Genomic DNA, 65,162 nt, shown 5'->3' with positions numbered 1-65,162 from the left:
AATTTCTATATTGGAGTACACAGCTAGAAAAAAAAAAAGGATAACATTGGATATGATGTTTTAGCAAGTAAATAAATGGAATAAATGCTAATTTAACTCAAAATATGTGATTTATTCTAAGAAAATTAATAAAACACGAATAGGAATAAAAGACACTATAGGGAAAGAATGAAAGACAAATGTGCTTTTCTGGGTTCGGAAGATGAATCGACATTGTCAAGTCTGTCTGTTAATCTAGGGAGATTTTAATCTTTATTAGATTTTAAGGCTGGGCACGGTGACTCACGCCTGTAATCCCAGAACTTTGGGAGGCCAAGGTGGGTGGATCACCTGAGGTCAGGAGTTAGAGACCAGCCTGGCCAACATGGTGAAACCCTGTCTCTACTAAACATACAAAAAATTAGCTGGGCATGGTGGCAGACACCTGTAATCCCAGCTACTTGGGAGGCTAAGGCAGGAGAATTGCTTGAACCTGAGAGGCGGAGATTGTAGTGAGCCAAGATTACACCACTGCACTCTAGCCTGGGCACCGAGTGAAACTCCATCTCAAAAAAAAGGAAAAAAGAAAAAAAATATTTTAAGACCACAGGAGATACCCATAGACTTTGACAGTGAAATTGTATTAGTCAAGACTCTTTCAGTGGCAAATGAGAGACATGTTATTCAAATTGATTTTTTTAATAAAAGGAATTTTATAGATATAAAATTAAGCCTCAGGTGTGGCCGGATCCAGGGTCTCATGTCTGATTCTCTCTCTCTCTTTCTCTCTCTCTCTCTCTCTCTCTCTCTCTCTCTCGCAGTGTTCTTATATACAGAGTGAGATGACTCCTGGTAGCCCCTAACCCATCCTCCAACTGAGCAAGCACAACAGAAAGAGTCTGTCTCAACTAGGAGCAATATGGGGGTGGGTGGTCAGAGAGGAAGGTCTGTGATTGGCCCAGTTTGGATCACTGAAAACCAAAAAAAAAAAAAAATCCAACACAAATGTCATCGACACTATCCCAAAACTCAAATCGGAGGCTAAGACAATCCCTGGTGCCACAGAAAAGTGAAAAACTCTGAGGAGAGAGTAAAAGAAACAAAATTCTTTATCCATGACATTTTCTCCCTGACTCACAGTTTCTACACTGGAAAAAGTAAGATTGAGGCAGCCAGCCAGCTTCCCCACCACCTTGGGTTCCCTTGGAGAAAAACCATTCCTGCTCAACCAGCATCCCAAGTGCCTATAAGAAGAAAAACTCCTAAGGGAAGCTAGTAACCAAAAGGGGAGGTGGGACTAAAAACTCCAGTCCATGAAACTGCTCTTTATCTCAGCCAAAGGAGACAGCGAATCAGAGTGGCTGTTCAGCAGCACCAGGCTGTAGGAGGTACACACCATGGGTCTTCTGGGCATGAACTCCAAGCCAGCCTTCCCCCACAGCTGAGGTATTGCTTTTGAGAACCGCCCCCCATTTAGGATGGGTAGTGTTCTGAACATTTGTAATAGTCAAGACAAACCTTAGCTTAAGGCACCATCTACTGGAAAAAAAAAAAAAAGGCAGTAATCTAGGATTATGGAGACTCACGGTAACTGCAAAGAACGTTTAAACAAACAAACCCTAGAAAGGCCAAAATAAGCCAGACAGAGAAGACTAGAATAAATGAGAAGAAAGGAATAAATGACTACTCCTTCAATGTGAAGCCATAGATATATATCTACAAGAAACAATAGGAAAAAAGGAAACACAACCTTCCCAAATGGACAAAGCAAGAAGCCAATGACTGACCCTAACAAGACAACAGTGTGTGCATTCTTAGATCAAAAATTCAAAATAACGATTCTAAGGAGACTGAACAGACTCCGAGATCACACAGAAGAGCAATTAAGAAATTTGTCAGAGAAATTTAACAAAGGGACTTATTTATTTATTTATTTAAGAGTTAGAGTTTGTTTTATTCAGAGTCTTACTGAGGATTACAACCTGGGAGAGTCTTTCTGAGAGTTTCAGCCAAAAATTTTGTCTTCTGCTAAACTGAGCTTTTTAAATGAAGGAAAAATAAAATATTTTCCAGACAAGCAAACCCTAAGGAAATTCACCACCACTTGACCAGCCCTACAAGAAATGCTCAAAGGAGTTCTCAACTTGGAAATGAAAAGGCAATACTCTCCATCATAAAAGCACACAAAAGTATAAAACTCACTGATCCTATAAAACAATTACATAATTGAGAATAGAAAGCAACTAGATAACAGTTAACATTATCACAGAAACAAATCCTCACATATCAATATTAGCCTTGCACATAATGATCTAAATACTCCACTTAAAAAATATAGACTGGCAGAATGTATTTAAAAAAAAAAAAAACACAAGATCTAACCATATGCTGCTTAAAAGAAGCCCACTTAACAAGTAACGACATTCACAGACTCAAAATAAAGGGGTGGAAAGAGATACTCCACACAAATAGAAGCCAAAGGCAAGCAATGTGGCTATACTTATATCAAGTAAAACAGACTTTAGATCACCAAAAGTAAAAAAAGGTAAAGAAAGTTATTATATAATAATAAAGAAATCTATTCAACAAGAAGATGTAACAATCCTAAATATATATGCACCCAACACTGGAGTACCCAGATTCATAAAACAAATACTATGACCTAGAAAATAAGATAGGCAGCAACACAATAATAGCAGGGGACTTCAACACCCCATTGACAGCACATAGACAGATCACTGAGGCAGAAAACCAATAAAGAAACTCTGCATTTAAACTAGCCTCTAGACCAAATGGACCTAATAGACATTTATAGAACAGTTTACCCCAAAATTGCAGAATATACATTTTTCTCATTGGCACATGGAAGATTCTCCAAAAGAGATCATAAGCTTGGCCATAAAGCAAGTCTCAAATACAAAAAATAAAAATAAAAATCATATCAAGTATATTCTTGGACCACAATGGAATAAAACTAGAAATCAATACCAAGGAACTCTCAAAACTATACAAATACATAGAAATCAAAAAGTCCACTCCTGAATGATTTGGGGATAAATAATGAAATTAAGACAGTAATTTAAATTTTTGTTTGTTTGTTTGTTTGAGATGGATTTTTGCTCTTGTTGCCCAGGCTAGAGTGCAATGGCGCAATCTTGGCTCACTGCAACCTCCGCCTCACGGGTTCAAGCGAGTCTCATGCCTCAGTCTCCCTAGTAGCTGGGATTACAGGTGCCTGCCACCACGCCCAGCTAATTCTTTATGTTTAGGAGAGACAGGATTTCACCATATTGGCCAAGCTGGTTTCCAACTCCTGACCTCAGGTGATCCACCCACCTTGGCCTCCCAAAGTTCTGGGATTACAGGCATGAGCCAATGCGCCCAGCCTAAAAATATTTTAATGAATGAAAATAGAGGCCACGTGCAGTGACTCACACCTGTAATACCAGCATTCTGGGAGACTGACATGGGCAGATTGCTTGAGCCCAGGAGTGAGACCAGCCTGGGCAACATAGCAAAACTCCATCTCTATTAAAAATACAAAAAATTAGCCGGGCATGGTGGCACATGCTTGTAGTCTTGGCTATTCAGGAGGCTGAGGGGGAGAATTACCTGAGCCCAGGAGGTTGAGGCTGCAGTGAGCCAAGATCGCACAACTAGCACTCCAGCCTAGGAAGCCAGAGTGACACCCTGCTGAGAGGGAAAGAGAGAGACAGAGACAGAGACAGAGACAGAGAGACAGAGATAAAATAGAGATACAGCATACCAAAGCCTCTGAGATACAACAAAAGCAGTACTAAGAGGAAAATATAAAGCATTAAATACCTGCCTCGAAAAGATAGATCTCAAGTTAACAACCTAACATCTCACCTCTAACAACTAGAAAAGCAAGAACAAACCAAACCCAAAAGTAGCAGAAGAAAATAAATAAAGATTAGAGCAGTACTAAGTAATATTGAGACTAAAAAACATACAAAGGATCAATGAAACAAAAAATTGGTTTTTTGAAAAGATAAACAAAATTGATAGATCACTAGCTAGATTAACCAAGGGAAAAAAAAGAATATTCAAATAGACAATCTGAAATGACAAAGGTGGTGTCACAACTGATATCACAGGAATACAAAAGTTCATCAGAGACTACTATGAGCATCTCTACGTGCACAAACCAGAAAACCTAGAAGAAGTGGGTAAATTTCTGGAAACATGCAACTTCCTAAGACTGAACCAGGAAGAATTAGAAATCTTGAACTGACCAATAATGAGTAGTGAAGTTAAGTCAATAATTTTTAAAATCTCCAAACAAAAACAAAAACCCAGGACTAGATGGCTTCACAGCCAAATTCTACCAATGTACAAAGAACTGCTACCAATCCTACTGAAACTATTCTAAAAAATCAAGGAGGAGGGAATCCTTCCTAACTCATTATATGATGCCAATATTACCCTGATACCAAAGCCAGGTAAGGACACAACATAAAAAGAAAACTACAGGCCAATATCCCTGATTAACACAGATGCAGAAATCCTTGCCAAAATACTAGCAAACTGAATCCAAGAGCACATCAAAAAGATAATACACCAAAATCAAGTGAGTTTTATTCTAAGGATGCGAAGATGGTTCAACATACACAAATACATAAATGTTATTCACCACATAAAGAGAATTTAAAACTGTGTGATCATCCCAGTAGATGCAGAAAAAGCATTCCATAAAAACCAGCATCTCTTTAAGATAGGGGGAAAAAAACCTCAACAAACTAGGCATCAAAAGAACATACTTCAAAATAATAAAAGCCATATACAACAAATCCATAACCAACCTCATACTGAATGGGAAAAAGTTGAAATCATTCCCGCTAAGAACTGGAACAAGGCAAAGATGCCTACTTGCACCACTCCTATCCAGCATAGTACTGGAAGTCCTAGCCAGAGCAATCAGGCAAGAGAAAGAAATAAGAGGCATCCAAACTTGGAAATAGGAAGTCAGATTATCTCTGTTCACTGACATGATGTTATCCCTAGAAAACCCTAAAGACTCCTCCAAAAGACTCCTAGATGTCATAAAGTTTCAGGATACAAAACAATGTACAAAAATCACTAGCATTTCTATATACATCAATAACAATCAAGCTGAGAACCAAATTAAGAATTCAATCCCATTTACAATAGCAACAAAAAAATATATCAGCAGGGCACGGTGGCTCACGCCTGTAATCCCAGCACTTTGGGAGGCCGAGGTGGGTGGATCATGAGGTCAGGAGATCGAGACCATCCTGGCTAACACGGTGAAACCCCGTCTCTACTAAAAATACAAAAAAATTAGCCAGATATGGTGGCGGACAACTGTAGTCCCAGCTACTTGGGAGGCTGAGGCAGGAGAATGGCATGAACCTGGGAGGCGGAGCTTGCAGTGAGCCAAGATGGCGCCACTGCACTTCAGCCGGGGTGACAGAGTGAGACTCCATCTCAAAAATATATATATATACACACACACACACACACACATATATATATACGGCAAGGAAATAAAATCAACCAAGGAAATAAAAGATCTCTACAAAGAGAACTACAAAATATTGATAAAAGGAATTGTAGATGACACAAATGAAAAAACAGCCCATACTCATGGAATGGAAGAATCAATATCATTAAAATGACCACACTGCACAAAGCAATCTACAGATTCATACTATTCCTATCAAATTATCAATGTCATTTTTCATAGAATTTTTTAAAGTCTTAAAATTTATATGGAACCAGAAAAAGAGCCTGAAAGCTAAGGCAATCCTAAACAAACAGACAGAGCTGGAGGCATCACATTACCTGACTTCAAATTATACTGCAAGGCTACAGTAATCAAAACAGCATGGTATTGGTATAAAAACAGACACATGGGTCAATAAAATATACAAGACACCCCAGAAATAAGACCACATACCTACAAACAACTGATCTTCAGCAAAGTCAACAAAAATATACAGTAGAGAAAGAACACCCTAGTCAATAAATGGTGCTGGGAAAATTGGATAGCCATATGCAGAAGAATGAAACTCGGCCCATATCTCTTACAATATACAAAAATTAACTTAAGATACATTAAAGATTTAAATGTAAGACCTGAAACTATAAAAATCCTGGAAGAAAATTTGAGAAAAACTCTTCTGGACATAGTCCTAGGCAAAGAATTTATGACTAAGTCCTCAAAAACAAACTCAACAAAAACAAAAATAGACAAATGGGACTTAATTAAACAAAAAGCTCCACACAACAAAAGAAATAACAACAGACTAAACAGACAACCTTCAAAATGGGAAAAAATATTTGTAAGTGATGCATCCAACAAAGGGAAAATAGCCAGAATCTACAAGGAACTCAAGCAACTCAACAAGAAAAAAACAAATAACCCCATTAAAAAGTGGGCAAAGGACATGAACAGACATTTTTCAAAAGAAGACATGTAAGTGGCCAAGAAACATGAAAAAAATGCTCAACATCACTAATCATCAGAGTAAGACAAATTAAAGCCACAACGAGACACCATCTTACACCAGTCAGAATGGCTATTATTTAAAAGTCAAAAATCAACAGATGTTGGCAAGGATGCAGAGAAAAGGGAACACTTGGACACTATTAGTCAGACTGTAAATTAGTACAAGCTCTACAGAAAACAGTATGGAGATTTCTCAAGGAACTAAAAATAAAACTACCATTCAATCCAGCAATCCCACTACTAGGTATCTAACCAAAGGAAAATAAGTCATTACACCAAAAACATACCTGCACTTTTATGTTTATTGCAGCATTATTCTCAATAGCTAAGTTATAGAATCAAACTAAGCATCCATTTATAGATTATGAAATAAAGAAAATATGATACATTTGTATATTTGTCACAAAAATATATATTGTTTAGTTATCACAAAAACATATATATTTAAACACACATATGTTTTGTTGAGTTTGTTTTTGAGGACTTAATCATAAATTCTTTGCATGTATATTTACTATATGTATATATAAAAAACAGAACACTACTTATCCATAAAAAAGAATGAAATATTGCTGGCACAGTGGCTCACACCTGTAATCTCAGCACTTTGGGAGGCCAAGGCAGGTGGATCATCTGAGGTCAGGAGTTTGAGACTAATCTGGCCAACATGGTGAAACTCTGTCTCTACTAACAATACAAAAATTAGCCTGGCATGGTGGCAGGCGCCTGTAACCCCAGCTACTTGGGAGGCTGAGGCAGGAGAATCGCTTGAACCTGGGAGGCGGAGGTTTCAGTGAGCCGAGATTCTGCCACTGCAATCCAGCCTGGGCAACAAGAATAAAACTCCGTCTCAAATAAATAAATAATGAATATAAAAAGACATAGAGTGGCTAAATGGATTAAGAAAACAAGACCCAACTACTATATACTGCCTACAAGAAACTCACTTCACCATTAAAGACACATGTCTTTGAGCAAAACTCAATATGCAGACTGAAAGTGAAGGAATGGAAAAAGATATGTCACACAAAGGGAAAACAAAAAAAGAGCAGGAGTCGCTATACTTATAGCAGATAAAATGGATTTCAAATCAAAGAATGTAAAAAGAGACAAAGAAGGTCACTAGAGGGCCAGGTGTAGTGGCTCACACTCACTTTGGGAGTCTGAGGTGGGCAAATCACTTGAGGCCAGGAGTTTGAGACCAGCCTGGCCAACATAGCAAAACCCCATCTTTACTAAAAACACAAAAATTAGCTGGGCACGGTGGCAGGTGCCTGTAATCCCAGCTACTCAGGAGGCTGAGGCAGGAGAATCACTTGAGCCTGGGAGGTGGAGGTTTCAGCAAGCGGAGATTGCACCACTGCACTCCAACCTAGGCAGCAGAGTGAGACCCTCTGCCACACACACATGCACACAAAGATACACGCAGACTGAGAGTAAAGGGGTGGAAAAAGACATTCCTTGTTAATGGCAATCAAAAGAGTGCAGGAAAAGTCATACTTGTATCTGGTAAAATAGACTTTAAGTCAAAAACTGTAAAAAGAGACAAAGAAGGTCATTATAAAATGATGGAGAAGTCAATTCATCAAGAAGATATAACGATCATATACGCACCCAACATCAGAATACACACACACACACACACACACACACACACACACACACACAGGCTTAGGAGTCCAGCTGCATGACTCCTAAACCATAATTTCTAATCTTGTAGCTAATTTGTTAGTCCTGGAAAGGCAGTCTAGTCCTCATGCAAGAATGGGGTTTATTTTGGGAAAGGGCTGTTACCGTCTTTGTTCAAAGTTAAACTCTAAATTCAGTTCCTCCCAAAGTCAGTTTGACCTGTGCCCGGGAATGAACAAGAACAGTTTGGAGGTTAGAAGCAAGATCGAGTCAGTTAGGTCAGATTTATTTCATCACCATAATTTTTCTCAGTTATAATTTTTGCAAAGGTGGTTTCAATAACATAATATGATATGTACAACATGGTGACTGTGATAAACAGCAATGTGTTATACACTTGAAAATTGCTGAGAGAGTAGATTTTAAGTGTTCTTACCACAAAAAATAAGTATGTGAGGTAATGAATATGTTAATTAGCTTGATTTAGCCATTCCACAGTGCATATACATATTTCTAAACACCTGGTTGTCCATGATAAATATATACTATCTTAATTTTTCAATTATAAATAAATAAGTTAAATATTTTTAAAGTATAAAAATAAGAATACAAAATAGCTATTAATACCACCTATGAGGAATCCAATTTCTGACTATCAGTGAAACAGAATATCATGTGGCAAGTGGATGCATCTTAAGAGACAAAAAAAAAACCTTGTGTGCATGGGGTGTGGTAAACCAAATATTTAAAAAAAACACCAAGAACTTAATTTCAATCCAGTCACAAGAAAACAGCAGACAAATTCAAATGGAAAGACATTTACAAGACACCTGACCAGTACTCTTCAAAGTATCGTGGTCAGAAAAGACAAAGACTGAGGAACTATACTATTTCATGTAGACAGGACAACTAAATGCAACGTGAGATCCTGAATTCGATCCTAAACCAGAAAAAGAACATTAGTGGGAAAACTAGCAAAACTCAATATGCAGAAAAATGGTAACTCAGCAATATTTCAAACCCTGCATAGTTCAAAGAAAGGACTGGCACTTGACAGCTCCTGGGAGTTAACCTCTATGCCCTTGAAATATCCTGCCTGAAAACAGTATCTTTGTATACTTGGGGCCTTGGGCCATGCCAGGCAGTTTATACTAATAATGTGATTCCGAGTGGGTCCTTGGGCCACACTCTATCAGTTTCACATCTGGAGTCAATGGAGACGGAGTAGCTAAGGTCAGCCACACCAGCATCCCATGACTCTGTGATGACTGCAATAACTCTGGACACCAAGATGTTGTCAGATGGTGCCATGCAGTTCCAGTCTCTTGGTGTCCCAAACAAAAAGCTGGATTGGGCCAGGTGCCATGGCTCACTATCGGGAGAACCCACTCCTGATGGTTTTGTGAGTTCTTGTCTATTTCCTAAGTGTCTCGTCTGGGTTGAGAAATAAAGGGAAAGAGCACAAGAGAGAGAAATTTAAAGCTGGGTGTCCAGAGGAGACATCACATGTCGGCAGGATCCGTGATGTTCCCCGAGCTGAAAAACCAGCAAGTTTCTGTTAGCAATTTTCAAAAGGGGAGGGAGTGCACGAATAGGGTGTGGGTCACAGAGATCACATACTTCACAAGGTAATAAAATATCACAAAGCAAATGGAGGCAGGGCGAGATCACAGGACCACCGGATGGGGCGAAATTAAAATTGCTAATGAAGTTTCGGCACGCATTGTCATTGATAACATCTTATCAGGAAACAGGGTTTAACAGCAGACAACCTGTCTGACCAAAATTTATTAGGCAGGAATTTTCCTCGTCCTAATAAGCCTGGGAGCACTACAGGAGACTGGGTTTATTTCATCCCTTCGGCTTTGACTATAAAAGAAGGCACGCCTTGAGGGGCCGTTCATAGGCCTACCCTCAGGATGCATTCTCTTTCTCAGGGATGTTCCTTGCTGAGAAAAAGAACTCAGCAATATTTCTCCTATTTGCTTTTGAAAGAGGAGAAATATAGCTCTGTTCCAGCTGGCTCACCGGTGGCCAGCTCAAAGTTACCTCCCTTGTTCCCTGAACATTGCTGTTATCTTTTTTTAAGATGCCCAGATTTCATATTGTTCAAACATACATGCTCTACAAACAATTGGTGCAGTTGACACAATCATCACAGGGTGCTGAGGCAACATTCATCCTCCTTAGCTTACAAAGAAGATGACGGGATTAAGAGATTAAAGTAAAGACAGGCATAGGAAATCACAAGGGTATTGATTGGGGAAGTGATAAGTGTCCATGAAATCTTCACAATTTATGTTCAGAGATTGCAGTAAATACAGGCATAAGAAATTATAAAAGTATTAATTTGGGGAACTAATAAATGTCCATGAAATCTTCACAATTTATGTTCTTCTGCCACGGCTTCAGCCGGTCCCTCTGTTCGAGGTCCCTGACTTCCCCCAACAGCTCATGCCTATAGTCCCAGCACTTCGGGAGCCCAAGGCAGGCAGCTCATTTGAAGTCAGGAGTTTGAGACCAGCCTGACCAACATGGTGAAACCCCGTCTCTACTAAAAATACAAAAATTAGCCGGGCATGGTGGCACATGCCTGTAATCCTAGCTACTCAGGAGGCTGAGGCAGGAGAATCGCTTGAACCCGGGAGGCAGAGGTTGCAGTGAGCCAGGATTGCACCCCTGCACTCCAGCCTGGGCAACAGAACAAGGCTCTGTCTCAAAAACAAACAAACAAACCAAAAAATTGGACGTGACACACACAAGTAGCAAAGCCAGCAGCAACAGTTTATTAAGCACAGCATTATACTCTCCAGGAAGGCAGAGTGGGCTGACCTCTGTGAGATGAGATCAGCTCAGTTTGCTGTGCTTGTGGTCTTCTTATTGTTTGGACGAACGGAGGCAAGATGGTGCACTTCCGGGTTCTTCTTCATCAACTTTTCCCGCGCGCGTGAAAATGCAGCCGGCAACCCGGGAAGGTGCAGACCAACCGGGCATGTGCCAGGTGACGTCAATCCGAAGAGACCAAGATTTACCTGGTCGCACCTGCGGAACGCCCCCCAACACGCCCGTGCCCCGCCTATTGCCCTCCCACCGCCTATTGCCCTCCCACTCCTAGAAAAGCTGCTCCGGACGGACGCCATGCAAGGACTTCCCAGCCCCACTCCTGTCGGGATGTCGGGACTGTATCAGGAACCCCGCCCGAGAGCCCCACCGGGGGACTCTGTCAGCCTCCGGACCTCTCCCCCACACCTTAGGTGACCAAAATAAATTTGCAGTTTTGCTCCCTACCCTTGCCTACTCGCTGGTTCTTTTGTGCCCGCTCTGATGGTCTTTAGAAAAAAACAAATCAGTTGGTGCCGAAGACCCAGGAGGAGACCCCTCCTCAGGCCTCTAAGGGTTGAGGAACCTCCTCCTGCTCCCACGCCGCAGACGGACCAGGACCTGAGACCCGCTTCCCTCACTCTCACGGCCTCTCTGGGGTAAGTGCCCTTGTCTCCTCTTTACCTCCCTCGGCCAAAAATCCTGCACAGGTCCGAGGCCCACTTTTGAGCCACCAAGTGGCTCGGGAGACCTGTTCAGGACGGAGACGTCTGCCTGAAGGTAATCTCCACTTTGGCTCCATGAGCCTCCAGTCTGTCTCTGCTGGTTCCAAAGGACGCTTTGAAGCCAGGCAGAGATCCACTTCCATTTCCATTGTGTCCATTGTGTAAGTAAAGAGGAAACAAATGGGAAACCCCCAGTCCAAATTTCCAAAGAGCACCCCCTTAGGGTGCCTCCTAGCCAATTTAAAAACCTTACAGCTTGAACAAGACCTTAGGAGGAAGCGGTTAATTTTCCTTTCCACTGTGGCATGATCGACCTCAGCAATTTCTGCCAGCGGCTAGGCAAGTGGTCCGAAATTAATTACATACAAGGCTTTTGGGCCTTACGCTCTTGTCCCGATCTGCTCTATACTCCTCCTTCTCTCCCCGCTCTCTCCACCCCCTCCCTTCCTGCCCAGATTCCTCCTCCTCCCCCCATCCAGACTCCTCCTTCCTCCTCCTTATCTACTAGTAATCCACTCGGTCCCGTGCCTCCTTCGGGGCCCCCAACTGGCTGTCTTGAGTCTCCTGTCTCTGCCCACACCCACTCTAAGTGCCCTGCTGATGCCTCCACTCCTGCCCCACACCCTCCTACAGTGTTAGCACCTTTGCGAGAGGTAGCTGGGGCAGAGGGGGTAGTCAGAGTACATGTCCCTTTTTCACTGGCCGATCTTTCCAAAATTGAGAAGCGTTTAGGTGATTTCTCAGCTAATCCTACCATATACATAAAGGCATTTAGTTCAAAATCCAGAAGAAAATCCAGCCGCATTCTTGAAGCACAGAGGCAAGCTCGCCTTAAACAGAAAGCCCAGCTCCTAGCAGCGGCTTTACAGCCCAGTCGTAACCCCAGGCCAGAGAGCACACACCCACAGACTCCAAGGCTACAAAAGGAGCCTGCTATAAGTGCGGCAAGGCAGGACACTATGCCAACAGGTGTCCGCAAGGTCCCCGAGCCCCAGCGCAGCCTTGCTATAAGTGCAAGGCATCAGGACATTGGGCCAGTGAATGTCCTAACCCTTGTCCACCAGCAACCCCCTGCCCTGCTTGCCAGCAGGGAGGACACTGGAAGTCTGATTGCCCCACCCTGAGAACAGGTGCCACGTCTCCACGTGACCCCCTTTCCCAGGATCCTGGGAGCTCTTTCCAGCTCCTACATCTGGACGACGACAACTGAAGGTGCCGAGACTCGGGGACCTCCATCACGCTCGCCGAGCCGCGGGTAACTCTCCTGGTAGCGGGTAAGACAATTAATTTTTTAATCAACAGCGAAGCTACCTATTCTGTTTTGCCATCCTTCTCTGGACCTAGCCTTCCATCCAATATCTCTGTAGTAGGAGTAAGCAGAAAGCCATCCACTCCACAAAAAACTCCACTCCTTAATTGCTGCCTGGCCAACAACTACTTTGTGCACTCGTTCCTCATTCCCAACTAAAAAGGGCCCCTACCGAAAGCAATCAGTGGAAATCAGTTCAACTTTCCCCCCACTCGCCTCAAACTTACTAAATTTTCTTAACTATCTCATACTCCCCAGCCTTGCCAGGACTATCCTTCTGGGTTTTGCCCATATTCCAACAGATGCTTCCATTCCTCATTCCTATACTAATACTGTGCCTTATTTTATTCTTCATCCGTACATCCAAATACCAACCATAGGCCCCGACCTTAATGATGCCCCTTAACAGCAGGAAGTAGCCAGACAGACCACGGTGCCCCTTATCACTATTATCAATAAAAGGTTGGACTGTTTGGACGAACGGAGGCAAGATGGTGCACTTCCGGGTTCTTCATCACCAACTTTTCCCACGCGCGCGAAAATGCAGCCGGCGCCCGGGAAGGTGCAGACCAACCAGGCATGCGCCAGGTGACGTCAATCTGAAGAGACCAAGATTTACCTGGTCACACCTGCGGAACGCCCCCCGACACGCCCGTGCCCCGCCTATTGCCCTCCCACTCCTAGAAAAGCCGCTCCGGATGGACCCCACGCGCGACTTCCCAGCCCCACTCCTGTCGGGATGTCGGGACTGTATCAGGAACCCCGCCTGAGAGCCCCACCGGGGGACTCTGTCAGCCTCCTTTGCCGGAGGTCGACAGACCTCTCCCTACCCACCTCCTTCTCCTGAAGCTAGGTGACCAAAAATAAATTTGCAGTTTTGCTCCTACCCTTGCCTGCTTGCTGGTTCTTTTGTGCCTGCTCTGTTGGTCTTTAGAAAAAACAAATCACATGCATGATATGCAGTCCATATGCATGAGCTTTAATGAGCTGATTATCATACGGGGTCACATTAAAGATACTTTTTCTCTCTAATGCTCATGCCCATCTCTGAGGAGCTGCCCCTTACTGGCTTGGTCAGGATCTTGCCAGCCATGGGGTCTCTTTACTCAGTTTTTTATCTTACTTTTGTTTTGGCTGCTTAACTTCTGCTTCTTTTTTTTTTTTTTTTTTTTTTTTTGAGACAGAGTCTCACTCTGTCGCCCAGGCTGGAGTGCAGTGGCCAGATCTCAGCTCACTGCAAGCTCCGCCTCCCGGGTTTATGCCATTCTCCTGCCTCAGCCTCCCGAGTAGCTGGGACTACAGGCACCCGCCACCTCGCCCGGCTAGTTTTTTGTATTTTTTTTTTTTTTAGTAGAGAGGGGGTTTCACCGGGTTAGCCAGGATGGTCTGGATCTCCTGACCTCGTGATCCTCCCGTCTCAGCCTCCCAAAGTGCTGGGATTACAGGCTTGAGCCACCGTGCCTGGCCAACTTCTGCTTCTTATCTTGCTTCTTGCTCACTCACCCCTTCACCTTGCTTCTGCTTCAATCATTCCGCCCTTTGTCCAACCTCCAATTCCTTCTGCTGTTCTCCTGCCTCAAAAGTGTGCTTCCCTGGTTGTCAATACTTCGTGCATATTGTAAACATTGCTGTTGGGAGAATTAAATGCTGTCCCTACAACACCACTGGGAGAGGACACCTAGAAGCTCAGTCCATTCTCTCCTAGACTTCCCACTATGTACCTTTTTCTTCTACCGATGTTAATCTGTAACCTTTTGCTACAGTAAACTGTAACCACGAGTATTACAGTTTCTTCCTGTTTGTTCTAGAGGCAAAGTCTCACTGTCACCCAGGCTAGAGTATAGTGGTTCTATCATAGCTCACTGCAGCCTCAAACTCCTGGGCCCAAACAATCCTTCCACTGCATCCTCCCAAGGAGCTAGCACTACAGGCACACACCACCACACTGGGCTAATTTTTACATCTTTTTTGGTAGAGGCAGGGTCTTGCTATGTTGTCTAGGCTGGTCTCAAACTCCTGGCCTCAAGTGATCCTCCCACCTCAGCCTCCCAAAGCATTGGAATTATAGGCATGAGCCACAGCACCTGGCTCAGTATAACAGTTTCTAAGTTCTGTGAGTCTTCCTAGCAAATCACCGGACCTGAGGTTGATCCTAGAGAACCTCTGACACACTCAAATAAGTTCTGAAGATTAGCTAACAATATTGCAGCAGTGTTAATGTCTTGGTTTCATAATTGTACCTTAGAAGAAGCTGAGTGAAAGATACACAAGAACTTTTTGCAGCTTTCTGAAAGTCTAAAGTTTCAAAATAAAAAGTTAAAAACAAAGATCAAGGAAACAAGTGTGATCATTTTTAGTGCTGGATGTTAGGTATGTGTGGGTTCATTATATTTTTCTCTTCACTTTTGTACAAGTTTGAAATATTTTGTAATTTAAAAAGCCTTTTTAAGCTACAGAATTCAAGAGTTCAGTGCAACAAATCAAAATGATCACATCCAAAACATACAGAACAGGGTCAGCTTCAAAGTGGATGAGAAAACAATTTAAACATGGAGAGTTTATTAAAAAGCCTTGCTCCAAGAGCCCCTGAGCAAGGCTTTCTTCACTGGGCACTTCCTGCAATCCAGGCCTTTCTCTATGGCAGAGAGAAACCAAGTCATTCCCATGGTCAGTGATAGCATAAATCCTTGACAGAGATGAGTCCAGTTGGAAGTGCGAACTTTCACCTCCAAACAGTGGGGCCAAGACCACCTTCCCTGAAACCACTGCCCACCAATGAGGACTGCCAGGATTCTGAGCCCCACAGCTCCAGAAGGACCTGCTAAGTAATAAGTCGCAAAGCTTGGGCCACAGGTCCTGCCTCTTCCTGCAGACACAAGCTAGACGCTACCTTGGCGATATGATGGGGTGCTGTGAGGCTCCTTACTGAGCAAATACCTTGCATTACAGGGGGGCCAAGGCCCAGAAAGGGAGTACACCTGCTCAGGGTCAAAATAGCTCAGAAGTCCTGCCTGAACAGGAGCCTTGATCTCCTACTGGTTCCCTGATTTCTTTCCCTATCTTACACAAATGTGTTACGTAATCTACTTATTGTGCAAACCTAAACAAAGTGACATCCCCTCCCTGCGCTTGTTTCCTTACCTGCAAAATGGGGAGCCGCATCTGACTTTCCAGGGTGGTTATGCAGGGAGGGAACCTCTAAGCCTCTCATTCCTCTCACTAAGACCCGGCTCCCATCTGGATCCCACACACTACAGATGGATGCGCCACAAATATTTTTCCAGGGAATGTCAGGGGATGCTAAGCATAAGACAAGCCATATTTTAGAGCAGAAACACGGGGAGAGAGGAAAAACATATACCTTACAGAGCAATCCTTTCATATGAGGACCATCTGAGGGGAGCCTATTAAGCTCGTGTGATATTAACAGCTTGAGTCCCTGAAGGGCACACAGTGAAAGATCAGGGAAGACCAGGATATCACTTTGGAAACACTGGTGGGGTACACAGCTTTTTGGTACAAGTAGTGTCAAAGGAATCCCTGGCTTTGAGAAGGAAGGGTTCCAACCTCCCAGTAGTCCTCCCAGAGCAGCCCCAGGAAGGAAGAGAGAGAGGAGGGAGGGGAGCTCCGCAAACCCGGACAGGCGGAGCGCTGGCCAAGCAGGGCTCTCAGCTTCTGTGTTCCAGCCCCTCTGTGGGAGGAGAGAAGGGCAGGACCACAAGCCTGCCAGAGGCTGTGGCCTACAGCCTGGGAGAGGCCAGCCCGGCCTACAGTGCAGACACAGGACAGAGGGGAGCCAGGTGAGCCAGGCTTTTGGGTGGGGAGGGACTGGGAGACCCCAGAGGACAGAGTTGCCTCCGTGATGACCCTGTCCGCAGCTCTGAGAGACCCTGAGCAAGGCTTTCTTCACTGGGCACCTCCTGCAAACCAGGCCCTGTACTAAGTGTTAGGGTCACAGCGTGACAGTGACAAAGATCCCGGCCCTCTTGCAGTTTCTGTGTTACTAGCAGGGAGATGGAAGTAAACAGAAACATGTGAAATTAGTAAATGATCTCAAATGTCAGAAGACGGTAAGTGAAAAGAGACAAAGGAGAGCAGAGTGAGGAGGACAGGGAATGCTGGGGGAGGGGGCTTGATTTTAAAGAGGGTGGCCTCTTCAAGGTTAAACGAGGTTCAATGCAAACAGCCCTGGTGACGTTTGAAGAAAGGGTGTTCTGGGCAGAGGGAGCTACCCCAGCAAAAGCTGGCAGTGGCAGGGAGTCCTGGAGCATTCAGAACAGCAAGGAGGTAGTGGCAACAGAGCAAGGAAAAGGGGTGAGGCAGGAAGAGAGGAGCTGCACTAGGTGCGCTTGCAGGACTCCAGGGGGCAGAGGATGGGGCCCTTGCCAGCACCCCCACAGCCTTGCTAGGGGTATTGGTTTGAAAGCCTGCGTATGAATTTCACTTGCTACTTGTGGCTGCATGATCTTATAAAGTCTCCTCCCTTTCCAAGGCCCACATCCTCCCCATAAAATGGTAATAACAACAGTGCCTCTGTCAGGTTGAGGTCAGGAAGGAAGGGGGATCAAAAGCATGGCAGCCTGCAAGAAAGATTTACAGCATGCCTGCTGCAAGCTAGGAAATGCAGAGCTGGCCTCCCAGCCTTGTGGGAGGAACATGTTAGCAAATAAGAACTTGTCCCTAACCCTAGAGCACCCCGGGGACCAGGGAGCTGAACTTTGTTCAGAGAGAACAGCAGGGGCAAAGGGCAGGAAGAGAGGGAGTGGAGGCCAGGGATGACATGGCAGTTAGTTGACGCAGGAGAGAGGCGGGTGGAGTGGGAGGTGGGTAGACACAGCAAGGACTCCATTCCACTAACAGTGGGCCCCAAGGAGCAGATTCCAAGCAGGAGAGGAAAACAATGTGATTTGTAGTACAAGAGTTCACCTGGCAGCTGGGAGAACAGATAAAAGGGACACTGAGGCCAAGTAAGAGATGACAGTGGCCTGGATGCTAGCCAAAGAGATAGCAAGGAGCAGATGGACTCAAGAGACTTGTGAAATAGGATGAACTGCACCTTATGGTTGCCTCACTGTGAAGGAATAGGGGCTTCTCAGAGGCCAAGCATTTGCTGTGGAGGAGACAGGGCCCAGCCTGGGTGTGAAAGACACTCAGGGGTTCCAGGGGAACACTTCACAGTCAGGGAGCAGGTTTCCTCCTTTCAGTTCCACAGTACACCTGCCGGGCTCATAGAAATGGGGCTGAATGATCCTAGAACTTATGAGCAGCTGAATGAGACCAAGGTGCCCTCAGTAATCCTCCACAGTGGAGCTCAAGTATGGACAAGGCATGTGCTTTGTGGTCAGACCCCATCCAACTCCTGGCCATCTCCAGCTGTGTGGCTAGGGGCCACTCAGCCTCTCCAGGATTATTTTCTTCAGGTGTAACCTTCACTGACTTTTTTGTGAAGATTTCCCTAGGCAACTCACGTAACATGAACTGCAGTGGATAGAGCCCAATCTTTGGGGTCAGGCCCTGTTCAATCTTATTTAACAAGTATTGAACAGACATGTACCAAGCAATGACTGCATACCATGCCTACCATGCACACACGGCCTGCCACAGCCAGCGTCCACAGGGAGAGTGTGGAGGTGGAGTGGGATGCAGGTACTTAGGGATGTCTTTCTTCTACCAACCAGCCCTGACTGACACCCAGCCCTAGGCAGTTCCTCTTGCACACAGGTTCTTTGCACTGACCAACACTGAGAGCAGACCCTCGGAGCAGCCGGGTCGGAAGTGTCTCACCTCAGTCACCAGACAGATCCAGGATAGGATGGGCAGCCCAGTGCACCGAGTGTCATTGGGGGATACCTGGAGCAGGCAAATGCACCCCGATATGGAGAGCGAGAGGTATATGCAGTCCTTTGATGTGGAACGGCTCACCAACATCCTTGATGGAGGTGCCCAGAACACTGCTCTCCGGAGGAAAGTTGGTAAGGGGAAGCTGGGGAATAGGACATCTGCTTTATGCCCCATGCTTCGCTTGTAAGAAGAGTCCTTCATTAGCAGTCCTGCTTTCAAATAACAAACTTTGCCTTGAAATTCCACTGTTAGAGATTCATTCTTTTGAACTGTAAAGACAATCTTCACATGCCAATATTGCCTGAGCCCACCTGGGGGATAGAAGAGTCCTAGGCAGCAGAAGACCTGGATTCTGGTCCTAAAATTCTGCTGTTGTATAGCTTTGTAACCTTGGGCAATTCACTTTCCCACCTTGGTCCTCGGTTTTGTCATCTGTAAAATAACAATAATGTCTGACTTCCTTTCCAGATCCATGAAGCAAGTGGGTAAGAAGATTTGAAGGTGCCAGAAACCTCACCCAGGTCCCTAAGCCCTCTATTCTCTGTCTCTGCAGAGAGCATCATCCACAGTTACCCAGAGTTTAGCCGTAAGGACAATTATTTCATGACCCAGAATGAGCGTTATAAGGCTGCCATGCGGAGGGCATTCCACATCCGGTTGATAGCACGGCGCCTGGGTTGGTTGGAAGATGGTCGTGAATTAGGCTACGCTTACAGGTGCTCACTCCTGGGTCAGCCCCACTAGAGAAGGATCCACCTGGGATCACCTGGAAACCCCCCAGCCCCATGAGCCATTTCCCCCAACAAAGGGAAGACTTGTTGGGAAACCAGGATGCCAGGTGCCCTTTATCTCCTGTACTCTGCTCAGGCAGGGGGTACCTGGGTCCCCGTCTCCAACAGGCTACTCAACTACAGCATCTCTCCCCCAACAGAGCCCTTTCTGGAGATGTGGCCTTAAATATACACAGAGTCTTCCTGAAAGCCCTCAGGAGCCTGGGCTCAGAGGAACAGATTGCCAAATGGGACCCACTCTGCAAAAACATCCAGATCATCGCAACGTATGCACAGACAGAGTTGGGACATGGTGAGCCAGGACTGCTGCATGTGGTGTTTAGGTTGTGCACTGCAAAACTCCAGAGGGCCCATTTACATCTCAGTAGTCATAGGTTCATATGCTTTGAGGGACATATGTTTAATATGAAAACATTCCAGCAGATGGCAGTCAAGGGTCTTGAGGAAGGGATGCCGCCTTCTAATTTGCACATATTGTGTGAGCTCCCAGTGGGGCAAGTCATTCCTTCTGGAAACATCAGCAGCCATCCCTTGTCACAGACTGGCTATAGGGAACTGTGTGTCCCCTACACGGCCCACAGATGAAAGGGGAGAACTGCCTGCAAGTACAGCCGGGAGCTGAGCCCCACTCTGTACCGCGCTGATGCCTGAGAGTTCAGGCCCACCTAGAAGCAGCTTCCCAGGTAAGAACCCCACCTCGGGCCAATGTCTAACATCCCTCCTTGATCCTAAGGGACATATCTTCAGGGCCTGGAGACTGAAGCCACCTATGACGCAGCCACCCAGGAGTTTGTGATACACAGCCCCACGCTGACTGCCACCAAATGGTGGCCTGGAGACCGTGAGTATCCATCCAACCCCCTTCCTTATCTCTCCCCAAATAGAAATATTGGAGGGCAGAGTAGCACTGGCTTTGAGGTCCAACAGACCTCAGATTGATTTTCTGTTCTAGGCTGGCGACCTTGGGCAAGTCAGTTCACCTCCCTGAGCCTCAGGTTCTCACTCTGTAAAATAGGTGGGATGTTAAACATTTCATTAGTGAGTGGTTGGAAAGTCCCCAAAGGAACTTTGAAATAGAGGAGACGGGCCGGGCGCGGTGGCTCAAGCCGGTAATCCCAGCACTTTGGGAGGCCGAGACGGGTGGATCATGAGGTCAGGAGATCGAGACCATCCTGGCTAACACAGTGAAACCCCGTCTCTACTAAAAATACAAAAAAACTAGCCGGGCGAGGTGGCGGGCGCCTGTAGTCCCAGCTACTCGGGAGGCTGAGGCAGGAGAATGGCGTGAACCCGGGAGGCGGAGCTTGCAGTGAGCTGAGATCCGGCCACTGCACTCCAGCCTGGGCGACAGAGCGAGACTCCGTCTCAAAAAAAAAAAAAAAAAAAAAAAAAATGAAATAGAGGAGACAATCAATCCATGAGACACAAGGCCTCACACTCACACACACACAAACACACACACACTTGGTCTAGTCCCAAGCACTCCTCACAAGCCCAGTTCCTCTCATCTCCTGAGTTAGAAGTAGAGCTTGCCACCAGCCAGAGCACAGGCCCTGTGATGAGACAGTGGAAAGAACACACCTGTCTGCCCCTGCTGCAGACACCCAGAAAGGCTCACGCCCACCACCAGCCCCCATCAAGCCACCAACGCCGAACCTCCCGCTGTGGCCACCAGGTGGCGGCCACATCAAGTGTCCCTGAGGCTCGTTGATTTACCAAGCCCCAAGGAGGGATTTCCCCTTCCTCAAACTTGAGCATTTCACCTCCCAGGACACATCTGTGGCACTTGGGGACCCACACCTTGTGTGGAAAAAATTAAAACAAATATGCTGAGTCCAACTAAAGCAGGAGAGTGACAGAGATGAGAGACACACAGAGAGAGGAAGACAGAGGCAGAGACCAGAGACATAATAGAGAAACATGAGCCAGGTGCAGTGGCCCATGCCTGTAATCCCAGCACTTTAGGAGGCCGAGGTGAATGGATCACCTGAGGTCAGGAGTTTGAGACCAGCCTGACCAATATGGTGGAACCTCATCTGTACTAAAAATACAAAAATTAGCCGTGTGTGGTGGCGGGTGTCTGTAGTCCCACCTACTCGGGGGGGGGGGGGGGCTGAAACAGGAGAATTGCTTGAACCTGGGAGCAGAGGTTGCAGTGAGCTGAGCTCATACCATTGAACTCCAGCCTGGCGAAAGAGCGAGACTCTGTCTCAAAAGAGAGAGAGAGAGAGAGAGAGAGAGAGAGAGAGAGAGAGAGAGGAGAGAGTGATGAGAGAAAGAGAGATAGAAAATAAATGACCACTGTCAAAAATGAAGACAAAAAAGAAACCAGCCTTTAAGATCAGATAGACCAGGGTACAGATGAATCCTAGCTCTGCCCCTCCAGGCCAGTGACCTTCAGTGTGTCGCTCTGCTCTCTGAGCCTGTTTCCTTATCTGGAAAATGGGACTCATCATCCTCTCTCCCCTGTGAGAACTGGAAAGCGTCTATCACAGGGTCTAGCGCCACCTGGATTTTGATAAACGATAATTATCTGTATTCATTATTATAAGGTTGATGACAGAGTAATTCATTAATAGTTGTGGGGTGGGGGGCAAAAAAAAAGGCTGAATCATTTCACAGTGCCTTTGCCAAGTCACTGCTAAGTTTGCTTGGTTCTTTGGGGGCAATCCCCCCTTTCTTTGATCAGTGACTTTTCAGGGCCCCAGAGGTACCCATCCAAAACCCCAGCCCCAGGAGGCTGGGTTGGGAAAAGCAATGCTCAAGTCTTCCTGTGACGGGCCTCTCCTCTCTCTGCCCTCAGTGGGACGGTCAGCCACCCATGCCCTGGTCCAGGCCCAGCTGGTCTGCTCAGGAGCCCGGCGGGGCATGCACGCTTTTATTGTGCCAATCCGGAGTCTTCGGGACCACACCCCATTGCCAGGTGAGCCCATAATGCTCCCTCAAGGACCCCGCCAGGAGGAGATCCCAGGTGGCCTCCCTGACCTGGGGCCCCAGAGGGCCACAGGAATAGCTAAGACATGTCTTCCTTGGGCAGAGAGGGGTCCAGTTGGACAGACTTGGTGCTAACTGGTGAGGTGAACTTGAGCAAGATTTAGCATCTGTCTGACCTCAGCTTGTTCACCTGCAAAATAGGTACAATAACCCCAGTGTCACAGGCTGCTGTGACCTGGAATGTGTGTGTGATACCTGCCACATAACAAGCAGTCTCTCAACTGATAGGTGTCCTCATCTCCATCTCCTTCAAGGAATCATTGTTGGGGACATCGGGCCCAAGATGGACTTTGATCAAACGGACAATGGCTTCCTGCGGCTGGACCATGTGCGGGTCCCCAGGGAGAACATGCTGAGTCGCTTTGCACAGGTTACAGGTCTGGGGAGGACGGAGACTTGTACTTCCCGGAGAGAGGACCTGCACTTTGTGCAGGCTGGGTTTGGGCCACATAATCTCCTCCCCCAAGAGAGGCTCTGATCTCCCACAGACTGGGGTGAAACCCTGCTTGGGAGCAGTATGATCTTGGACACAGAGCCTCTGACTTCTCATGCAGAAATTCTCGTCACATAGGCTGATAGAGCAATCGTGGGGTGGAGTGGCAGCCCCAGGAGAGGCTAGAGCTGAGGTGATCTGCGTAATATTTACCCACGGTGAGGCCTGACACAACCAATCGCCCAGCAGATACCAGCCAGAATGCCAGCAGGAGTTGTGGCGGTCCCAACTCTGCCAGGCATCACCCCTTTAGTTATCCGTTGTGGGGCGGTCTGGGGTGTCCCAGGAGAGGCACTGTGAAGCAGGGCACTTGGGGAAAGGGCCTGGTATTTTAACATTCCAACCCCAGATGCGCCAGTTGAGGGGAGAAGCACCCTCCATGTGTGGAGCCCCACAGCTCTGGGGAAGCAGGGGCATCCTGGGGAGCCTTGGCTCAGACCCTGTGCCTGTCCTTGTTCCACACAGGTCTTGCCAGATGGCACATACATCAAACTCGGGACAGCACAGAGCAACTACCTTCCCATGGTGGTGGTGCGGGTGGAGCTGCTGCTAGGGGAGGTCCTCCCTATACTGCAGAAGGCCTGTGTCATCGCCACGCGCTACTCGGTCATCCGCCGCCAATCCCAGCTCCGGCCCAGGCAAGGGGTGTCCAGTGACTGACTACCACAGATATGCTGCCTCTTGGTCCCACAGTGCCTCCCCCTGACACTCTTCTGCCAGAGCCAGAGCGCTGGGAGCAGGCACTGCCACCCACCACATACACACACACACACACACACACACATACACACACACACACACACAATCTACCCAGGCCTGGCCCCATCTGGGCATGTCAAAGAGGTCTCTCTGGCTCCCTCTAACAGGGCTGACCAGTTGGCCTAACCTGCATCCTCAGTGCCTGCCCCCTCGGGCTCTATGTGATCGTGTCTTTGGCCCTGTAGCACCAGGTCTGTCTGACTCTGTGTCTGTCCGAGTCCGGCTGTGTTCTGTGTGGCTGTGATGGGTTGGACGGGTCTGGGTCAGTCAGTTGCCAGCCGCGTCAGACTGTGGCTGGCTGAGTTGATTCTGTCAGGCCGAGCCTAGCAAAATCCAATGTCATATCGATTGTGTGTGGCTGAACTCGTTCTGTCCAGCTGTGCTGTCAGCATCTGACTGGTATGTCTATGTCTGGATCCCTTTTGTTGTCATTGGTTGTGTTGCTACCACTCCCTCCACCCCACAGCACAGAACAGCAAGGGCTGACTGAACCCTCTGTGAACACTCAGCTCGGCCATTTCACATCATCCCTCAACTTCCTCAGCTACAAAATGGGTGTGGCAGAAGCGGCCTTTCAGGGTGGTGTGGAGGGTGAAATGCAGTAAGGTGCATTAGGCCCTCAGCCCAGGGTCCTTTCCTCTGGCAAGCTCACAGCGCCCTCGCCTGGCCTGGGCTTCAGAATCCGGGCTGCAAGAGTTCTCTGCAGGAGAGGGCCACTGGGAAGAAGGGGCTTCTGCTGCTGTCCTGCCCGAGGCCCATTTATCTGGGCTGCAGAAGTGTCCCTAGGGTGGTCATGAGAAAGATGCGCCAGGTGAGCAGCTGCTGTCCAGAGAGGAGGCTTCTTGTAATCACAACTTCTTTCAATCCATTGACTGTGAGCTCGTAAGTGCTGGACATAGTCTCAGGCACTGAGGACACAGCAGTGGATAAGGCAGACACAGTCCCTTCCCTGGGGTTCCATCGAACCCGAGTTTACACTCTAAGAGTTATTGTTTAGGCTTGACGTATTCCTCAGCACGCGGCAAGTGCACACGGGCAGTGGAGTCCCAGGTTCAAATCATCACAGGTGCACAGCCACAACTCTTCATCTGAAATCTTGGGACCCGACATGTTGGAATCTCAGAACTTTTCAGGTTTTAGGATAATACCATGTATATGCTGGAATTCTATAAGCCTCCCATAACAAGAGGCAGTACCCACCAACAAACGTGTCAATATTCCTGCAGTGAAATGTGTGGATGGATGTTCATGTTAGATGGGATTTTTAAAGGATTATCAACGGCCTCGTGTCAGTTCAAGTTCTGCAATGAGTTCTAAGGAACTGTCTGTTTTTAAGGTTTTTATGGTGTTAGGGATAGGGGAAGGTGGACATGGCACGTAGTGATTAAATCTTCCGGTTCTTTTCCCTTCAGTGACCCAGAGGCAAAGGTCCTGGACTACCAGACGCAGCAGCAGAAACTCTTTCCTCAGCTGGCCATCAGTTATGCCTTCCATTTCCTGGCAGTCAAGCTCTTGGAGTTCTTCCAGCACTCCTACACTGCTATTCTGAACAGAGACTTTAGCTTGCTGCCTGAGGTACCTGCTGTCTGCAGAGGGGCAGGTGCTGGGAGGGCAGCTAAGATGGCTCCACTCACTGGGGAACAGCCACAGCCCCATCCCCGCGGGCACTCCCCACCCCCACCCCTCCCAGCTTTCAGCATCCCAGGGCGTCTGGGTGAACGGCACCCTGATATATAAATTTACCCACAGCTGGCCCCCAGAGAGCTACAAACATGCTAAGAGAAAACAATCACATCTAGTGTAGAGAACACAAGTCCACAACCCCTGATTTGTATTTGAAACCCACAAAGCTCTGAAAAACAGTCGTTTGGAACTCATTTGGTGGCATAGTTTGACCTGAACTGACCTGATTTATCCTTCTGAGTGTGAATACATTTTGCGGGAAAATTATTAATGTGTTTAATCCCTAAAGCCGCCCCAAACCCCACTGGGCTATTATATAAAATGTACCTTCAATGCCACTTGGCCTTTCTACAATTGAAAAGTTACTCTGATTCCTAAACACATCTGGCTCACAGGTCTCAAGTAAATCTTAACATATACAGTAAGATGCAGTCTGTCCAGGCACCATGCTTCATAAGCACTGCTCATTAACCCTTTCAACTGCAATTGAGGCACAGAGAGATCAAGGGACACAACTTTCCTCCCAAGGACTTGAAAACTCCAAAGATAGGCAGGGGCTTCAAGAACCAAAATCTCAAACTAGGCCTGCTGCCTGGCAGCCTCTCTCTCTGTTGAGGCTGCTGTCACAAAATACCATAAAGCGGTGGTTTATAAACAACAGAAACTGGCCCAGCATGGTGACTCACACCTGTAATCTCAGCACTTTGGGAGGCCAGGGCAGAAGGATTGCTTGAGCTCAGGAGTTTAAGACCAGCCTGAGCAACATGGTGAAACCCTCATCTCCACAAAAAAAAAAAAAAAAAAAATGAAAAATTAGTCAGGTGTGGTAGCACACACCTGTAGTCCCAACTACTACTTTGGAGGCTGAGGTGGGAAGATTCCTTGAGCCCAGGAGTTCAAGGATGCAGTGAGCTGTGATTGTGCCACTGCACTCCATCCAGTCCAGCCTGAGCAGCAGAGTGAGACCCTGTCTCAAAAAAGAAAAACAAATTTATTTCTCACAGTTCTGGAGGCTGGGAAGTCCAAGGTCAAGGCACTAGTGCATTTGGTGTCAGGTGAGGGCCTGCTTCCTGGCTCATGGACTGCTGTCTTTTTGCTGTGCCCTCATATGGTAGAAGCAACCTCTTTCTTTCTTTTTGTTTTATTTTATTTTTTTCCCGAGACAGAGCTTCACTCTGTCACCCAGGCTGGCGTGCAGTGGTGCAATCTCAGCTCATCGCAACCTCCGCCTCCCAGGTTCAAGAGATTCTCCTGCCTCAGCCTCCTGAGTAGCTGGGATTACAGGTGCCCACCACCATGCCCGGCTAATTTTTGTATTTTTAGTAGAGACGGGGTTTCACTGTATTGGCCAGGATGGTCTCAATTTCCTCACCTCGTGATCCACCTGCCTCGGCCTCCCAAAGTGCTGGGATTTCAGGTGTGAGCCACCACACCCAGCCAGAAGCGGCCTCTTTCATGAGGGTACTGATCCCATTCACAAAGGCTACACTCTCATGACCTAATCACCTCCAGAAGGCCCCACCTCCTACTACCATCATAATACCTCCTATTCCTAGCTCCTAATCATCAATACCTCCTAATCCTAGCCCTAACCCTTGGGGACTAGGATTTCTACATAAGAATTTTAGGTGGACACATTCAGACCCTGTCACCCTCCTACAACTCAGTAAGTGGGCTTACAGCGGACACCCGTCCTCACAGGCAGGCTTTCTAAAACTCATGCCGGCAAAATCCGTAACTCCTGGAGGCTTGTGGGCCCAATCCAGGCAGCACCCTCTTCCCAATCCTGGAGACACTGGCCAGGCCAGGTTTTCCTTTGCTCTTATGCCCCTACAGCTACACTGCCTAATTGTATGCCTCTGGGTGAGTCTTAGAAGCTGAGTACACGCCTTCTCATTCATAAAGTTGTGAGCAGAGGAAACGCTTCTTACCTCAGAGCTGAGCTGGGCATGCGGTAGATGCTCAGTAAGTGGTGCGCAGGGTTGGTGCCATGGTAGAGGCCCCCTTACACCCCCCAACCCCCCTCCATGTTCTCACAGCTCCATGCACTGAGCACAGGCATGAAGGCCATGATGTCGGAATTCTGCACTCAGGGAGCTGAGATATGCCGCAGGGCCTGTGGCGGACATGGCTACTCAAAGCTGAGTGGCCTGCCATCACTGGTCACCAAATTGTCGGCCTCCTGCACCTATGAGGGTGAGAACACAGTGCTCTACCTGCAGGTGGCCAGGTAAGGTCCAGGCTGACCCAGGCCTTTGCCCAAGCCCTTGGGGACCCACCAAACTTGTTGGGTGGAGGGTTCCGTCTGATACCCATAAAGGGAGCAGGCTTTGGGAAGTGCCACTTGGGAGCTGTCCAATTCCCCAGTATGACTAATCTATCCACTTCTAGGCCACCATCTTCTGTCACCTCCACCACAGCCTTAGACCCCTCCCTGGTCTCTTGCTTCTGTCCTGTCCCTCTTCTCCACAGGCAGCCGGAGGGATCTTTTCAGAGCCTAGGGAAGATCACATCTTTCTCTGGTTTGAAATTCTTCAATGGCTTCCCAGTGCTCGTAGGAAAATGACATATTCTATGCTGTGGCCTGCAAGGTCTGTGTGACCTGACCCCTGCCTCCCTGTCCGTGATGCTCTCACCACCTCCTGCGTCTGCTCACTTCTTTCTGTTTTTTTGTTTGTTCGTTTGTTTGTTTTTTGAGATGGAGTCTCACTCTGTCATCCAAGCTGGAGTGCAGTGGTGCAATCTCGGCTCACTGAGCCTCCCGGGTTCGAGCAATTCTCCTGCCTCAAACTCTGCAGTCGCTGGGATTACACACCACCATGCCCGGCTAATTTTTGTATTTTTAGTAGAGATGGGGTTTCACCATGTTGGCCAGGCTGCTCTCCAACTCCTGACATTAAGTGATCCACCTGCCTTAGCCTCCCAAAGTGCTGGGATTACAGGCACAAGTCAACGCACCCAGCCACCTCTGCTCACTTCTGCCAGCCACACACCTCTTTCTGTCCAGGAGGCCTTTGCATTTGATCCCCTCCCACCCAACATGGCCTTGTTTCCTTTGGAGCAGTTTCACAATCTATCATTGTCTCATTTTTTTGTTCACCTTTTTAGCTCTACTCTCCAACTAGACTAGGAGCTCCCTGAGGGCAGGGACTACCCCTACCTTGCTCGCTTTAGCATCGCCTAGGCTTGGTGCAGAGCCTGCACACAGAGGCTCCAAGCAACGGCCAAGTCAGCCTCCTCCACACAGGTGATTTCTTTTCATCCCTCTTAGGTCTGTGGACCCTGGAGGCTGACAGAGCCTCATCCTCACCTACTCTCCGGTGACCAAACAGGGCAAATGCTTCCCTATGCAAGGAAGAAGAAGTTCACTGGCAAATATGAAAAACAACATTTATTGTGTTTTTAAAAATATATAACATCCCTTGGTTTTTTTCCAAATTAGAAAAGGAATACAATAGCACATATTATGTACTCTGCACTGTGCTAAGCACTCGACAAATATCATCTCATTCCGTTTCATAAACCCTCAATCAGCCGAGAACTGTCCTCCCCACCTAGAGCCAGAGAAACTGAGACTTGGGAGGTAAAGCTTCGTTCATCACACAGGTCTCAGCGAGGCTGTATGGGAATCCAGGGCTGTCTAAGCCCAGAACCTGTAACCACTGGATTATCCTAAAGCAGCAGTTGAGAGTCACCTATAATCCTCCTACTCCTGTTAGCATTCTTGCTTTTATCCTTCTTTTTTCAGCTAAGAAAATTTAATTTCCACCCAGTCACTGTACAAGTCATTATAAATCCCAAAATCGCAATGTTCTGATGGAAAATTCTGTTTGCTCAGATCACAGAAGGGTTTATGTTCAGGATCTGAGAGTGTCTGGCCCAGCTCCACAGTTTCCCAGAGTGTGCCTGACTGCAGGCCTCGAGGCAGGATGGCCCAAGGGGGTATCCTCAGGAGGGAGGCCAAGTGGAGGCCTGGTGACCCAGCTCTCCCACAGGAAGGCTGGAACCCAGCATGAACTCGCCTGCCTCTGGGAGTGAGCGGTGCTGGGCTGTCCTACAGAGTCTCTGCCCTCCCACCTGCCTCCCCTTCCACCCCCCAGGTTCCTGGTGAAGAGCTACCTGCAGACTCAGATGTCCCCTGGCTCCACGCCACAGAGATCTCTCCCTCCATCTGTTGCATATCTCGCCACACCTGACCTGGCCAGGTGTCCAGCCCAGAGGGCAGCCGACTTCCTCTGCCCGGAGCTCTACACCACGGCCTGGGCACACGTGGCAGCAAGGTAAGCCAGTGCTGAGAAATCAGCCATCCCACCTGGGGACAGGCTCCATGCCACACTAGGGCCTTTGGATTGGTTGGGTGGACATTCGTGGATTCAGTTCTAAAAAGCCACCCCATGCCTAGCCTCCCCCATCCTCTCAGTCCCTGCCACCATGGGAGAGAGGGGGGAAGTCCCCTGCATCAGCCATGGATCCGATCACTTCCCCATCCTGGCCACCTCTGGTGGCCCAGAGGTGTGATGTCCTTCTACTACTGTGAGATATTTTTTGAATCTCTAGGGTCCTACGGTGATTTGCAATACAAGGAATGTACCACATGTAAATACTACAAATGTATTGATATGCAAATACCAATAAATAAAGCAATACTCACTCGTATGTTTGAAATATCCCATAATCTACAAATAATTTTTGAAAATATGACAACACCACAGAATAGAATTCATTTATTTCCAGGGTCTAGTAGGCTCCAGGGAACATGGACAAAGCCAATGACTCATCCATTCTGTCATTCAGCAAATACTGTTCAGTACCTACTCTGTGTTAGGAATGACCAAATATGCCAGGGGCTGGGAAACACAGTCCTGACCAAACACAGATACCACCGTGGAAAAGATGGAGGTTTAACTACCTAAAAAGGAAATCTTCTGAACCCTGCCCCAAATTAAAACACCAAAAACAGGCTGGGCATGGTGGCTCACACCAGTAATTCCAGCACTTTGGGAGGTCGAGGTGGGAGGATTGCTTGAGCTCAGGAGTTTGAGACCAGCTTAGGCAACATGGTGAAACCCCACCTCTACCAAACACAAAAAAAAATTTAATAAAAAAATAAAAATGAAACACCAAAAACAAACTGGAAAAACATGTTTTCAGTATATAATGAGGCCTTTTATCCCAACCTGTGGTCCCAGGAATGGTTAATAGTTATTTCAAGATCATAAGCAACTTGGAACATTCATTTATTTATTCCAAAAATATTTATTAACTGCCTATAATATGGCAGGCACTGTTCCAGGCATTAGGGGCCTATCAGTAAATAGGCCTGATAAACACCCCAGACCTCACAGAGCTAACATTTCAATTGGGAGATTTGAGGAGGGGAAAATAAGGCTGCTCGAGGTAATTAAAGTGTCACGATATTTCTCCTTGCTTGAAACTCAATGTGACATCTGCTTATCCATTCCCTGACAAAGCAAAAAACATATTGCCTAATAAACAGTTTGCTTTACACACAGATTCCAAGGGTCATGGACGGACGGGCAGGGAATAGAAAATAAGAGGGGATTAAAGGTTAATAAAATGGCAAATGACTAATTTAGTGGTTTTCAGGACGAAGGTTGGTTTTCTGTTTTTGTTTTTAGGTCCCGTGGGTAGAACCTGCAGCAGGCGAGGTGACAGATGGGCCTCTCTAGCCTTTACAGAAAAACCATTCTCCTTGCTCAGGCCATAGGACTACAGTCAACAAAAAGGCCTGAACATACTGGCGTCAGGCTGGAATCTGCATTAGAAATAGGGGACAGCTCCTGGCCTATGGCCCTGAGGCTTTATAACGTGGCGATTAACAAGTCAAAATCCTGGCTCTACTCCTTACTAGCTGTGTGACCCTGGACAAATTAGTTAACCTCTCTGGGCCTCAGTTTTCCCCATAGCAAACTGGGGGGTGCCTGCCTTTAAAAGAGTTAAAGAGATAATGAATATCAATCATTTAGCTTTATAGCACGTAAGTGGTCAATAAACAGGCATTATTTCTACTTCTGAGGGACCACAGGAAGCCCATCAGTTGTCTTTTCCACTCAGTCAGGAAGCTGAACCTTTTTTGCTTTGGCCTTCAGACTGATCAAGGACTCAGTGCACCATTTACAGACCCTGACGCAATCCGGAGCTGACCAGCACGAGGCCTGGAACCAGACCACTGTCATACACCTCCAGGCTGCTAAGGTGAGCGCCCGCCAGCTGAAGCTGAAATGGATCATTTTGTTTCCCAGGCACACTACCCTGCTGGGAAAATCCCGGCTCTGCCATTATTCCCCAACTCTGCCTCAGCGGCTGCTGCCCTCATTTCACTTCCAAGGCTTTAGTCCAGGGTATTTTAATTAAAGGACTTAACTCCAAAGCAATCTTGCTGGCAGCTCTTAGGGGAAAAGGTAATGAGGCAGTGTTATTGGATTTGCTTCAGGTTGTTCAAATATTTCCTCCCAGATAGAAAAGCAGGTCAAGTCTCCCCTTAGCCCCAAAGGCAATCCTTGGATGTCTGATTCAATTTCGACTCGTTTTGTGTTTGTGCATAATTCACAGTCAGTCGGCAAATATTTGAGCACCCACTCTGCACTGGGCACTGAGGTGGGTGCTCAACAGTGAAGCCACTGCCCACGCACAGCTACAGTCAAGGAAGCACCATGACATGGCAATATAGGCTGCTGTGGAATCCCAGAGCAGGCACATTTCTGCCCACCTGGAGGAGTCAGAAAGGCTTCCCAAAAGAAGCGGCAACTTCAAAGATAAGCTGAAATTAGCCAGCTAAAGGGTGGGGTGGCAGCTTTGGAGAGAAAAGTTTCCAGGCAAAGGGAGCTGCGCGTGCAAAAGGAGTCAGCAAGAAGAATCCTGGTGTGCTTGGGAGGAAGTGCAAATCTCGCAAGGAGGACCTAAGGAGGAGGACTGAGACAAGGGGAGGAGAGACAGGCAAGGCCTCTGACCTTTTGCACCACTGTGAAAAGTTGGGGTTTTGTTTTCATTGCAATGCCTTTGCTGAGTTTGTTTGGAGGTGGAGTAAAGTGATCAGTTTCATTCTAGAAGAATCATGCAGGTTGCCCGGGGTGGAATGAAAGGGAACAAGTTAGAAAGGAGCAAGTCTGGGCCAGGACTGAGGGTGGTCCTGACCATGAGCATGGCAAAAGGCCTGGAGATAAGTGGGTAGATCAGAGATACTAAGGGGGAAGAAGGCAGCAACAGGCCTCAGAGTGCTGGGGTGGGAAAGAGGTAAGAACAACTCCTGAGTTCTAGCTTAGGCAGCTGGGACTCTGGCACTGCCAATAACTGGAAAACTAAAGTGATCACACCAATGCTCAGGCCTCAGACCCAGAAAATGGCAGCCTTGGAACAGGAGAGCCCTGAAGGGCTGCAGAGGCCCTCGTGGGACAGGGTTGGTGGGGCAGGCTGGACGTTGAGTACCACCATGTGATCCACCACCTCCACCACACCGCTGGTTCTGGGATTACCTCTGCAGCCCTCAGTTCTGTTCAGCCTACAGCAGGGGCACCCCCTGCTGTGCTAACTGTCCTGTCAACACATAGGGTGAGCCAAGGCTTCCCGCTTTCACTGGATTACCAAAACAGGAACCACAGCAGCCCATTATCCACTCATCCATTTTCCAAACCTTCAAATGGACCAGATGCTGCTTGCCAGGGTTACTTCATTTAATCCACACAGCCCTGGGAGGGAGACTGACATTATCTCCACTTCAAGAGTAAGGAAAGAGAACTCAGGAGTTAGGTCCCAGAAGTAGGAAATAGCTGAGTCCAGATGCTTTCCCTTCCCACACCACCGAGGGTGTGATGAGTGACTGAGGTGAGCAACAAACTCTGGGGGGATGGAGGGTGATAGCCAGCCAGCCTGTGAGGGAAGAACACGTCCCTGACAGCTTCCTGGGGAGGTGGTGACCAGCTGCGTCTCCAAGGTCATCATGGATAGGGCTTTCTGTACTCTCTGTGCTTTGCGGGGTTATTTAGTCTACAGAAAGCTTCAGCACCCAACTGGACCCCATCTGGAAACCATAAATGTGCAGGTAGAGATAACTGCAACTTGGGGGAAGCAGGGATGATACTGACAGAAGAGTAGACAAGGGGGAGCCATGGGCTAAATTCTGGTCCCAGCTCTGTGTGACCTCAAGCAGCCCCTTCCTTCTCTGGGCTTTAACTTCCCTGTCTGTAGACAAAGGGGCATGGGAGAGCCCTTTAGGCTCTGTCAGGCTCTGGTCCTATAATTCTGACTGACCAGAAGAGATGTCAGTCTCCAGGACCACTGGAACAAATGCTGGCCTCATTATAATCCAGCCTCAGTCTCCTGTGGCTTTGGCCACACAGGGTTAGGAATACAGCCCTGGTGTGGATCTCACTGCTACCACTTCCTAGCCATGACCTTGGGCAAAAAACTTAATATTTCAGAGCCTCAGTCTCTTCATCTGCAAGATAGAGCTAATAACAGTACCTACTTTGTAGGACTCTGATAAAGATTAAATAAGTAATACTTAAAGAGAGGCAACTAGCACATAAATGCATATATCCCACCCCCACCCCCAAATTAGACAGGAGGCAAGATTTAAACCAACACATACAATGTAAATAATGTTCACTGTGCTCAGAGCGTGGGACCAAAGTTCGGCTCAGCCCTTCCCCAAAGCGTAGAGGTCACCTCTGTCTCTGATCCTCATCCTGCTTTTTAAGGCAGAGGCGCAGGCCGTTGGGCAGCTCTCCATCACTCCACTCCTCAACTCAGAGCCTTAGGCATTTGAGGATGCAGCTCTCAGATTGGGACAGGAAAAGGAGTGTGGGTCTGCAGTTCTGCCAAGCTGGACCCAGTCTGAGCAACAAAGGCTACTGGACCCAGCAGAGGCAACACAGCACATCTGCTGACCTTCCACAGCCAAATGCTGCAAGTCCAGCATGGCTGTGAGCACACCATGTCTGAATGGCAAAGTGGAGTTGTCAGCACCTGTGTGAGGGCCCCCTAGGAAACCCAGGTTCTTTCCAAGTGAGAAAATGGATCGGGTCACTGTGCAGCTAAAGACTCCCGGTCCCACAGAACAAATTCCGACCATGTTCTTCACAGCCCTTCACTGACCTGAGCCCCAGGTATGAGTCCACCCTAACCTCCATGGTTCTCCATCATCACCTCATTATACCACCACACTTCAGCCTTATTAAATTGCCTGTAGCTTCCTGAATGTACAACTTTTTGCACATAAGGTTACCCCTGCCTGGAATGACCTTTCCCCCAACTCATGTCCCACTGGATGAACTCCTTTGAACCCTCAAGACATTATTTTTTTTTAAGATAGAGTCTCACTCCATCACCCAGGCTGGAGTTCAGTGGCACAGTCTCAGCTCACTGCAAACTCCACCTCCCAGGTTCAAGCGATTATCGTGCCTCAGTCTCCTGAGTAGCCAGAATTACAGGTGTGCACCACCACACCTGGCTAATTTTTGTATTTTTTGTAGAGACAGGGTTTCACCATGTTGACCAGGCTAGTCTTGAACTCCTGACCTCAAGTGATCCACCCACCTCAGTTTCCCAAGGTGCTAGGATTACAGGTGTGAGCCACCGCACCCAGCCAAACCCCCAAGACACTCTAAATCTTGCTACTGAAAATCACTACAGCAGCATGGGCATCACAGGGGACCTTGTTAGAAATGCAGTCTCAGGCCTTGCCCTGGAATCTGCATTTTGACAAGATCCCCAGGTGATCTGTGTGCACATAAAAAACTGAGAAGCGGGGCCAGGCCCAGAGGCTCATGCCTGTAATCCCAGCACTTTGGGAAGCCAAGGAAGGAGAATCACTTGAGCTCAGGAGTTTGAGACTAGTGTGGGCAACATAGCAAGACCCTCGTCTCTACTAAAAGTACCAAAAAAAAAAAAAAAAAAAAGCCAGGCATGGTGGTGTGCACCTGTGGTCCCAACTACTCGGGAGGCTGAGGCAGGAGGATCACTTGGGCCCAGTGGGACACAGGTTGCAGTGAGGCAAGATCGCAACACTGCACTTCAGCCTGGGTGACAGAGTGACATTGTATCTCAAAAAAAATAATTGAGAAGCACTGCTTTATACTTTCTGTCTTCCTCACTCTCCCTTATATAACTCATATATCCTACCTGACAAAATAATTATGTGCGCTTGTCTTGATGAGATGGGGTCTGTTCAAAATATGTTACAACCAGTAGGACAAGGCACTAACCAATCAAAATGGACTTCAGCCCTAGGGGAAGCAAGGTCCTGAAGGCCTCCTGCTGGGTCAAGCATTAATCCTTTAGTTGCTGGGCTGTGGAGAGAAGGAGGGGGTCTTCGGGACAGAGTCCATCTGGCAGGAGGGGCTCTCACAGGGTTGATGGCAGTGGACACTTGCCAGCTGGTATTAAAGTATTATTTTGACAACTGCCACAGCCAGACCATTACATATGAGCTAAATAACAGCACTGCTTACCTTAAGGAGTTTATACTCTAGCTGGGATAAATTTCATATATATCTTGAACCATTATTTTCTCACCCCATGGTGTACACACGTGTGCATGCACACACACACACACACACACACCACTGACTTGAACACTGCAGACAACAAATAGCTATTTTTTTTTTTTTTTTTTTTTAGATGGAGTTTCGCTCTTATTGCCCAGCCTAGAGTACAATAGCATGATTTTGGTTCACTGCAACCTCCGCCTCCTGGGTTCAAGTGATTCTCCTGCCTCAGCCTCCCAAGTAGCTGGGATTACAGGCATGCACCACCATGCTTGGCTAATTTTTGCATTTTTAGTAGAGACAGGGTTTCGCCATGTTGGTCAGACTGGTCTCAAACTCCTGACCTCAGGTGATCCACCCACCTTGGCCTCCCAAAGTGCTGGGATTACAGCCATGAGCCACCGTACCCAGCCTTAAAATAGCTATTTTCTTAAGAACAGTGGTGCTGTCCTCCACCTTCCCCAGGCCAGCCTCCAATATGCCTGTATTCTTTCTCTCCACTTTCCAACCTACTTGAAACCGCTCCAAGCAAAAGAAAACAAGGGCCATATTTCAAAAGCCCACCAGTCCCCAACACACACACACACACACACACACACACACACACACACACACACACACGACATCCAAAAGCCTTGATCAGACCCAGAGTGAGCTAGGAGAAAAGGCGGCTGCTCGTCAGCCTGCTGGGAAGCACATCCTGCCTTGTTTATTTCAGCCATCTTGCCAAGCTTCCAGGATGACTTCTGGAATAGAAAACCAGAAATCAGGAGAACATATCTTTGTGTCTTTGTAGGCGCACTGCTACTATGTCACTGTGAAGAGTTTTACAGAAGCTCTGGAGAAACTAGAAAATGAATCAGCGATTCAGCAGGTGCTCAAGCGCCTCTGTGACCTCCATGCCATACACGGAATCTTGACTAACTCGGGTGACTTTCTCCATGATGCCTTCCTGTCTGGTGCCCAAGTGGACATGGCAAGAACAGCCTACCTGGACCTGCTCCGCCTGATCCGGTGAGTGGCACAGCCTTCAAACCATGTTAGCCTTCAGAGAATAACCCTATCCCCTTGTTCACAGGTCACTTCCAACTCTAAAACCTTGCTAATGGACAGAGCAGCAACAGCCCTGGAGAGGTTTATACCCTACTATCATTACACCAGCACAAAGCACTGTGAATCAATGAAAGAAAAAAATGGGAAAAATACTTAAGAATAAATGAGCTACCTCAGTTGAACTCTTCACATTGTCAAGGAAATAGGAATAATATCTAAGGAAAATGAATAAAATGAAGCATGCTACACGAATGATATGTTGCTAATGTGCTAATAATATTCTCAACCATAGCTAACTTTTTTTTTCTTTTTTTTTTTTTGAGACGGGGTCTTACTGTGTCACCCAGGCTAAAGTGCAGTAGTACAATCTCATCTCACTGCAACCTCTGCCTCTGGGTTCAAGTGATTCTCCTGCTTCAGCCTCCCAAGTAGCTGGGATTACAGGTGCCTGCCATCATGCCCAGTTAATTTTTGTATTTTTAGTAGAGATGGGGTTTCATCATGTTGACCAGGCTGGTCTCGAACTCCTGACCTCAAGTGATCCACATGCCTCGGCCTCCCAAAGTGCTGGGATTACAGGTGTGATCCAACGTGCCCAGGCATAGCTAACCTTTAAAGAGCACTTATGTGACAGGCCCTGTGCCAAAGGCTTTTACATACATCTCATTTAATCCTTACAGCCCTTTGAAATGGGTACTATTAATCTCCTCATTTTATTGGAAAGGAAATTCAGGCTGATGGGAGTTGCCCAGTGTCAATCAGCCAGAGGAGAGGCCGGGTACAATCTCAGTCTGGCCCCTGGGCATGAGCTCTTCACCTGTATGTTAAGGTGAAGGTTGAGGTATTATCTACTTCAAACACATCCTTGTCTTTGTTAAATGTGCTTCAGCAAATTCTTACCAAGTTTAGTAAACTTACCTTAATCCTCCCTCAGCTTTAAGATGAAAATTTTTTTAACTCTGTAATTCATATATTCATTTATAAAATAATAACACAAAGTTTTTAAATGCAGCATTAATGCAGGGTCAATGAAATACTAATGCAGTGCTTTCACACTGTTATTCTATAATCTAAACAATTGCTTTAAAAACATATCAAAACCAAAGCTAGCCTGATCAGAGTCCTAGAAAAAATAGAAATAAAAACAATAATAATAAAAAAAAAAAAAAGCCTGGGCAACATGGCAAAACCCCACCTCTACAAAAAATACAAAAAATGAATTGGGCACACACCTGTAGTCCCAGCTACTCGGGAGGCTGAGGTAGGAGGATTGATTGATCCCAGGAGGTTAAGGTTGCAGTGAGCTATGATCCCATCACTGCACTCCAGCCTAGGCAAGAAAGTGAGACCTTGTCTCAAAAAAAGCAAAGAAAAGAAAACATTGCAAATTATTTACTATTGTCCATAAGGTTAAAAAAAATGGACTAATTTGAGAATATAATCTTTTCGAGACCTCACTAGGCAGAAAATATGATGCCTATTGCATGGGGTTAGAGGTGACTCCTAGAATCTCCAACTATTCTCATATCAACAAGACTGACAAAAAGAAAAAAAGAGGCTGGGAGCAGTGGATCACACCTGTAATCCTGGCACTTTGGGAGGCCAAGGTGGGAGGATTACTTGAGGCAAAGAGTTTAAGACTAGCTTGGGCAACATAGTAAGACCCTGTCTCTAAAATTAAATATATGTATTTATTTAATATAAATATAAATATATACTCATATATATTATATATATATTTTTTTATATATATACATATATATATATTAAGCATGGTGGCTAACACCTGTAATCCCAGAACTTTGGGAGGCCAAGGTGGGTGGATCACCTGAGGTCAGGAGTTCGAGGCCAGCCTGGCCAACATGGTAAAACCCCGTCTCTACTAAAAATGCAAAAAATTAGCTCAGTGTGGTGGTGGGCACCTGTAATCCTAACGACCCGGGAGGCTGAAGCAGGAGAATCGCTTGAACCCGGGAGGCGGAGGTTGCAGTGAGCCAAGATTGCACCACTGCACTCCAGCCTTGGCGACAAGAGTGAGACTGTCTCAAGAAAAAAAAAAAAAAAAAAAAAAAAGTTCAGTTAAATCATCAAAAACTGTCAAAAATACATTTGACACAATTATGTCCCAGGTATTAAACTTTCCCTAATACAGGGAATCCAGTGGTGAAAACTATTATGAGCATAATTAAGTACTGCACAGTTTAAGCCCAAGGGTGTCTATCTGTCTGAAACCCTCAGAATTTAAAAGCACTTGAAAATAATTGTTCTAGCCCCGGTTGTCGGTGATGATAAAATACAAAAGATCACCTTAACGCCCTATAAGCATGTTTTTTAAATTTGCAAACAGCATTTCTAAGTGCTTGCCTTGGCTCCAGCAACTTACAATTCAAGACAAGACAGACAGCCCTGATGCAAGCTGCCAACTTACTCATGCATCAAACCCAGAAATTGATTTACTTCCATGATGGTTCCTAAGTAGCCTTATTACTGCAGAGTAATTAGGCACCTAACAGATTCTATGCATATCACTGTTTGGTGTCACAGTTCCCTGCCTTGATTAGTCACTATCTCCCTAAGATTTCTGAGACGAAAACTGAAGGGTGGCAAAGTATGCTAAGGATGCCAAGAACAAGCTCTCTGTAATGTTAACTGACCCAAACAGTCTTTAGTTGTTTAAGCGGTCATAAAACCTCAGCTGGGGGTACTTCTAGGTAAAGATGACAGATTAAACATATGCATTTACTTTTGTTCTTTCCTGAAACCCTACTAAAACATCAGTGAATGGATTGAAATTTTTTTTTTTTTTTTTTTTTTTTTTTTTTTTTTTTTTGAGGCGGAGTCTCGCTCTGTCGCCCGGATTGAAATTTTTTAAAAGCCATAAACCCACAAAGAGAAAGAGATGTTGTCTCTATGTTGTCCAGGCTGGTCTTGAACTCCTGGGCTCAAGGGATCCTCCTATCTCAGCCCCCCAAAGTGCTGGGATTACATGCATGAGCTAACACACCTAGCCTCTGTGAGTAATTTTAAGACTTTCCTTGACTCTGCCCTGGCAGAAGGGTAAATAGAGGGTCTGTGGATTAAGGAGCATCAGGTATAGTTGATAATAAGGCTACCCTTCAGAAAAAAGGGTTCTTTATAGGCCAAATGTGGACACCTCCCTCCCCCAGACCTTTTTTCCCACTGGTTCCTAAAAAACTGGCAGCCAGACTAGTAGCCTGCAAGAAGATAATAAGATGATCCTTCTCTGGAGAATCTGGCCAGCCCAAGGAGAAGGAGCTAAAGACACTGACATCAGAGTCCCCCAATGGTCCATCCAATTCACTCCATAGTGAACCCCACATTAGCAAGCATAGCCACAGGTTTGTAATCAGCTAGTTAATGCCTTGCTCTTAGCTATGATCAGACACTCAGGGATCAATAAACATCTGAAGAATGCCCCTAACATAAAAGATGGAGACTAAAACAAGCAAGAACAAGGCAATTCAGAGGACATAAGAGAATCCACAGGGAGAAGAAAACTTAAAAAAAAAAAAAAAAAAAAAAAAAAAACAGTGATAGAGAAAGTATTGCAACCACAAAAAAAAAAAAAAAAAAAAAAAAAAAAAAAAACCTGAATGCCATTACTTAAAACTAATATTCAGAGAACCTTAAAAAAGAGCTCCTTGAAATAAAAAAATGATAGTGGAAATGAAAACTCAATGTAAGGACTGGGAGATAAGGTTGCAGAAACCTCACAGCAAGAAAGCAAAAAGACAAAAAAAAGGAGGACTTCTAAAAAGTAAGAGGACCAGTCTTAGCTGTTCATCATCTGAAGAACAGGTCTAGAAAGAAGACAGAGAAAACAGAAGGAAGCGAATCATTAATAAAATAATTCAAGAAAACATTTCTCAGATGAAGGATACGAGTTTCAGATGAAAAAGGGTCACAGATGCCTACAGACTAGAGGAGAGGAGACAGGCACACACATGCACAAAATAAGTCACACTGTATACCATGTGAAATGATAATAGCTACGATGAAGGAAACGATAGTAGGAAATGGGGGAAAGAATGCCGGGGGTCAGTAGGGAGGATGGGGAGCTACAATTTTAAGTAGGCCAGAGAAGACCTCCCTGGGAGGGTGACATTTAAGGAAAGACCTGGGAGAAGGTAGGGAGAAGCTGTTGTAGCTGCTAGGGAAAGAACATTACAGGCAGAACGTAAGTACAGTCACGCATCACTTAATGACGGGAGGATCCGTTCTGAGAAATGTGTCTTCAGGTGAGTCTGTCATCGTGTGAACATCACAGAGTGTACTTACACAAGCCTAAATGGTATAGCCTGTTGCTCGTAGGCTCACACTGCAAAGCACGGTGCTGTACTGAATACTGTAGGCAATTCTAACATAAGTCATGAAGCAATAGGAATTATTCAGCTTTATCATAATGTCATGGAACCGCCATCATATACATGGTCCATCATTGACCAAAACATCATTATGCAGTGCATGATGGTACAAATGTTGGAGACCAGAGTGTGCTTGGCATATCCATCCACACAGAAGAGGCCACAGGGGCAGGAATGGCATGACTGCAGTGGAAAATGAGGGCAGAGGTCAGAGAGTTAAGGGAGTACAGCAGGGGGTAGGAAGAGAGAGTAAGGTAGATCATTGCAAAGACTTAAGAGAATGCGAAGGTTTTGAGCACTGGATAGAATGGGAGGGTTTTGAGCACTGGATAGACACAACCTGAAAGAATCTGATGTATATTTTTAAAGGCTCACTCCAGCTGCTATATTAAGAACTAAGAGTGAAAAGCAGGGAGATCAGCTGGATCATGCAATCATCCAAGTGAGGGATGATAGTGGATTGGAGCAGTGATAATGCTGGAAGTGGTGGGAAGTGGTTGAAGTTTGAATGTATCCTGAAGGCAGAACAGGATTTGCTGACAGATTAGATGTACGGTAAGAAAGAAGAGAAGAATCAAGGTTTTTGGTCAGAAGGACAGAGCTGCTATTTACCATAAATGGGGAAGACTACAGGAGGGCCAGGTGGCAGGGTGGACAGGAAAGAGCTAGCAGCCCAGGAGTCTGGGTTCAGACACATTACCTTTGAAGAGCCTGTCAGAAATCCAAGTACAGATGTTGGTAAGCAGGGGACACTGGAGGAATAAATTTGGAAGTCATCGGCATATGGTTGATATTTAAAGCCATGAGAATAATATCACAAGGAGTGCATGAAGAGAAGAGGCCCAAGTACTGAGTCTTGAGACCCTCGAAAGATAATAAGGAAGTAACCGTGGCAAAAGCTATTTCTGTGGAGTGGTGGGAGTAAAAACATGAATAGATCCAGTTCAGGAGAGAATGTGAAAATTGGAAATCATAAGTATAAACGCGCATAACACTTTCAGAGAGTTTTGTCCTAAAGGGGAGCCAAGATGATGGAGAAGGAAATAGAGTCAAAAGCTTGTGTTTAAGATGGGAGAAATGACTGTCTGTTTGTATACTGATGGAAATGATCCAGTACCGAGGGGATTTTTTTTTCCTTGTACCTTCCTTTGAACTTGATCTTGGCCTCCCATCAGGCCTTGTGTTTAAGAGCAAGTTCTTTGAAGAGATCCTTGTTGATGATAGTTTGTCCAAGAGTGTATCCACAGAGTACCTTGTGGGCATGTGGTGATTGTAGTTATAAGCTTTTGCAAAAGACTTAATCCTTGACCTCTTGGAGATCTTCTTGCCTATGGCAGCTGTCACTTTGTGAGGATAGCAGTCAATTCCAGCTACCAAAGCATGATTGTAAGAATGGACTGAGGTGCCATCATCAATGTTCTTCATGATGATGGCTTTGCATCCAGAGTAGCATTCAGCCAGGACCAGCACCACTTTCCCAGGTTTCATGAACTTGCCCATTTTGACAGCAACCAGCCAGGCCTACAGTAAAACGAAAGAAGGGCATTTCCACTAACCTTTTACCCCTGAGAGTGGAATTTTGATGTTGTAGGGGAAAGGCAGGAGAATTTTGTTCTCCAGTAGGCAAGAGGAAAAGATATCTAGTAGACAAGGAGGGACTGAGGCCTGAGCTGAGAGCCTGAAGAGAGAAGGCATTGTATGTATAAATGCAAGGGTGGGAACTTATACAGATTCTCTTACTGCTTCCACTTCATCAGTGAAATATGACGTAAAGCCATCCAGGCAAGAGAGATGGGAAAGGTGGATAGTGTCATTCTGAGGATCAAAGAGATGGTATGAAATAACTACCTAAGAAAAGGAAAGAGTAAATGAACAATGAGTAAATGCAGCAATGTAATACGATTGCTGAGCTGCAGTCAGGGCCCACTTCAGCCATTATTACACCAGTTATGATTGTTTTTTCCAGTCATGTATAGCTACAAAGGTGGTAGCACAAAGTGGGTGGAAAATTAAAGACAAAGAGGTATGCATTTTGCTAAACAGGTATGACAAAGCAAGAAAAACTGTTGAGTGTGTGTGTGTGTGTGTGTGTGTGTGTGTGTGTGTATTTTTTTTTTTGAGAGGGAGTCTTGCTCTGTTGCCCAAGCTGGAGTGCAGTGGCACGATCTCAGCTCACTGCAACCCTGCCTCCTGGGTTCAAGCAGTTCTCCCACCTCAGCCTTCCCAGAAACTGAGACTACAGGCACACACCACCACGCCTGGCTAATTTTTGTATTTTTAGTACAGACAGGGTTCCACCATGTTGGCCAACTGGTCTCGAACTCCTGACCTCAGCCAATCCATCTGCCTCAGTCTCCCAAAATGCTGGGACTACAGGCGTGAGCCATCACACCTGGCCTGTTGAATATATTTTTGAGAGAGTAATAGGGCATGGAATTTCAGGTGGATAAGGAATAAAGTGAGTCCACAAGGGACATTAAATTGGTGGTAGGGCTCATATGATGTTGGGGATCATCAAGAAAGGATTACACTGGATACAGTATCCCAGTTACCTCCAATGCTTTAATGATGCACAGTCATCATGATATCAATACTAAATATTGGTCTGGCCAAAATTATAACTATATTGGGAGGCCCGATGGCCAGGAGGAGGAAGAATGGGAACAAGGGGAGGTAGGAGTGAAGAGAGGGGTGATAAATATAAATCTTTACCTTTTGAATGAAGAATCAACAGATAATATCTCAAACTGAACCATGAACAAGCAGCAATATAAACAAGATATTTTGACATTCGGATAAATACGGAAATATCAGCTAAAAGACTGAAATTGTCGGCCGGGCATGGTGGCTTACACTTGTAATCTCAGCACTTTGGGAGGCCGAGGTGGGCAGATCACCTGAGATCAGGAGTTCGAGACCAGCCTGGCCAACATGGTAAAACCCCATCTCTATTAAAAATACAAAAATTAGCCGGGCATGGTGGTTGGTCCCTGTAATCCCAACTACTCGGGAGGCTGAGGCAGGAGAATGGCTCGAGCCTGGGAGGTGGAGGTTGCAGTAAGCCGAGATTGCGCCATTGCAGTCCAGCCTGGGAGACTAAGCGAGACTATCTCAAAAAAAAAAAAAAAAAAAAAAAAAGATTGAAATTGCTTCTGAGGAGAAAGAAGTGGAAATCAGGCAGGAATATGCTGGTTATTTATTTATTTATTTTGGGACAGGAGTCTCGCTCTGTCGCCCAGGCTGGAGTGCAGTGGCATGATCTCCACTCACTGCAACCTCCGCCTCCCGGGTTCAAGTGATTCTCCTGCCTCAGCCTCCTGAGTAGCTGGGACTACAGGCACGTGCCACTATGCCTGGCTAATTTTTTGTATTTTTAGTAGAGACGGGGTTTCACCGTGTTAGCCAGGATGGTGTCGATCTCCTGACCTCATGATCCGCCTGCTTCAGCCTCCCAAAGTGCTGGGATTACAGGCGTGAGCCACCGCGCATGGCCGGATATGTTGTTTTTTAAACAAGCCTTAAGGAACTCTTTGACTCATTATACTATGCATATATAACTGATTAAAAACTAAAAACTAAAAAAAAAAAAAAAAAAAAAAAAAAAAAAGCTGAATTGTTTGAAAAGCAAATAATCATGCAACCTCTAATTAGGTATTGTTATTCACCATCCAAGACTAGTTTGATTCATAAGAGCAATCTAAAATACTTACAAACTTTTGTTTCTTATCCCAGGAAGGATGCCATCCTGTTAACTGATGCTTTTGACTTCACCGATGAGTGTTTAAATTCAGCACTTGGCTGTTATGATGGAAATGTTTATGAACGCCTGTTCCAGTGGGCTCAGAAGTCACCAACCAATACTCAGGTAGTTGAGTGGAACACATTATAAATTATGTAAGAAAGCAGAGAACAGGCAGTGAAAACACCTGCATGTTCTCCTATTTTAACTGACTCCCATTAGGTTGGCAATCACTTGGCGTAGCATGTCTGTTTAAAATATTTTTAGAGAACACATAAAAGAAACCAGGAGTGGCAGTATGGCCTGGCAGGAACTCTGAGCCTGGATTGTAATCAGCAAAATGCACTGCTTGGAACTTAGTGAAGGGAGTTAAGAGGAAGGCCCAAGCTCTAAATCATGGCTTGACAGACCCAAGGGCATACACACAGAGTGGTAAACTGGCTTTTAAGTAACAAAAAGAAGGAGATAAATCACTGCGGTGATTTAACCACCTTATTTTCAGCCTTTTAACTTTCAGTTTTATGTAGATAAAAGTGGGTATTCGGAAGTGGTAGGAAGCTTGAGGGATGTCTCTCTCAGACCTGATTGCCTGCTAGAGATGATACCCTCTCCTCTTCACTCTAAGGAATACAATCCAAGGAGCAAAGAAAGCTGTTGCACTGCCATCAGTAGCCCAGGAAAGCCATATAAGTGACAATTACAAGGGTCATGAAAAAAAATCCCCAGCCATCCTAGGAGAGCACACCAGAACTCTACATCATTAACAGTGAGAAGACGGGGAGGACTCATAAGGTCCCAACACTCTAGGGCCAGGGTATGCTCACAGCTCTCTGCTCATGAGCCTCTTTGAGAAAAGTTGTAAATGTCAGTGAATATGTTAACAGGAGTGGGGAAATAAACCCTGTAGTTAGAATATGAGGAACCAATATTTAATAGCAGATTTTACATAGATGATCAAAACAAAAAGTCGATAGGTACACAACAGATTATTTTAAATTTTGTAGTGCCAATACATTCAGGTGGTGAAGCTTTCTTTTTTACCTCTTTGATCCAATTTCAGAAAAGGTGTCTTAACACCACATCAAATTGGCAACTCTCAGGCTTTCATTCACACCTAGCATGGTGTTAGACTTGTTCTTAACAATTTGCAGCCTGTCATACCACATGGCTTAATTTAACATGACTATCTAAAGTTACAACACAACTAACCCATCTTGGTCACTCCCTGTCCCCAGAGAGACATCCTTTTAACTCAAGGAAACATAAACAATATATGTTCACTACTTTAGTACAGTTAACCTACTTCCAGTGTGTTACTTTTTCTAATGATTAGATCTCTCTACCTTCTAACATTTAAATCTTGGCATAAAAATACAGCAGTCCTCCCACTCCACACTACCTCCCATGGTCTAAAGATAAATGTATGCCCTTTGGAGCTCCAGAGAAAAACCTGCTCTGCTATAACACCTGTCAGAAATGCTGACATACATAGCTCAAACCTGTTTTACTGGCAACACAGGAAACATTCTGTTTTCTCTAGAGAGAATGGAGGGGGCTTTCTTGTGTTTTAGTTTGGTTTTAATGTTTATTTTAAAAGACTTTAATCTGGATACTACACGAGAACATGTTTATCTAAATGAGAGGAATGACTGACCCAGAGGCTCAACACAGTTAGGAAAACATTGATGCACTTCATCCCATTCACTTCTATCTCCTTCCACTTGACTGTGAACAACAAAGGAGTATTCACCTTGCCAACTCCGGGATCTATCACGGAGTAGACACTCCACGTTTATGGAATAAATGAACATGGTTTTACGACCTACGTAGTGAGATGAAGGAATCTGCTGCATACACAGTGCCACAGACTCTTGTCATCCTAGCTTATATTACCTTCCTAAAAAGGTGACAGGTATAGCACTGTGGATCTTTCACGCATGATAATTTGGGAATGTGAAGTTACAAATGACCTTTGTGAACTGCTTCCAGTCAGTTAAAATGACATGAGGCTGCCTGCTAACGTACATGATCTTACATTTCTGGCTCCTTTTAGAGATCACCAAAATAGCACTTTTAAAGTGTATTTTTTAATCTGCTGTGGATAATTTTTTAATCCTACTCTTAAAAGATGCTATAATTTTGAAGCTGCAATAAGAGACATTTTCCTCATTTGCACTAATAGAAAAAGGCACACTGCAGATATTTTATGTATTTTTATTTATTATTATTTTTTGAGACGGAGTCTCGCTCTGTCACCCTTGCTGAAGTGCAGTGGCACAATCGCGGCTCACTGCAACCCTCCGCCTCCCAGGTTCAAGCAATTCTCCTGACTCCCAAGTAGCTGGGATTACAGGCACACACCACCACACCCAGCTAATTTTGTATTTTGTATTAGTAGAGACAGGGTTTCACCATGTTGGCTAGGCTGGTCTCAGCCTCCCAAAGTGCTGGGATTATAGGTGTAAGCCACCACGCCTGGCAGATATTTTAAATAAAAGAGCAGCTATGTTGAAACACACCCTGTAGACATGAAAGTACAAACAGGAATATATTTCACTGACATTTTTCTACCAAAAGAAAAGTGCTATGCTAAGTAAGGTAAACATCTTAGAATCATAGGAGAAGCTCTCTTCTGTCTGGGGCAGTGTTGAGCTTTATCCCTGGACAGGATGATGTGCTTTCTTGGTTTAAGGGAGGAATCGTTGGGGTAATTTCAAAACAAAAATCCTGTTTTTCCCCAATTATTCTATTGTAAAAATTTGTCCAAGTAGGAGTTAGATGCATTAAATACATCTACTGATTCATTCATTCAATAATTCAACAAATATTTACAAAGTACATGCTTTGTGCCAAAAACTATTCTAGATACTGAAGATATACTGGAGAACAAGAGTCATAAACCCAGACTAAGTGCAGTGGCTCAAGCCTGTAATCCCAGCACTTTGGGAGGCTGAGGCAGGTGGATCACTTGAGGTTAGGAGTTTAAGACCAACCTGGCCAACATGGCAAAACCCCGTCTCTATTAAAAATACAAAAATTAGCCAGGTGTGGTGGTGCACACCTGTAATCCGAGGTACTCAGGAGGCTGAGGCATGAGAATCGCTTGAACCCAGGAGGCGGATGGTGCAGTGAGCCAAGATCGCACCACTGCACTCCAGCCTGGGCAATAGAGCAATACCCTGTCTCCAACAACAACAAAAAGAGTCAAAAGCCCAGTGTTCGAGGAGCTTACAGTTTTAGTATAGACAGGCACATACACACACACACAAAGTAAATATTATAAAAGATGAGACTAGAAACAAAGAATCAAGACGCTGAATTACAGCATAAAGATAACCTAGTCGGACCTAGAATACTGCTTATATGATCCCTATCTGGTTCCTTGCTTTGTGATTAATATTCAGTTTCAGAGAGCCTCAAAGAGTCAAGCCTTTTATTTGTATTAAATTCCAAAAGCAAGTGATAAGCTGTGTTTTTAATTGGCCACCTGCATCCACAATTTAAAATCTGCATGAGAAAAGGAAGGATGCCCTTTGGAAAAAATGTTTCTCCATATGTTCACACAAAATGAGTTTAGAAATAATTTTTAAAATTAAGAATCTTACGTAATGTTACTTTTTGAAGCTAAAGACTTAATTTGAAAGTAAAAGTCATTAATCCTGGCAGAAATGTACTGTCTTAATAATGCGTTTCTTTCTACAAACAGGAGAACCCTGCCTATGAGGAATATATAAGACCACTATTACAAAGTTGGAGATCCAAGCTATGAAATAACCAACAGTATTCAAGAAGCAACCAGCACCATCATGTGATAATGGTACTACGGCATATATGCAACATTAAAATTTTAAATTAGATATTTATGTTTCAGAGTCATTATCTTTTAAATACAGTCTGAAGTGATATATGTGAAATAGTATCTGTGATTTACTTCAAAATAATCCATAGGAGAAAACAGCCAAAGTGAATAGTTGTTGAAGCTGGTCAATGGGCAGGTACATGGGTGTTCATTACACTATTCTCTCTACTTCTGAATGTGTTTCAATTTTCCAGTGGAAGGGTGGATCATGCCTGTAATCCTAACACATTAGGAGGTGAAGACGAGAGGATCACTTGAGCCTAGAAGTTCAAGACCAGCCTGAGCAATATAGAGAGATGCCACCTCTATGAAAATGACTATAAAAAATTGGCCAGGGGTACATGTCTGTGGTCCCAGCTATTGAGAGGCTGATTGCCTGAGCCTAGGAGGTTGAGGCTGCAGTGAGCCGTAATCACACCACTGCACTTCAGCCTGAGCAACAGAGTAAGAACTATCTCAAAAAAGAAAAGAAAGAAGTTTCCCACAGTAAAACCGCACCACTGTCCATTTATAGCAGCTATTTGGTTAAATACCAGGATTTTGCTTTAGATCTAGCAAAAGCCAATAGACTCATTAGTTAGTGTGTTTTTAGCACACACTTATCCTTGGGTTTAAAAGGACACACATACATGCACACACACAATCCTCCTAAGTGCTTATACTTCCTGTAATCTAAATAAAATACAGCTCTAAGAATGCAACTATCATTTTTTAAAAATCAACTCTTCCACAGTGAAAATGATTGAAAATTTCATTAAAAGACATAACTGGGCCGGGCGCGGTGGCTCAAGCCTGTAATCCCAGCACTTTGGGAGGCCGAGACGGGCGGATCACGAGGTCAGCAGATCAAGACCATCCTGGCTAACATGGTGAAACCCCGTCTCTACTAAAAATACAAAAAAAACTAGCCGGGCGACCTGGCGGGCGCCTGTAGTCCCAGCTACTCGGGAGGCTGAGGCAGGAGAATGGCGTGAACCCGGGAGGCGGAGCTTGCAGTGAGCTGAGATCCGGCCACTGCACTCCAGCCTGGGCGACAGAGCGAGACTCCGTCTCAAAAAAAAAAAAAAAAAAAAAAAAAAAAAAAGACATAACTGTCTCAAGTTACCCAAATACAATGAAGCTACATTTTTCATATCACTTCAATTACCCAATTAGACAAAACACTCTAAATGTCACAAGTAAAATCGCAACAAAAAAAAATTCAGCTGGCTACTTTTCCTAATTTACTCATATAAACAATCATTTCATTGTTAATAATTAGTAAATTTGAGAAAAGTTACCAAAAGCAAACTTATCTCCAATAAACAGGACAAAGAAGAGGCCTCATAAGTTTTTAACTTAAAAAAACTTGGGCCGGGCGCAGTGGCTCACACCTGTAATCCCAGCACTTCGGGAGGCCAGGGCAGGTGAATCACTTGAGGTCAGGAGTTCAAAACCAGCCTGGTCAACATGGTGAAACCCCATCTCTACTAAAAATACAAAAATTAGCTGGGCACGATGGCACACACCTGTAATCCTAGCTACTCAGGAGGCTGAGGCAGGAGAACCGCTTGAACCTGGGAGGCAGAGGTTGCCGTGAGCCAAGATCACGCCATTGCACTCCAGCCTGGGTGACAAGAGTGAGACTCTGTCTCAAAAATAAATAAATAAAAATCATTTAAAAATAAAAATAAAAACTGGGAACTAGCATTATTCCTATTTCCACACCTGTTTTCAACCCAAATCATTTTGTTTCATATTGACCTCAGCTAGCTCAACAACACGTAACTGGTTGGGCCTTTTTTTTTTTTTTTTTAAGGTAACTATCAAATCCATTTTAAACACAAGATCGCCGGGCGCGGTGGCTCAAGCCTGTAATCCCAGCACTTAGGGAGGCCGAGACGGGCGGATCACGAGGTCAGGAGATCAAGACCATCCTGGCTAACACAGTGAAACCCCATCTCTACTAAAAAATACAAAAAAACTAGCCGGGCGAGGTGGCGGGCGCCTGTAGTCCCAGCTACTCGGGAGGCTGAGGCAGGAGAATGGCGTGAACCCGGGAGGCGGAGCTTGCAGTGAGCTGAGATGCGGCCACTGCACTCCAGCCTGGGCGACAGAGCAAGACTCCGTCTCAAAAAATAAATAAATAAATAAATAAATAAATAAATAAATAAATAAACACAAGATAATTTTCCAAAATGATAAACTTGTACTCGTATATTGATTTACTGAAACCACAGCAACCTGTCAATAACATCTTAGTTTGAAGATGGTGAAAATAGGGTAATTATAGGTTTCTGGATGTTGGTCATTTGTCAAATTTTAAAATAAATTTTCAGAGACATGGGCAAAAATAGACATAAGGAAGTGCTGTCATCTTCTTTGCAGAGAGAGAACCTTAGAATATTCTCACAGAGAGAAAGAGAAAAGGAGGGGCCTGCTTGCCCCAGGGCACACAGCCTCAGCGTTCCATTCTTCCCTTAGAAAATAGGGAATAAATTACATGACTTCCTTTTATACGGTGGTCTAACAAAGTAGGAAGTCTCAGTATAATTAAAATAACCTTTCTATGAGTTACTTTCAAGAAATAGAAGCAAATGAACTACGCAAAATAAGACTACAGGGAAATAAATAAAAGTACGTGTATTTCTCCAACTGTTCTAGGTCTTTCATTCACTGCAGTTTGTTTCTTCTCTTCAGAAATAAACTTACCTTTGTTAACAAAATACATTTGTGGATCACCACAAAACATGAGCATAAAGGGCTAGAGTCATTTTGTTCCTGTGCTTAGCAGAAAACTGAAATAATGGTCATAGAACTGTGGGCAATTAAAGAAAAATTTGTAATCTTCAACATAAATTCTTTTGAAAAATATGAAAAACTGTATGTTCACTGTTCAAATATGCACCCTTTTAGTCAAAATTAATAATTCCATCTATCCTTGCTTCAATGACACAACAGTTCTTATAAACTGCAACCTAAGATCCCACTGTGTCCTCTCAAATTAAATACAAATATGCTACAGGCAGTAAACAATGGAATATAAACAATGCATATTTTAGAAAAGGAGTATGATTTTCTCCCCTTAATAATAATCAATAAATACAAACTTAATTTTCATATTTCATTTATTAGTTTTTTTTTTTTTCCCTGGTAGACAGTACACTTGAGAATTATACTGTACCAGGCATAAAGAGTAAGATTTCTACCACAGGGACATTTTGTATTCAGAATTCAATATAAATATTTCTAGTCAGACATTTCCATGGCTACAGATATTTGGTTCCTTGATTTATATGCATAGAAAGAAACAGTTGTCACAACTGTAAAAAGCAGTACTTAATAAGTACTTTTAAATGATTGGAACAGTTTTCCTTTAATATTACAATACTACTTATTTATTGGTTTGGAAACTAGGTCACCCTACATGATGTTTTGATTTTTCTCAAAGGCATCATGAGTACTCTGCTTATTCTTTCATTCTTGTATTTTTAGCCTTCTAGTTGAGTTAGGGACCATTTTATCAGAAATCATTTTAGCACTGTAATAAGAAAAGCTCTGTTAAGGGTAGATTATATACCATAATGATTTTCAGACTTCTTTTTATAAAAAAGGTATCTGGAGACTCTGAACAGGCACATGCATACTCAGGAGGAAGGGAACAAAACATGGAGGAGTGTGCCAAAGCACAAAACTTCCTTCTGGTCCTCACTGCCTTCAAATAAATACAAATATTTAAAAGAAAAAAAAATCTCACACTGTGATTTAAAAAAAAAAAAAAATCAGTATTTTCCATGTTTCCAGGAACCTGTGGCAGGGTCGGAGATCAGTCGTCTGTCTTCCGGGCTAGCCTACAGAAGGTCCAGTTGTGCTCCACTGTGTTTTCATTGGCCCGCTCACTCATGTGATGCACCCGGGTGTTGCGGATCGTGAAACCTTGTTTTGTAATGTATTCCATCAGGTGGACCCTAAGAGAAACTTCCTGGTGATAATCACAGGGTCCAAAAGTAAAGGAAACCTGGCAGTCTCTGGTGTCCATCATGTGCTTATTCCACTTGGTAAAATAATTTGAGATGCCTTCTAGTAAGGAATGGACCTTGGTGGTGATGGTTAGTTGGGTTATGATGACAGCCACTGGGTTGGAGTACTTAGAAAGCTTCCGAGTACTAGACAGCTCCACAACTTCTTCAAAAGTATCCATGGGATACAAAGGCTTAGGATCATTGAGACACTGAATCAAGGGCTCAATCTGGTAAAAATCTGCTTCTTTCCGAAGCAGATCAAATTCCTTAAAATCCAACGGTAAGGTCAATTCTGAAGTTCTTAAGAAGTTGAGGACATATCGGAAAAGAGGTCCATCTCGATCAATAAAGTAATTGCCTTGAGGGTCTCGAGCTGTGGGGAAGTCCCCCCCAAACATAGCTCCAAGCATGGAATCCGGGTAACGCGTCAGTGTGGTGAGAGACGTTGTATACAAGTGTCCACCTACATTTAACGTGACTGGGTCAGTCATCTGAAATTTTTAAAGAAATGATCAGTCATCTGAAATTTTTAAATACCAACTTTGACAAATTAAGAAAGTAAGTGATACTGAGCAAAGCCCAAGATTCTTTCAGGCTATAATGTATTTAGTAATCCTCTAATGCAAAATGACTTTACCACCAGCAATAAACCCACCCAGAAGAAGCGATCTAACATTTGCTTTCAATAAGAAAAAAAAAAAAAAGGATAAATCCAATTATCTAAAGACTTATGCTAAGAATCCAGGGCACTGACTTCCAGAACAACATCATTTCAGGCCCATTATCTACAGAATGTTCAGGTCAGAATATATTGTGAGAAGGGAAAAGCCACACTAAAATACACTTATTTTTTTCTGATTTTTTTTTAAAGACTTGCATTTTTCTGAACTTAATTTAACATAAGATAGAATTAAAATGATCTGATAATATAGACATTTACTTTCAATATTTCTTTGGGTTTTTCCCCTTCAAACAAAAGGAATAAACTATGAAATTTGTTTTTAAAATAAAAATTTGGGCCGGGTGCAGTGGCTCATGGCTGTAATCCTAGCACTTTGGGAGGCTGGGGCAGGCGGACTGCCTGAGCTCAGGAGTTCAAGACCAGCCTGGGCAACATGGCAAAACCCCATCTCTATTAAAAATACAAAAAAAAAAAAAAAAAAAAAAAAAAATTAGCTGAGCGTGGTAGTGCCTGAGTAGTACTAGCTACTTGGGAGGCTGAGAATCACTTGAATCCGGGAGGCAGAGGCTGCAAGTGAGCCAAGATCACGCCACTTCACTTCAGCCTGGGCAACACAGAGAGATTCTGTCTCAAAAATAATTAACTAATTAATTAATTTAATTAAAAACTGTGCAGACTTAATCTTGGTAACTTTTTCATGGAAGTGATACTTTCAAATACTAAGTTAAAATATACAGTTTAGTCAAAAAATCATCACATACCCAAAAGCTAACAGCAGCCATAAAATTTCATAATCTGATAGTGTATTCACTTTTGTAACATTAATGTTGCAATCTGACCTTCAATTTTGAGAAGCAAGCTTCTCTTAAAAAACATACCTTCAGTTTTAGAAACACTATTTAAGAAAAAACAGGCCAGGTGTGGTGGCTCACACCTGTAATTCCAGCACTTTAGGATGCCAAGGAGGGTGGATTACTTGAGCCCAAGAGTTGCTGACCAGCCTGGGCAACATGACAAAACCCCGTCTCTACAAAAAATACAAAATATTAGCCACACATGATGGTGCCCACCTGTAGTCTCAGCTACTTGGGAGGCTGAGGTTGGACAATCACCTGAGCTCGGAAAGTCATGAGCCAAGATCGCGCCACTGCACTCCAGCCTACACAAAAGAGCAAGACTCTGTCTCAAAACAATAAAAAACAAAAAAAAAGAAAGGAAGAAAGAAAAAAGAAAAAGAAAAGAAAAGAAAAAAAAGAAAGAGACTTCAGGTACTAGGCAAGTAAAATATACCTCACACCAAAGGAACAGAAAAATAGGGAGACATATGCACACACAAAAAAAGGAGTGGGAGAAGAGGCACTTTCTCAACCATTAATCTCCCAAACCACAATAAAATATCCTCCTATCATTACTCACTAGATCCTTTTGTAGCCACTATTCATGAAGAGTCTTCAGAGCAACATACTTTAAAAAATAAAAAATCACGTTACTTCTCCAGTGATTATAAAAAGTATTTGGAGAATCCATTTTGAGTTTGCTTCCATTAAAACACCAAAGACAGGAGGATCGTTTGAGGTCAGGAGTTCGAGACCAACCTGGCCAACATGGTAAAACCCCATGTCTACTAAAAATACAAAAATTAGCCAGATGTGGTGGTGCACACTGATAATCCCAGCTACTTGAGAGGCTGAGGCAGGAGAATCTCTTGAACCTGGGAGGTGGAGGTTGCAGTGAGCCAAGATCACACCACTGCACTCCAGCCTGGGCAAGAAGGTAAGACTCCACATAAAAAAATTAAAAAATAAAATAAAAATTTTAAAAACACCACGCGCCAGGCGCGGTGGCTCAAGCCTGTAATCCAGCACTTTGGGAGGCCGAGACGGGCGGATCACGAGGTCAGGAGATCGAGACCATCCTGGCTAACACAGTGAAACCCCATCTCTACTAAAAAAATAGAAAAAATTAGCCGGGTGAGGTGGTGGGCGCCTGTAGTCCCAGCCACTCGGGAGGTTGAGGCAGGAGAATGGTGTAAACCCGGGAGGCGGAGCTTGCAGTGAGCTGAGGTCCAGCCACTGCACTCCAGCCTGGGCGACAGAGCGAGACTCCGTCTCAAAAAAAAAAAACACCACGCAAGACAAAAACAACCTCCAAAATACATCTAAACTAAGTAAAAGGGAGCAGAGAGGTTACACAAATTCACAATTTTCTTTTCTTATAAGATATACTTAAAAATACATGTTAACCTTATGTACACACAAAAATAATTCCCCAGCCTTCAAAATGCATCTCCAAGAAGCACTCACCATATAGCCCCAGTCTCCATTATCCATCTGCTCCAGTGATGCGTCTTCAAGAGCCCAGGTTTCAGGGAAACTTCAAGAGGAGAAAAACAGACATATGATAGCATATATAACTATGAACATAAAGAAGAAAGGTTTTTTCCACCCAACAGAGGAGGCCAAACACCAGAAAAACTACTCGTCCTTGCTCAGCTGAAACCTACCGCAGGGCAAAGATCTGGGGAAGAAAGCATTCCCCTAGGGCCTCCATGTCCTGTATTCTTACCGTAGAGAACCCATCTGGAACTAAGAGACTGAAGATTTTCAGAGAAAGAACTATCTGGTACTTAAGAGAAGGAGGAAGAGTCTAGGAAGCAACCCAGTCATTCAAATTCTACCTCTCTTCTTAGAAAATCAATTTTTAGAATTTATGTAAGAGAACATTATGATTAACTCTACAACCTTATCCTGGTACAAACCTATAATGGTCCTCACCAAAAAGGTCATTTAAGAAAAAGGGAGAGGCCGGGCGCAGTGGCTCACGCCTGTAATCCCAGCACTTTGAGAGGCCGAGGCAGGCGGATCACCAGGTCAGGAGTTCAAGACCAGCCTGCCCAACATAGTGAAACCCCATCTCTACTAAAAATACAAAAAGTTAGCCGGGCGTGGTAGCGGGCGCCTGTACTCCTAGCTACTCAGGAGACTGACGGAGGGGCATCACTTGAACCCAGGAGGCGGAGGTTGTAGTGAACCGAGATTGTGCCACTGCACATCAGCCCCTGCAACAGTGCGAGACTCCATCTCAAAAAAAAAAGAAAAAAGAAAAAAGGAAAAGGGAGAAGGGGAAAACTCCTTTTCATCAGTGTTTCGGCTGTACAAGCCAATCACCTGAGTAAAAGCATCAAAAATCATAAACCTCCCAGGACACCAGCATCCCTTTCCAAGAGAAATACATCAGAATGGTATTTATCTTATAATATAAAAAATAATAATAATGATGTTTTTTAATAATGATGTAATTCTCTTTGTACAACAATTAAAACAAATAGCGATTTAAATGCCAAACTGTTAAGAGCACAATTTGGGGCAAAAAGAACCTTACCGATATCGATGAGACTCAATCAGCCAGCACTCATGGAGAGCCAGCCTTAAGACACTGAGAAATGCTCAGATACTAATGATGCCAATGTGAATTTATTTTTATCTACAATTCAAAAGCACTTAAACAAACAGTCTCCCAGCTACTGAACTGCCTTAGTCAGTTCCCTCTCACACACTTCAATCCCAAATCAACCTGCAAAGCAAACTGCAGAACAAATTTCTAAAGCTCTGGCAAGAGATGGTAAGAAACATGGAATTATTGGTATTCATCCAGGAAAAGCACCAGCTTTTTTACGTTGTCCTTTAACAGATCCACTTTTCCCACTTTTAGAGGAATCTGGCACAGAATTCCCACAACAAGCCCTGGCTATAGAAGATCACAAAGGCTCTTTCTCAAAAGGTCACTCAGGCATGTAGAGAACATTTGCATAGCACAGCATGGGCTGAAATCAGAGCCTGAAGCATCTATTTCTCTACCTTGCAAATCCTTCAAAGCACATAAACTAAAATGTGGACCAGGCTATGGGGCAGTCAGTTTTTATTCTTTACACTCAGCAGCTGGATATAGATAGGCCTCCACATGCTATGGGGTAAGAAATGGAACAAATGTCAAATTCAAGACTGTTATGACAGTCTTTCATTCCTCTGACTTGCTTCACAAATAGTATCCGAGGTAAACAGGACCAAGAAATGGGCTTTGCCAATTTGTCTTGCCAGGATCTGATTCAGTTACTGATAACAACAGATTAGCAACTGAGCAATTTAAAAGGCCACTCATCCAAAAGTGCTGGTAAGATGCTCATCTTTGGCATTTTCCCATCACCCAAAGTATTCATTCCTGACAGCCTCAATAATCATTCATTCAACCAACAATTATTGTGGGTTACCTATGGAGTGGAGGGGATGCCTATGTGCAATGTGGATACACAGAAAGAGGAAAAGAACAATCTTTGCCCTCATGGAGCTTTCCATCTATAATGGAAGGCAACATGCAATGACTGAAGTACAGAACAGAATTCAAAGCGCTATATAACAGATGGACCAGCAGAGGCCTGCGAGAGAGGAAAAGCAAGATTTCAAACGGGAAAATGGAGGACCTCTGGGAAGAGCCCACCCAGTTGAATCCTTGAAAGAAAATTTGGACAACCTGAGAAGGGATTCTAGAAAGAAGAAACAATTTAAAAGACAAGGGCATGAAAAACTTCTTCCCCCTACAACATTCCTGCTACCAGGAGGCTGAGCATGGATTACTATCCTCATCTTAAAGATGCAAAACAGAGAAACAAAGCAGATTAAGTGACTAGCTGGAGGCGCCACAGCTGGGAAGTAACTAGATAAGAAGTTGCAGGTTCTGACTCTTAGTCTAGATTTTTCCATAAATCCCCTCCTAGGGTAGAAATTGAAAGAACAGAATTCAAGAGACAAGAACTTGAAAAAGATTAACTTTAAACTCTCTATAGCCATCTATTAACCCTATCCACCTAGTAGGGTTTTATTTACAAATTTTACAGTAACTCAGCCTAACTAGTCATGAGGGGTTTGTAAAAATTTTCCTGAGGCCCTCCCCCGCCACCAAAAAAAGGCAGGAACCCATTCAACTAGTGTGAATAATGAATGGCTGCTGTCCTCTGTCTGTAGTGACATAAAGAACTCCAATCCATGAATATCCAAATGATTCAATGAGAAACAGAAGATCAAAGACAAGGAAAAAAGCCGACATCAATGTTGCAGCCGTTAACGAAAAGTCTGTTCGCTATTAACCCTTGTTTCTTTTTTACTGCTAAATCAAAACAAGATAACTTCTTGAACAGTTATCTAAAAAAAAAAAAAATTAGATGCTGTCCCTGAATCTGTTCCACAGCAAAAGCAAAAGTTCCGGTACAAAGATGTAATGAAAGCTCACGCTTAATAATTCAGGAAAGCAATTATGGGAATCTACAGCCCATGTTTCTTAAAAAGCACCCAAAAGCCTTCCTATACTTGTGTATAAGACACACCAAAATAAATTGAAGCAAAGTCACTATTAGTCACTTCCAATAACAATGACTAAACTGTCTAAAGAAATCAAATTGTTCATTAAAGAGTTCAAAGGGAAAAAACAGTATTGATTAGTTTAAATTTTATCTCTAGCGGCTTCTAAATATCTTCTGTGGAGATGCTTAAATACAGCAAGAAACAAACAAACAAAAAAGCACGAATTTCTTGTTATCCAATAGCTGGATAATGATCAGTTTCTGAATTCTGAACTGACAACCATTAGGAACATCTCTGAAACGATGCAGATGAATGAAATACAATCCCAAAGAATTTCCAGAATAGTTTCAATCTCTTCTACTAAATCATTTTCCAGAGCTACTAACAATTACAGAATGATTCATTTGCTTTTCATCTTCTCTCCCTTCTGGCACAGTCTCCAGTGGAGGGCTTAATGAGAAGTTAAATGACCACAAGACAGGCAGCAGAAGGAAGATCTTGAAATGGGTATCAAATAGGCCGGTTTTACTTGATGAAAGCAAATAAATATCTAATATTTCAGAAAATCTACCAGGAATGGTAACAACGAAAAATGAAAAAAGTTTTCCTTTACAGTGACTTTCCCTACTAAAACTAAAGATAGTTTTGAAAGACAGCAAATGCAACCAAGCACAAACAGCTCTAAAGTTCAAAGAAGCCTCTGACCCTGTAAAATCAGTTCACCTGAAAAGATGTAACCTTTGATGCAAATAAAATTCTTATGAAAACAACACCGACCAATCCCCAAAGAATATAAAGCAGTGCTGAAAATTCACCCATGTTTAAGCTTCAAAGTTATTGTGACTAATGTATAAATTCTGACAGTGTCATGTTAGCAGGTAATCAAGCTTAAGAAAACACATACTGAAGAATTTACAGAAGCCTTAAAAGAAAATATTAATTTTCTAAAGTAGTATACCTGAAGAATGCACAATTCAGTAAGTTAATAACTTAAAAAAGTAACCTAAGAACCCTTAAATGGCATTCTCCCTATCACTGCAGAATTGCAATTTCAGCCCTCATGGTTATGATGAACCAACTTAACAAAAATATTCTGGGTTTATCATTCTTGCTATAGATTAAGAATTCTCCAGGGCAAAAGTCCTAATCCTATATAACTACCTATATGTTGCAATAAAAACCTCCGAACTTCAATGAAAAATAAAAACTTCCAACTACTGACTTCCCAGAGTTTCCAGGCAGCCCTTTAAAATGCGTTTTTACTGAAACCTTCGTGGCTGGTAGTCAGAAAAGACTCAATAAATTCCCTCTTTCTATACTTACCTTCAAAATTGCCTTTGTACTGAGTTTTGCTCTTCTTGAAATGTGGGAGTTTGAAAGTGAAATACTTTTTATAGTAACTAGTTCAGCGACATCTAAAGGAGCCTTTGGGGTTAACATTCACATACAGGCCAGCACAAGTAGCCAGGCATACAAGGATAATGTGATTATGGTGTTAGATTATCCTTAACCAAACCACTGCAGAAATGGATTTTTCTCTAAAAGTAATCATTTTCTCTTTCTCCTCTCTCAACCATGTGGTCTAGAAGAGAGGAATTACAGGTTTAAAAGTGACCTAATATTAAAAAGCTGTCACAAAATCATAACACTCCTCTTAACCCTCAGTTTCCGAAAGATAAGACGGGCTAATACCATCTTCCCAAAAGTAATTACACCATTTAGGCACTACACAAAGGCAAAAATTGGCCTATAAGAGTAACACATCAGGACAAGGAAAGAGAACAGGTTTCCAGGGAGGTCCTGTAGTCGAATTCTGCTCCGTTACTGATTATGAGATCCTGAGAAAATCACTCTGTATGCTCAGCTTCTTCTTTGGGGAAATGGAGAAAATAAAGGAGATCATGAATATAAAACCATCTGTAAACTGGCAAGTATTAGACGAATGTGAAAACACTAGTGGCAGCAGCATAAACAAAATTTCTACGTTAACATGAAAAACTTGAGTGTGAACACAAGTAATTTAGAGCATTGGCCTGGAGACGGCAAATATGGAGGAGGCAGCCTCTTAATTTGCTTCAAATCTCCCCGGGTCCTCTTTTTCCCAGAGCTCCAGAAGGGAGAACTACATACAGGTAAAGGGGAGTGTCTAGTTTTCCCAGAGATCACCCAACATCTGAGCTCCTGATCTCAGAAGGAACTTCCTTAAAGCATGACTCAGGATTATCTCCAAGGTAAAGCTGAATCCAAATACACACATGTACTCCATTTTAAATGGACCCCAAATATCAAAATCCAAACGCACTAAAGGATTCATAGGGTTCACCCTAAGATTTCTGTAAGTAGTAATGCTTTGGTTAAAATATGATTTATGAAAATTCAAATCACAAAACTTTGGGATGGCATCCATGGCTATCCTGACCACTCCACTCCACCGTTCATATCTAAGGCATAGCACAAAATCAAGTATCCGTATGGACTGATGGTTTTCGGCCAAAGAGAAAATTCTCTCAATCTACCAACCCTGCTGACAAAAACATTTTCCTCTTCCTAGCTACATATTTATTCATTTGAAAACATCTCAATCTTGGGCTCAGGACTGTGCTACATGCTGTCCCCAAGCTTCTCTCCTATCCCAGGATGATTCAAGTAATAGGGCATTTGTGACAGCGAAAAAAAGAACATGCCAGGGGGATATGGAAGAGATGCTTAGGCTACCCTAAATATTCTTAGCCAAGCCGGGTCATCCCAGGTCACTTTGCCAGCCAAACCTCTTGTATCACAAAGTCCTAAAATTGGATCCATCAACTTGTTCTAGAACTGGTATACTTGAACAGAAACATGATAACTTCAGCAGAATATCCAAACAGGATCTCTGTCACGTTTCATTTCCCCGTCCCACCCCCAGACACAGCCTCCACCACTGTCAGCCCAGCAGGTGCTGCCAGGGCTCCCCATTACCACAGCCATTTATCACCTCTGACATCAAGCATTAAAAACGCCACCACACACACAAATCTAGGCATAAAGAACTCAGCTGCAATCTGAGTGTCTCTTCAGGGTAGAAAATCCCAAAGCCAGGGTTTTGAGTCCTGCCTCACGCTTTAAACTAGGGCAATTGGTGGCTAATAAGCGCCATCTCCCAAAAACAATCATTTTCGAGCACACCCCGAATGTCTCCGTCCGGGCCGTGCTTCGCTGCTGCCCCACCAGCGAAACCCCTACAAACCCGACCCGGCCAGGGGTAGGGCGGGCGATGCCCCGGGCCCGGACGAGGGGCGCGCCGCGGAGCTCCGAACCCGGGCCCGCAGAAACCGCGCATCCCCGCCGGGCGGGCCCCGGAACCCCCGCCCAGGCCCCGCCGCGGGCACCTCCGCCGCCGGCTCGTGCCAGCCCCGGGACGCGCGGTCCCCTCAACGCGGCCCCGCCGCCGCCCGGTTCCAGGAGCCCCCGCCCAGATCCTCCTCAGCCCCGCTCCCCTGGCCGCTCGGCGCAGACATCTCCCGAAACCCGGCCCTCCCAAGCCCCGGCCCCGCAAGCCCCAAGCCAGCCCTACTCACTGCGCGGCGGCGGCGGCGGCGGCCGGGCCGGGAGATGCCCGCGGCCGGAGAGCGCGAGCGCGGGGACGAGCGAGCCCGCGCCCGGCGACGGCGGCGGCGGCGGCAGAAGGGACGACTGAGCCCGCGCCCGGAGTTGCGGCTCCAGCTGCCCGGCGCGGGCGGCGCCTTCCCAGCAGAGCCGTGGCGCCACGAGCGCGGGCGCCCCCTAACGGCAGCGCGGGCGGGAAGCCAGAGAGCCGGGCGGCCCTAGGAACTCAGCGAGCGCAGCCTGAGCCGCGCGGTCAAGACCGCAAGACCGCAGCCCCGAAGCCCCGCCCCGAGGCCCCAGTCCCGCCCCTTAGGCTCCGCTCAGAAGCCCCGAAGCCCCGAAACCCCGCCCCTACGTCCCGCCTCCGTCCGCAGCCTGGGGTCCGCCCAGCCCCAGGCCCACTGCGTCCTCAGAGCTGGTATTTCCACAGCTGTTTCTCCTTAGTCATTTCATGAACTTGTATGGGGCCCCCACTGTATCTCAGGCCTGGGAGTTTAGGAGATTCAGCGGCCACCAAGACGGAAGCGGGTCCTAATGAAAGGAGAAGACAGACAAGATTCAAAGAAATAGCTAATAGACAAAATAATGACAGGTTATGATCATAAGCGTTGGGAGAGGCGTGATTAGAGGACTTAGATGGAGAAAGGAAGGGAGCCCCTGCTTCAAACGCAGTAGCCAAGGAAGACCTGGCCCCCGGACCTGCGGACGGAGCCCCTCCTGCCTGCCCTGCACTGGGGAGACAACCCTGCGATGAGGCCTGTGAAGAAGCCCCCGCGGCCACCCCTCCGGCCTGGTGGGCAGGACAGCAAAGGACAGCTGGGCCCAGAGGCTCAGCAACACGGACAGCCAGGTGGAGAGAAGGGCAGAGCCACCTTCAGCAGACAAAACGACCCGTGCAAAGGCTCTGGGGCCTGGAGGAGCTCGGCCCTAGATGACACTGGCGCCAGTATTGTCCCCACTTCACCAGGAAGGAAGCCAAGACTGCAGAGGATGGGCAGCTCCTAACGCCTCAGGGCTAATTGGTCTCCATCCGTCCACTCGTTCCAAGTCCCATTCGCTTCCTACTAGCCAGGCCTCTGTCCCCTTCCGCTGGGACCAGTTACCTGATGCTGGGTTTAACCTTCTCCACCAGAATAACCACTGGCCTTAGAAACTTACTTGGGTTTCACGTCTGCATGTGTGTGAGCTAGCTCTGGGGTTGAAATTATATCAGCATGATCATCACAGTTATATCTGGTACTTGATTCTTCTCCAAAGCTCAAATTCATAGGTTAAATAAATGACATATGCTTCATCAACATACCCGAGTGCTACAAGACCAAATTCACAAAGACTAGGCGAGAATACAGGGAAATGTGTGTGAAAATGATCAAAATGATCAGTACATAAACTAGTATACATGATATCCTGATTTTATTTTTAAAAACATATATACAGACGGCCGGGCGCGGTGGCTCAAGCCTGTAATCCCAGCACTTTGGGAGGCCGAGGCGGGCGAATCACGAGGTCAGGAGATCAAGACCATCCTGGCTAACACGGTGAAACCCCGTCTCTATTACAAATACAAAAAACTAGCTGGGCGAGGTGGCGGGCGCCTGTAGTCCTAGCTACTCTGGAGGCTGAGGCAGGAGAATGGCGTAAACCCAGGAGGAGGAGTTTGCAGTGAGCCAAGATCGCACCACTCCAGCCTGGGCGACAGAGCAAGACTCCGTCTCAAAAAAAAAAAAAAAAAAAATATATATATATATATATATATATATACAGACAAAAATGTTGAAGGATCATCGTGTTCAAGATAATAGTATGGGAATGTTAATGGCATTGCTTCTTATCATTCTTCTGAATTTTCATGAATATTGAATTTATAATCAGAAAAATACAATGAATTTTGTTGGTTTTTTCTTTTTTGGTCCCCCACCCCACCCCACTGGGTTTTGTTGTTGTTGTTGTTGTTGTTTTAATAGAAGGACAATACCAAAATTACCCAATACTCAGATCTCCAGAATTTGGTGCCACTGATAACCGAGAATTGCCTCTGACTTACTGGGTGTCCTTGGAAGAGTCATTTCCCCTCTCAGGGCTTCTATTTCCACATATAAAAACTGATGGATTAATTTTGTTATTGGTGATTTTGTCAGACCTAGTCCTTCCTATCTTAAAATTTTTATAACTATTGCTAATTGTACTTTCACTTTTGTATATTTTATAATCGATAGATGGCTATTGAAATGCAGTTGGGTTTTATATAATCTTGTATTCAGCAAAATTGAACTCTTTCAGTTCTAATAAGTTTGTAGGTTCTCTTGAATTTGCTGTGCAAATAATCATAGAGTCTGCAAGTCATAACAGTGTGGTATCTTCCCGTCCTTATTTTCCTTTTTCTTGCAGTACTGTGCTGACTGAATTCTCTCTCCCACACAATGTTGAAGAGCAGTGATGGTAATGGGCATTTCTATCCTGTTCTTGACTGCTTCTAACATATC

General features: G+C 44.9%; 2 protein-coding genes across 5 annotated transcripts; one reads left to right on the top strand and one right to left on the bottom strand.

Annotated features, from left to right (window-relative positions):
- Positions 1 to 16,676: 16,676 nt before the first annotated feature.
- Positions 16,677 to 49,055, top strand: ACOX2 (acyl-CoA oxidase 2). Of its 2 annotated transcripts, none has more exons than XM_030926969.1 (15): positions 16,677 to 16,755; positions 18,677 to 18,927; positions 19,350 to 19,512; positions 19,728 to 19,879; positions 20,321 to 20,428; positions 22,391 to 22,510; positions 22,836 to 22,909; positions 23,540 to 23,712; positions 25,246 to 25,408; positions 27,556 to 27,746; positions 29,617 to 29,796; positions 31,627 to 31,732; positions 36,818 to 37,035; positions 45,192 to 45,324; positions 48,905 to 49,055. In XM_030926969.1, exons 2-15 carry the CDS (start codon positions 18,768 to 18,770, stop codon positions 48,965 to 48,967), a joined length of 2,004 nt encoding a protein of 667 aa, XP_030782829.1. In that variant the 5' UTR covers positions 16,677 to 16,755; positions 18,677 to 18,767; the 3' UTR covers positions 48,968 to 49,055. The 2 variants fall into 2 exon arrangements, with proteins under 2 accessions (XP_030782829.1, XP_010358793.2); XM_010360491.2 differs by having other exon boundaries at positions 22,836 to 22,951.
- A 3,091-nt stretch (positions 49,056 to 52,146) lies between these two features.
- Positions 52,147 to 62,833, bottom strand: KCTD6 (potassium channel tetramerization domain containing 6). 3 transcript variants are annotated; one of them, XM_030926949.1, is made up of 3 exons: positions 62,652 to 62,833; positions 56,044 to 56,113; positions 52,147 to 53,549 (listed from the first exon to the last, which is right to left on the bottom strand). In XM_030926949.1, exons 2-3 carry the CDS (start codon positions 56,068 to 56,070, stop codon positions 52,863 to 52,865), a joined length of 714 nt encoding a protein of 237 aa, XP_030782809.1. In that variant the 5' UTR covers positions 56,071 to 56,113; positions 62,652 to 62,833; the 3' UTR covers positions 52,147 to 52,862. The 3 variants fall into 3 exon arrangements, with proteins under 3 accessions (XP_030782809.1, XP_010358791.1, XP_010358792.1); XM_010360489.2 differs by lacking the exon at positions 62,652 to 62,833 and adding an exon at positions 60,418 to 62,297; XM_010360490.2 differs by lacking the exons at positions 56,044 to 56,113; positions 62,652 to 62,833 and adding an exon at positions 54,811 to 54,947.
- Positions 62,834 to 65,162: the final 2,329 nt, after the last annotated feature.

Source organism: Rhinopithecus roxellana, chromosome 1 (assembly GCF_007565055.1).
Source record: "Rhinopithecus roxellana isolate Shanxi Qingling chromosome 1, ASM756505v1, whole genome shotgun sequence".
Taxonomy (NCBI): Eukaryota; Metazoa; Chordata; class Mammalia; order Primates; family Cercopithecidae; genus Rhinopithecus; species Rhinopithecus roxellana.
Note: the sequence above shows the minus strand (reverse complement) of the source record. Positions and strands in the feature narration are given on the sequence as shown.

Excerpts from the sequence above, each read along its gene's own strand:
- KCTD6 (XM_030926949.1), bottom strand. The coding sequence starts at position 56,070 with ATGGATAATGGAGACTGGGGCTATATG. Across the intron at positions 53,550-56,043 it reads ATGGAGACTGGGGCTATATG|ATGACTGACCCAGTCACGTT; the intron begins GTGAGTGCTTCT and ends TAAAAATTTCAG.
- ACOX2 (XM_010360491.2), top strand. The coding sequence starts at position 18,768 with ATGGGCAGCCCAGTGCACCGAGTGTCATTGGGGGATACCTGGAGCAGG. Across the intron at positions 22,511-22,835 it reads GGACCACACCCCATTGCCAG|GAATCATTGTTGGGGACATC; the intron begins GTGAGCCCATAA and ends ATCTCCTTCAAG. Across the intron at positions 25,409-27,555 it reads ACTTTAGCTTGCTGCCTGAG|CTCCATGCACTGAGCACAGG; the intron begins GTACCTGCTGTC and ends ATGTTCTCACAG.